General features: G+C 44.8%; 2 protein-coding genes across 2 annotated transcripts in view; one reads left to right on the top strand and one right to left on the bottom strand.

The window, feature by feature from the left end:
* Positions 1–14137: 14137 nt before the first annotated feature.
* fbxl16 (F-box and leucine-rich repeat protein 16) lies at positions 14138–49336 on the top strand (the record flags this gene model as incomplete). Its single annotated transcript, XM_080524438.1, has 6 exons — positions 14138–14857; positions 29358–29600; positions 31716–31981; positions 35253–35337; positions 35708–35771; positions 49188–49336. 6 exons carry the CDS (start codon positions 14138–14140, stop codon positions 49334–49336), a joined length of 1527 nt encoding a protein of 508 aa, XP_080380564.1.
* Positions 49337–69598: 20262 nt separating this feature from the next.
* Positions 69599–72089, bottom strand: part of septin12 (septin 12) — a gene marked incomplete at both ends in the record, with an annotated part of 38156 nt that continues 35665 nt past the window's right edge. Inside the window, one exon of the mRNA XM_080523023.1 lies at positions 69599–69764. Within this exon, the coding sequence (XP_080379149.1) occupies positions 69599–69764 (166 nt within the window). The remainder of the gene's footprint in view (positions 69765–72089) is intronic.

The raw sequence follows: 72089 nt of genomic DNA, 5'->3' as shown, positions 1-72089 counted from the left end.
ATGGGGGATGAAGGTTAAGGGGGAATCGGCCCCCACTTTCTCCTAGACACACAAAGGTGGAAAAAGCACACAAAGGCTATAACTGGTTTAGTCTGGTCCTAGAGTACTGGGTCTGGGGAACACAAAAGGTCCAAAACTGTTCTAGGTGGCTTAGTTCATTCAGATGCAGGTCAGAAGTGAAAGAGAGCAATCAGGTCATTGTAATCATTTAAATGTGTCTGTTGTCTAGCCAATGTCAAGCTTCAAGTAGAGAAACTGGTTTCATTGTGTGACAACAGGAAATCATTTTCTATAGCTTGCTGTAGATATTCAATTTAAGATGATGGAGTTTGAATCTTAAATGTAGCTTATTACATATAATAATTTTCTCTCACACCAATCACATGCTTAGGCCCTGCTGTCCATCGGCCCCCTCCCCCACTCTGATCCCTCGGCCGACAACCCAAGTGCAGTGTCATGTCATGTAGATAAGTCATGTCATGTAGATAAGATAGTGAAAGGGGGTGCCCAGAAAATTAGGGAGAAAAAAAGTAAGAAGCTAGCAGAGGATGCCTCAAAATGTCAGAAACTGACAGATATGTTCTCTGGATCGACTGTGGGGGCTAGGCCTACTACAGATACAGCAGCCATGTCTCATCACCGTGGAGTACGTCAACAGTGAGTGAGTACACTGGTTCACACTTGCATTGGTATACTTGCTGTCCATGTCACTTACTCCGCTCTATAGTTTTTTTTTTACAAATGGTATATTCAACAGACTGCATGTTGATCGGCGATGTCGGACCGATTGTGTTGGGCCGGTCTGAGCCACATGGCAGGGCCTAATTTTTGTCCCAGTCCAGCCCTGGTTAGGATCACTTCTTTAGTTTAAGAATGTGAAATGTCAGAATAATAGTAGAGAGAATGATTTATTTCAGCTTTTATTTCTTTCATCACATTCCCAGAGGGTCAAATGTTTACATACACTTTGTGAGTATTTGGTAGCATTGCCTTTAAATGGTTTAATGTAATCATTTATAATAAGAAGAAGAACAATAATAATCATAATCATAATCATCATAATAATAACTTTTATTTATATAGAACTTTTCCTGCAAACGTTGCAGCTTAAAGTGCTCCGATGATTATTATATAATCATAATTTAATTCTTTTGTCATTTAAACCTTTTTACTTAACCTTATACTTTACGTTTCGGGTAGCCTTCCACAAGCTTCCCACAATAAGTTGGTGGCATTTCTCCTGACAGAACTGGTGTAACTGATTCAGGTTTGTAGGCCTCCTTGCCTGCACACGCTCAGTTCTGCGCACACATTTTCTATAGGGTTGAGGTCAGGGCATTGCGATGAGCTTGACTTTGTTGTCTTTAAGACATTTTGCCATAACTTTGGAAGTGTGCTTGAGGTCATTTTTTCATTTGGAAGACCCATTTGCAATCAAGCTTTAACTTCCTGGCTGATGTCTTGAGATGTTGCTTCAATATATCTACATAATTTTCATGATGCCATCTATTTTGTGAAGTGCACCAGTCCCTCCTGCAGCAAAACATAACAATGGTATTTATGGCCAAACAGTTACATTTCTGTTTCATCAGACCAGATGACATGTCATATGACATATAACAGCAGCTGGTGAAAGGGGGAAAAGGTCGGCAACCGACCAAATGTTCAGACCTTTATTCTGAAATATATACTGTAAATAAATGTGACAGCAGCTGGTGAAACTGGGAACAAGTCACTAACCAATCAACATGTTCAGACTTTTATTCTGACATTTAAATAAATGTCAACGTTGTGTCAAGTGACACAAGTGTGTCATTGATTTTCAACAATGCATACATGTATTGACATTTTTCAGAATAAAAGTCTGAACATTTGGTCGGTTGTCGACTTGTTCCCCCTTTAACCAAATGCCGTCACATTTTTCCTAAAAGTAAGATCTGTCCCCATGTGCAGTTGCCAACTGTAGTCTGGCTTTTCTATGGCGGTTTTGGAACAGTGACTACTTCCTTGTTGAGCGGCCTTTCAGGTTATGTTGAAGTAGGACCTGTTTTACTGTGGATATAGATGGTACTTAGGACGTGTTTCCTCCAGCATCTTCACAAGGTTCTTTGCTGTTGTTCTGGGATTGATTTACACTTTTCGCACCAAAGTACATTCATCATTAACAGACAAAACGTGTCTCCTTCCTGAGAGGTATGACAGCTGAGTTAAAACATTTTTTTGTAATGACTTCAACCTAAGTGTATGTAAACTTCAACTGTATATCATCTTTATGGTGCCCATTGCTGCTTGAAGAATAGGATTAGTAAATGCCCCAACTATGTTGTTTTACTGTGTTGTTTGTAAACAATGCATTTGTAAACAAACAATGTGTTTATATGCATCTAGAGCTCTGATTATGAATTTGAAAGGGGTAAACTTTCTAAACAAATGAAGCATTGCACCTTGACGTAGTATCCTAAGGCCTTGAACATATCAGTGTCACAGAGCGCAGTGCGTAGTGTAGTCTCTCTCTGTGGTTGTTGTTGTTGTCACACAGAACGCAACACAGAACCTGGGGCCCATTCCACTAAGGTCGATTATCTTCTAAGCCTCGATAAAGTTTTAATCCTCGATAATGTTAGCTTGCGTTCGGTTCCATCAATGTGGCTCAAATAATTCGCTGCTTGGTTGAGCTCCTTCTGAGTCAGATATAATTAGCCTGGTCGCGACCAGGCTAAAACACTGGCTAAAGTAAGACACGCGTCAAAAAAGGCTCACAGGCGGAAACTACATCCCGAACGACAGTTCCTCTTTTAGGAAATATTAGTTCCCACTTCACACGAGATAGATAGATGGATAGGTTGACTGTGTGGTTAAACACGAAAACTGTAAGTAGCCACTGTTCCCCAAACCTGGAATACTTGACTGTTAAATGCCGACCCACTTACCTCCCGAGGGAATTCAATGCAGTGTATATTACAAGCGTTTACATTGCACCTAATGCAGATGGTAGCTTAGCATTGGCGCGGCTATATGACGTCATCAGTGGTCAACAAAGCACGGACCCACAGGCAGTTCACATTATAGCCAGAGATTTTAATCATGCCGACCTGAAGGCAGTACTACCCAAGTTCTATCAGCATGTTAAATGTGCAACAAGAGGAGAAAAAACACTGGATAAGGTATACACCAACATCAAGCGTGCTTACAAGGCTAGACCGCTAGCTCATCTAGGCATGTCTGACCATGTGTCAATCCTCCTGATCCCAGCCTACACTACCATGAGGAAAAGTGCTCCCATCACCACTGGATGACTGGGAAGGTCCAAAAACTGATCAATGAGAGGGACAACGCCTTTCTCGCAGGGAAGGGCACACTGCTGTACAGCACCACCAGGGCTAACCTAAAGCGTGGCATCCGAGAGGCCAAGGCAGACCACAGAGAGAAGATTGAGGAATGCTTCCTGAGCAACGACTCCAGGCGGATGTGGCAGGGGGTTCAGCACATGACAAACTTCAGAGCCAACAGGCTCACAGCCGCAGAGGACGACGCCCTGCTGGCGGAAAAGCTGAACTCCTTCTACGCCCGGTTCGACGAGGGGCGTACGGAGGTAACCACAACACAAACACCACTCTCTCCAGCTCTCAGCAGCCTCACCCTCACAGAGCATGAAGTGAGACGCGTGCTGAAGGCGGTGGACCCCAGGAAAGCCTCGGGGCCGGATGGCGTCCTGGGACGGGTGCTGAGGGACTGCGCCGACCAGCTGGCCGGGGTTTTCACCAACATCTTCAACCAGTCCCTGTCCCAGGCCACCATCCCACCCTGCCTGAAAACCTCAACTATCATCCCAGTCCCGAAGAAAAGCACGGTGAGCTGCCTAAACGACTACCGCCCGGTGGCACTCACACCAATCATCATGAAGTGCTTCGAGAAACTAGTCCGGGCCCACATACTCACACGCCTCCCGCCCAACCTGGATCCATACCAGTTCGCCTACAGAGCCCACAGGTCCACAGAGGACGCTATCGCGACGACTCTCCACGCCACTCTATCCCACCTGGAGAGGGGAAACAGCTACGCGAGACTGCTCTTTGTGGACTTCAGCTCTGCCTTCAACACCATCCTTCCAGACAGGCTAGTGACCAAACTACTAGACCTGGGACTATCACACTCTATATGTGCATGGATCAAGGACTTCCTGACCGACCGCCCCCAGAGGGTGCGGGTGGGCTCCCACACCTCCACAGCCCTCAGACTCAGCACTGGGTCCCCCCAGGGCTGCGTGCTAAGCCCCATCCTCTACAACCTCTACACCTACGACTTCACCCCCGTCCACCCCAGCAACTCCATCGTAAAGTTTGCAGACGACACCACCGTGGTGGGCTGCATATCGGGGGGGGCGAGGCGGCGTACAGGGATGAGGTAGAGCAACTGAGCAAGCTGTGCAAGGTTAACAACCTGCTGCTGAACAAGTCAAAGACCCAGGAAATCATCGTGGACTTCAGGAGGAAAAAGTCCGAGATCCAGCCCCTGCTCATCGACGGAGAGAGCGTGGAGAGAGTCTCAGCCCTCCGATTCCTGGGGGTGCACATACAGGATGACCTGTCCTGGAAGAACAACACAACAGCCACCATCAAGAAGGCACAACAGCGGCTCTACTTCCTGAGAGTCCTCAGGAAGGAACACAACAAGCAGGAGATAATGGTGGCCTACTACCGCGGCGCAGTGGAGAGCATCCTCACCTACGGCATCTGCAACTGGTTCTCCAGCTGCACAACCGCGGAGAGAAATGCGCTACAGAGAGTCGTGAGAACAGCCCAGAAGATCACCGGCGCCCCCCTCCCCTCTCTGGAAGAGCTGTACAACACACGCTGTCTCAGGAAGGCCTCCAAGATCTCCAGAGACCCAACCCACCCTGGGTACGAACACTTTCCCCGGCTGCCCTCGAAAAGGCGGTACAGGACCATGGCCGCAAGGACAAACAGACTGAAGCACAGCTTCTACCCCAGGGCCATCCAGGCCCTGAACACAGCAAAGACATAGGTTCTGGGCCCTGGACAGTCTGGACGGATTGATGGCAGCTGCTGGACTGAAAAAATCAGGTGTAGTGCTGAGGCACAAATATGTACATTTCTAGCCTGCAAACTGCGACACTTCAAATGAATGTGCAATAACACTATGTGCAATATGACAACCCTAGTCGTCTATCTGTACAGTATAGTATAGTGGATAGTGTACATAGCCTTTATTTATGTAAACCAGCTCCTTCCCTTCTTGTGTTTTTTTTCTTGTTTTTTTCTTTCCTAGCACCAGGGGAGCCACCCCTCCTAAATGTCGTTGTTTGGTACCTGTACTATAGCAATGACAATAAAGACCATTCATTCATTCATTCATTCATTCATTCATTCAGATAGATAATTTGATATTTTGAAAGTGTGATCGATCGATAGATAGTTTGATTGTGTGATAGATAGATAGATAGATTGATAGATCAATAAATAAAAGAGTGGGAAAAAAAGAAGTAATTATGTCAACTTGCAGTGCTGTCATCACAGTGGTCTGGCTGGTGCAGTGGTTAAGGCAGCCAGTGTGAGTTCCAAAGGTTGGGTGTTCGAGACTTGACTAAGTCATTCTTATTTTATTTTTTTACATTTAACCGAAGCCTTCATGCAAATCGATTTACAACATATATATATATATATATATATATATATATATATATATATATATATATATATATCTGTCTAAGTGAATCATCTATCCATCAGTAATCGTAAGAACAAATAATCTATGCCAAATCCAGGGTCTAGTTTAAGAACATAATTTACGCAGAAAGGCTTTAAACACCATTGTAATCGTGTCAGTTCTTGTAAATTAGCCTGCACCATTTTATAGCCTATATACTTACTGTGGTAACCTAACTTATGAATAATGGGAATGCCATCCAGGATTCAAGTTAACCATTTATTCTGGAACGGGTAGTAACAACGTGGTACTCTGGGCACTTCCTAGCTTACTCTGGGACCCCGGCTATACAACAGGTAACTCAAGCCCAACACCTCTGGGGTTCCCCTACTGGCGTGGGGTGGTACTACAGGTAGTCTAACCAGGATATCACACCCCCCTTAAGCTGAACCTACCACGGGACCTGAGACACAACATAAACAATAAAATTATATAATTATTCTTCACTTGAAAACTAGGAAGGTGGGTAGACTGTCACCTTCCCAGCAAGCTCCCAGAGCGCATTCTTGCTCTTTCTTGAGGGAGCTCACTATTATTATTCTACAAAGTCTTTCAGATGAGCAGGAGTCTGTTTTGTCCTCATGGAGCGACGTAGTGCCAATGGAGGCTCTGCTCTCCCGTCCAGCGTAGTGTCAGCAGGAGGCTGTTCAGGAACACCTGTAGGGTCTGTTACTCTCTCCCTGACTGGAGTGGTAAGGACAGTATCCTCCGGCAAGGCCTCTGATGAATGTCCTGGATCTGGTAGGTTGATAGGCTCTGTAGTCTGCTCAGATGTAGTCGTGTCGCTGGTCGTTGTTGTGTAGCGCTTCCTGACTTGGTCGACATGTCTCCTTGTGGAATGTCCACTACCTGTCTGTACTGTATACGATACAGGTCCTGTGCTTTCCTCAATGATGGCTGGTATCCACCTTGGTCCATGGCTGTAGTTCCGGACATACACCTCATCCCCAGGAGAAAAGCTCCTCCACTTGCTGTGTGCGTCATGTTGTTTATTCTGTTTCAGCTGATTCTGCCGGATTTTTGTCTTCACATCTGGCTGCAGCAGATCCAGTGTGGAACGTAATCTTCTGGACATGAGCATTTCAGCTGGTGCCAAGCCAGTTGTTGTTTGTGGTGTGATTCGGTAGTTAAACAGAAATCTGGCTATTCTTGTCTCCAAGGTCTCTCCCTTCACCTTCTTTATCCCTTCTTTGAATGTCTGTACTGCTCTTTCTGCCAGGCCATTCGATGCAGGGTGGAATGGTGCGGATGTCACATGCTGTATGCCATTCTGCTTCATGAACGCCTCGAACTCAGCACTTTTGAAGCATGTTCCGTTATCTGATACCAGCATCTGTGGCAAGCCGTGTGTGCTGAAGCACTGTCTGAGCTTTTCGATGGTTGTTTGACTGGTCGCTGTGTTGGTTGGATACACATCTATCCATTTTGAGTGCGAGTCCACAATGACCAGGAACATCTTTCCTAGGAAGGGACCTGCATAGTCGATGTGGAGTCTGCTCCACGGCGTCTCAGGCCACTCCCATGGGTGTAGTGGGGCACAGGCTGGAGACTTCCTGCTTTCTTGACATGCCTGACAGGACCGCACTTCCTGTTCAATCTCCATGTCCATTCCTGGCCACCATACATATGAGCGTGCTAGGCCCTTCGTCCTGGATATTCCCGGGTGTGTGTGGTGTAGCTGCTTTAATATGGCCGTCCTTCCTCTCTTCGGAATGACCACTCTCGCCCCCCAAAGCACACATCCATCCTTCCCACTCAATTCCAGCCTCCTCTGACTGTATGGGCTGACTGATGGGTCCACCTCTCTTGGCCATCCTTTCAGGCACCACTCATGCACCTGGGAGAGTGTTTTGTCCTTCGCCGTCCACTGCTTCACCTGAGCTGTTGTGATCGGTGGGTCATCCATGACCTCTATCATGAGCACTTTGTCTGCATCCTCCTCTTCTTCGGCCTGGGGTAGGGGCAACCTGCTCAACGCGTCTGCGTTCGCGTGATCTTTACCTGGCTTGTACACTATTTTGTACTCGTATGATCTCAGCAGGACTGCCCACCTTTGCACTCGGGGCGACCCCATCTGTGGCACTGGTTTCTTCTCATGAAACAATGATATCAATGGCTTGTGGTCAGTGCTGATTGTGAACGTCCTTCCATAGAGGTACTTATGGAACCGCTTAATCCCGAATATTATTGCTAACCCTTCTTTGTCTAGTTGTGAATAACCTTTCTCTGCAGGTGTCAGCGTGCGTAACATGAACCCCACTGGTCTCTCACTTCCGTCTTCCATCACATGTGAGAGCACGGCGCCAACTCCGTAGGGTGAGGCGTCACACGCCAGCACCAACTCTTTGTCCGTTGTGTAGTGCACTAACACTTTGGCTGATTGGAGTAACTGTTTCGATTTCTGGAAAGCTTCTTCCTGTTCTCTGTTCCAGGCCCATGACACGCCTTTTCTCAGCAGATGATGTAACGGGGCTAGGTGTGTGGCCAGGTTAGACATGAATTTATTATAATAATTTAACAAGCCCAAATATGCTTTCAGCTCGGTCACTGTGTTTGGGGGTGGGGCTTCCTCTATGGCTCTCACCTTGCTCTCCACCGGATGTAAGCCTTCAGCATCGACCTTGTGTCCTAAGTACTCGACTTCATCCTGCAGGAACGCACACTTCCGTCTGTGTAGTCGCAGACCAGCTTCTTTAAGCCGTCGGAGTACGTTGTCCAGCGTGCTCAGGTGCTCTTCCTCATCTCTCCCGGTGAGTATGATGTCATCCAAGTACACTGCTACTTGGGGCAGGCCCTGCAGTAGGCTCTCCATCATTCTTTGGAATATTGCTGGTGCTGATGATACTCCAAATGGTAGCCTATTGTAGGTGAACAGGCCTCTCTGTGTGTTCACTGTTAGGTACTTCTTTGATTCCTCCTCCATCTCAATTTGTTGGTAGGCGTGGCTTAAGTCAAGCTTGGAGAACTGTTTTCCTCCCGCCAGGGCATTGAAGAGGTCCTCGACGCGGGAGATCGGGTATTGTTCTAGAGAGGATGCGTTGTTTACTGTGAGTTTGTAGTCCCCACATATCCGGACCGCACCATCTGGTTTCAACACAGGGACTATGGGTGCTGCCCACTCCGCATACTTAACTGGTGATATTATGCCCTCCTTCAACAGTCTGTCCAGCTCTTCTTCCACCTTGGACCTCATGGCATATGGAACAGAGCGAGGGCGATAGAATTTTGGACAGGCTTCGGCAGACACCCGAATTGTTGCTTTCATGCCTTTTAACATGCCTAGCTCTTTTTTGAAAACTTCCTCATTTTTAATGAGTACTTCCTGTAGTGTTTGTGCCTCTGTACTCACATTCTTTATTTCATCCCACTTCAGCTTTATGGCTTCCAGCCACCCTCTTCCTAATAAGCTAGGTCCCGCACCTTTCACCACTACTAGAGGCAATGACTTCACCTGCTGTGCATGTCTCACCTCCACTTCTGCCACACCTACTACACTGATTCGTTCACCAGTGTATGACTTCAGTTTGAGTTTGGTTTGTCTTATTTGTGGGCGTTGTTTTTCTCCCCACGTCTCATTGAACTTGCTCTCATTCATAATGCTCACACTGCATCCTGTATCAATTTCAAAATGTACTGTCTTCTTGTTTACTCCAACATTTACAACAAAAGGTTTCACTTTCTGAATCGTTGTTTCCGTTTTCAAGAAGTTTAACGTGGATGCCTCCTCTGAATCAGAACTCTCATCCCCGTCCTCTGCTCTCTCGCGTACATTGTGGGAGCGGTGTGGACGTGCGCCCCTGTGCTCTGCTCTGGGTGCGTTGTTTACACTGGCGCGTGCGTCATCTCTGCCTCTATTCCGGCAAGCTTTAACTATATGGCCTAATTTCCCACAACCGTGACACTTGGCATCTTTAAACTTGCACTCACCGGCACTGTGCTTTGTCCCGTGACATCGGTAACATTCTCTCTGTCTCCGGTTACCATCTTCGTAACGTCTCTCGTCCTTCCTCCCTGGTGCGCCCTCGGTCCTCACCTGGTTACAAGCCGCTTTAGCCTGTAGGTCGTGAACGTTTCTGCTAGCGGTTTCTGCAGCTACAGCAAGTTTGTACGCTTTCTCAAATGTTAAGTCCGTTTCAGCTAGCAAACGTCGTTGAATCCGATCTTCATTTATCCCGCACATCAACCTGTCCCTCAGCATCTGTTCTAGGGTAGCACCGTAGTTACAATCCTGGGCCAACTCTCTTAGCTCGGCTACGAATGCACTGACGGTCTCATTAGGCTGGCGAGAGCGGGAGTCAAATTTATACCTCTGGACAATTTCACTGGGTTTCAGACTGTAGTGATTTTTCATTAACGTCGCTAGTTCCTGGTACGTTTTCGAGCTAGGCTTCTCTGGACTCAGTAGGTTCCTCATGAGTTTGTACGTGGCTGGCCCCACTACACTGATGAGAATCGCTCTCTGTTTATCCCCATCATCTATGTCATTTGCCTCAAAAAACTGCTCCAGTATCTCGCAGTATTCCTCCCATGTCTCATCCTTAGCTTCGTAGGCTGACAGGGTCCCTAGCAACGCACTCATGTTCCCGTTACCTTAAATCCTCCGTCGAATCTTTCTTGGTCCACCGTAGCTCGTTATGGCGCTAGCTAGCAACAGTCCGATTCAGTCCTACCGCCACCTTGCACTTGAACTCCCGTCCAGCATACTCGTCCACTCGGGCCCTTGACTTCGTGTCCTTATGTCCCTCCAGTATCCTCGTCGCCAATATGTGGTAACCTAACTTATGAATAATGGGAACGCCATCCAGGATTCAAGTTAACCATTTATTCTGGAACGGGTAGTAACAACGTGGTACTCTGGGCACTTCCTAGCTTACTCTGGGACCCCGGCTATACAACAGGTAACTCAAGCCCAACACCTCTGAGGTTCCCCTACTGGCGTGGGGTGGTACTACAGGTAGTCTAACCAGGATATCACACTTACTATTACTATATTTTAGATGAGATTTTAGATTAGATTCAGACAACGAAATGCAGTAAAAAGTGCGTCCGAAGAGGGATTCGAACCACCGTCTAAAAATGACGAATAAATCCTATGGCAGCGGTCGATACCACTAGGCCATTGCGGCGATATGACGGTTTGTAGCCTGCTGCTGATATCACCACAGTAGTAATATTCATTTATTAAAATATGAACATATAACAATAACTGGGGCTAGTATGACCTACGCATTTAATCCGTCGCCTTGTTAATTGCGGCAGTATTGCACTATTTTACATCTTATTTTTCCGTCTTCATAAACATCAATAATTCGGAATGCTGCGCAAATGTAGTACCCCTGCAGAGTGGAGTATCTTCATTTCGACAGATCGACTCTTCAGGGCTCTTTATGTCGGCGTGCACGCGCCCATATCGAAGATTTGTAAGCCTGTCTTCTGTGAACACTCATCACACAAGCCTGATCCTCGTTCGAGGAATCACCTGAGGCTTGAATTCCAATCCCGAGTTGCCTGATCGCCGCATTTATTTCAATCGCCGATATACTAAGCCACCTTTAGTGGAATGGCCCCCTGCTCTTCCTCATAGTTGTGTCTCATCCCAATGTGTCTGGTATTCCAGTTTCTGTGACTTATAGACTGTAGCTGTATGTGTGTGTGTGTGTGTGTGTGTGTGTGTGTGTGTGTGTGAGAGAGAGAGTGTAGTTTAAAATATACAACAAGAGAGAGAGAGAGAGAGAGAAAGAGAGAGAAAGAGAGAGAGAGAGAGAGAGAGAGAGAGAGAGAGAGAGAGAGAGAGAGAGAGAGAGAGAGAGAGAGAGAGAGAGAGAGAGAGAAAGCATCTCGTTCTTTATTGTAATAAGGGAGCTGTAGTCTGCATGTCCTTACTCTGGCTGTGAGGACACCTGAGCGTGGCTGCAGGCTGCAGGCTACATGGCTATGTGGTTTGGATTTGTTTCATCATAGGCCTATCTTGAAAATAGTAATAATAATAATAATAATAATAATAATAATAATAATAATAATAATAATAATAATAATGTGTAAGTAGCTTTTCTTCAAAAGACTGACTGTTTAGAAGACTCAAAATAGGCTACTTTAGGCCAGGGTTGTGAGTTTGGTGCATCCGGGACCGGAGAGAGAGAGAGCATAAGGGGGATGGATAGAGGGGGGGGGGGGCGGGGGGAGAGAGAGAGAGGGAGTGAGAGAGAGGGAGAGAGAGAGAGGGGGGGGGGGGGGAGAGAGAGAGGGGGGGGGGGAGAGAGAGAGGGGGGGGGGGAGAGAGAGAGGGAGAGGGGGAGAGAGGGAGAGAGAGAGGGAGATGGGGAGAGAGGGGGGAGTACTGCAGCCTCCCCCGCCGTTCTCTCTCTGTTCTGTTCCGCTGATGTCAGGGCGGCGGGCGATGTCAACGTCGGTCTCTATTTACAGCTCTCTCTCCCTCTCCCTATCTCTCTCCCTCTCCCTTTCTCTCTCCCTCTCTCTCATGACTATTGGTGATTTCAAACGCATCAAATATTTCAATTTCGCTGACATCGTGGAAATGACGAGACGATGCTGAGAGACGAGACAATTGTGCCGATTTGACCACAGCAGTCATTCCAGGTTTTTCCTTCTTCTCTCACCGCTTCCACCACCGCGAAATCATGCCAGTTTCCAGTGACTCGCCGCGTCGCGTACAACCGTTCAACAACATCATCCTCCTCTCCGCCATTCCCTATGGATGCTGCTGACAGCACGGTGGTGCAGCCGGTCCTATAGAGAGATAAGAGAGCTCCGTGTCTTTAATAAGACGAGAGGCGACACCAGTGGGACCAGTAAGGGGGTGTCGTCGGGGGGAAGGTAAGAGGAGTGCAATGCGGATTCACTATGCTCCGGACACCGCAAGGGTCTGTTTTGGGCTTAGGAGCTGCTCCATCCTTAGCCTCCGAGAAGCCTGTTGTCGCCAGGGTTGCCAGATGGGATTTACAATTTCCAGCCTAACCACAGTCTAAAAACCGCTAAATCCACCAAAAAAACACCAGCCCATCTGGCAACCCTGGTTGTCGCACCATCGCCGAGGCTTCAGATCCATGACATCGACATGTCTTTTACTGTTAGGCCACAGTGGAACACAAGAAGCCGGGTATCATGAATAGCAGAGCCATGAAATGTAGTGGATGATTTTTTTTGGAGTGGATACAAATGACGGTGATGTAATAAGTGAGATATAGCCTAGGCATCACTTGTTTTTAGAATAATAGATGTCATTCTTTTGTAATCGACATGGATGGCCCTAAGATATTTTCAGGCTTTTCACTATGTGAGAGACACGGATTTGCGACTGTTTTTCAGCGTTTGCATCCTATTCTGCTCAAAAGGACTTATATACGATCAGCATCCATCGCCGACCCGATCTAAACTCATATTTTGTCTATACAATATTTGCTGAATACCTCATATTACACTAGGCCTGCTACTGTATTACCATTACGTAATAGTTAACACTGTGATTGTTGCTTAGCCATACAATACCACTACATACAGCTACTATTCAACTAGCTCTAATGGAAGGCTGGCCAGGGAGTGTCGCCAAGTGTTTGGTGAATATTGAAACGAAAAGCTTTGTTTGCCCAGAACTCTTCTGTTACCCCAGATACATGTACAATGGCAACCCAGCTTTGGAACAGTCTGTTCCATAGCCCTACAAGGTACTCAAAAAACAAAATGTTTGGAGCCAGATCTGAAATTATACCACATTGGACTCAATTCTTCGCCGTGGTACACTCGACCCCTTAGCGAGGCAGCCTCACACACAATGAGTTACATAATTGCGGATGAACTGGAGAGATCGTCCACCTGATACAATGTAGCAGAAAGCAAACAACGTTCATTGGCTTCTACATGTAATCTGTCCATGTACATAATCCAACAGGATACTTATCTGTCTTGCTGTGTGTCTGTATGTATTTGACAGTGTGTCTGCTGGGTTGTTGATATGTGTTGAGAGGCCCGCTGAGCAGAAGGCCTACAGTACGTACTACTATGTATGAACCCTCTCTCCTCTCTCTCTCACTCTCTTTGTCTATCTATTAATATCTGTTTGCATGCATGTCTCTGCTGAAGGATTTGAGATACAGCAGGAATATGAGAAAGTATGCATGCATGTATGTATGTATGTAATGTATGTATGTATGTATGTATGTATGTATGTATGTATGTATGTATGTATGTATGTATGTATGTAATGTATGTATGTATGTATGTATGTATGTATGTATGTATGTATGTATGTATGTATGTATGTATGTATGTCTGTGTGTGTGTGTGTATGAATGTATGTATGTCTATGTATTAACAAGCATATTCACCTCTACATATTATTTGCCTGTTCATAAGCTGTGTATTGACCCTCTCTCTCCGCCTTTGTAGGTTCCCAATGTTGAACATGTCCACCCCCAGCGAGCTCAAGTCTCCCTGCGTGACACGGAACGGCATGGTCAAGCTGCCCCCCCAGCCCAACGGCCTGGGCAGCGCCAGCATCACCAAGGGCACCCCTGCCGCCAAGAACCGCCTGTGCCAGTCCTCCTCTGTGCCCTCCATCCTGCCCCCGCCCTCCTCCCAGCCCTACCACCACCTGGACCCCCTCACCCCCCTGCCCCCCGCCACCGCCACCTCCATCCTGGGGGGCTCCGACCTGGACCCCCCTGGCGGCCCCCTGGCGGGCCTCCAGCCCCCCCTGCGCCAGCTGCTGCCCCCCCTCAGCCTCTCCCCCAAGCCCCTCCCACCCCTGCTGCTGGAGTGCCAGCTGGTGCTGGACGAGAAGCTGCTGAACCGGCTGCTGTGGTTCTTCACCACGGCCGAGAAGTGCGTGCTGGCCCAGGTGTGTAAGACGTGGCGGAAGGTTCTGTACCAGCCCAAGTTCTGGGAGGCGGTGACACCCATCCTCCACGCCAAGGAGCTGTACGCCCTGCTGCCCGGCGGGGAGAAGGAGTTCGTCAGCCTGCAGGCCTTCGCCCTCCGGGGGTTCCAGGCCTTCTGCCTGGTGGGCGTGTCGGACCTGGACATTTGCGAGTTCATCGACAACTACCCGCTGTCGAAGAAGGGCGTCAAGTCGGTCAGCCTGAAAAGGTCCACCATCACGGACGCGGGGCTGGAGGTGAGTCCCCCCCCAAAAGTGACCGAGGCAGGGTCGTGGTTTGGTTTGGGGTGGGGGGGTAGGGTGGGGTGGGGGCAAGATCAGAAATGTAGAGAAATCCAAACGCAATGTCATGAATGGAGCATGGACGTGATCCCTTGCCTCTCGTCAGAGTGGTGTGTCTGTCCTTCCCTCTCGTCAGAGTGGCGTGTCTAGTCCTTTCAAGAGAGGAACTGAAGTGACAACAAAGGGAAGTGTGTTCTCATTGAGGAATATTCTCGCCTCGAAGCGAAATTTAGATTCACTTCTTCGTTCGTGTGCATTGAAATGACATGGAAGACAGCCATGTTAGCAACATAGCAGCAGATAATGGACCACATGCAATCTACTAAGCCCCTTTGTGATTTCTAGTCGAAAGTGGGTTCATGCCAATCCCTTTTCCATCACCTGTATATATGCATACACTCCCTCTTGTTGACTGGATGGGTACTAGTAAGTGAGTTGTGAGAAAAATGCATGACTTACAGATTTATTTTTATGACGTTCGGAAATCCGATGTGACAGGAAGTCAGGAACGCTGGAGAAACAGCCGCTGTCCACTGCATTAATTAACTAGGCTACATGTCCTTGATGAGTCTCCCGCTCACTGCGCTCCATCAAAAATGGCACATCCATCGATAATATTACATAATAACAACTGCTCGGATTAGATTGCCCTAGCCCTAACCCTAACCCTAACCCTAACCCAAGGGGGGGAAATTCGCGCCTATCATGCACATATCAGCCTAACTTTAGATAGATAACTTTGCATTAAATATGTCTACCATCATCCGCTGTCAAACACCACAATTTATTTCTAAATAAACATTATTGTACATCGCGCACCGATGTATTTCTATGGGGAAGGCTGTGCTTGACGATTCCATTGGACTGACGCTGGGGCAGAGGAACAGGGTGACTGTCACCCTGTGACAAACGTGCAGATATAAGTGCTCCGGTGTCCTGCTTTGGTAGTCTAATGGAAGTGATCAGGGGGCCATTCCACTAAAGGTGGCTTAGTATATCGGCGATTGAAATAAATCAGGCGATCAGGCAACTCGGGATTGGAATTCAAGCCTCAGGTGATTCCTCGAACGAGGATCAGCCTTGTGTCATCAGTGTTCACAGAAGACAGGCTTACAAATCTTCGATATGGGCGCGTGCACGCAGACATAAAGAGCCCCAAAGAGTCGATCTGTCGAAATGAAGATACTCCACTCTGCAGGGGTACTACATTTGCGCAGCATTCAGAATTATTGATTTTTATGAAGACGGAAAAATAAGATGTAAAATAGTGCAATACTGCCGCAATTAACAAGGCGAGGGAAATGGTTTGGCAAGAAATTGCTGACAGATTAAATGCGTAGGTCATACTAGCCCCAGTTATTGTTATATGTTCATATTTTAATAAATGAATATTACTACTGTGCTGATATAAGCAGCAGGCTACAAACCGTCATAACGCCACAATGGCCTAGTGGTATCGACCGCTGCCATAGGATTTATTCGTAATTTTTAGATGTGGTTCGAATCCCTCTTCGGACGCACTTTTTACTGCATTTCGTTGTCTGAATCTAATCTAAAATCTCATCTAAAATATAGTAATAGTAAGTATATAGGCTATAAAATGATGGTGCAGGCTAATTTACAAGAACTGACACGATTACAATGGTGTTTAAAGCCTTTCTGCGTAAATTATGTTCTTAAACTAGACCCTGGATTTGGCATAGATTATTTTTTCTTACGATTACTGATGGATAGATGATTCACTTAGACAGATATAGATATATATGTTGTAAATTGATTTGCATGAAGGCTTCGGTTAAATGTAAAAAAAAAGAAAAAAGAATGACTTAGTCAAGTCTCGAACACACAACCTTTGGAACTCACGCTGGCTGCCTTAACCACTGCGCCAGCCAGACCGCTGTGATGGCAGCAACGCAAGTTGACATAATTACCTTTTTTGTTTTTTTACACTCTTTTATTTATTGATCTATCGATCTATCTATCACACTTTCAAAATATCAAGTTATCTATCACACAACCAAACTATCTATCGATCGATCACACTTTCAAAATATCAAATTATCTATCTATCACACAGTCAACCTATCCATCTATCTATCTTGTGTGAAGTGGGAACTAATATTTCCTAAAAGAGGAACTGTCGTTCGGGATGTAGTTTCCGCCTGTGAGCCTTTTTTGACGCGCGTCTTACTTTAGCCAGTGTTTTAGCCTGGTCGCGACCTGGCTAATTATATCTGAATCAGAAGGAGCTCAACCAAGCAGCGAATTATTTGAGCCACATTGATGGAACCGAACGCAAGCTAACATTATCGAGGCTTAGAACTTTATCGAGGCTTAGAACTTTATCGAGCTTCGTGGAATAGGCCCCAGGTAGGCTACCAGTCCTCTACTGCTAAACCCGAGCGCGCTGGACTGTGGAACTTTCTATGTTAAGCATAGGCACAAGCATAGGCACCTCGGCATAACAGCAATTGTTTTGTTATGCTTGTTGTAAAGAAAAGGTCTATAATGCATTGAAATGACATTAGTAGGTGTCATATGCCATCAGACATGGAAATATGTCATATGCACTACTGTCGTTCACAAATCAGCCTGTAACGTTAGACACAGCACCTCGACATAAAAGCGATTTTTTTGTTATGCTTGTTATAAAGAAACTATATATAATAATCTATCTATCTATCTATCTATCTATCTATCTATAATCTATCGAGGATGTTCAGTTTGGCTATCATGGCTGCTTTTGTATCTCTATAAGGGTCCATTATATAAGTCCAATCCTAGAGGCTTATGGTTTGTACTGGTTAACCTTTCACCCTGGTACTTGAATACCACTTCCTTCTTTCTCCAAGTCTAAAGCAGTGGCGATGTCTGAAAGCTCATACTGACTACTGTTCTCTAAGAGCATCGACTAGAGTACATACTAACCATACCACATACTAGTTAGAGACGACTGTTTAGTCAACTGTATGCAGTAAGCGACACATTTCAACATAGTACACCTCATTCATACTGAGAAACCATCATCTATAGGTCAACCATGTTGTTCATAGTAGTTGGTTCAATTTCGCTACTACCCGCGTCTCTTACCTGCTCTATTGAATTATGGAAAGGACTTCCGGAATAGGGTGTAGTGAATTCATACTACATGGAAAGGCAAAGCTAGTATGATATCATGGCATTTTATACATACTAAATGTTGTTAAATTTCACATACTACAAAACATCCTAATCTTGCATACTGAAAATGCCTACTAAATAGGTTGCAGTATGAGCATTCAGACATGGCCAGTAACTGGTGGAAATCCAAAGGATGATAACCAATAATAACAATAATAATAATAATAATAATAATTATAACTTTTATTTGTATAGCGCTTTTCCTGCAAACGTTGCAGCTCAAAGTGCTCCAATCATTATATTATTATAAATTATTATTTATTATTTAAAGGCAATATTAAGGATTGTTGACTGGTTGTTAAAATCCCTAAATATTCAGCACAACAATTGAGTGGAGTTGGAGATGTCCTCTTGGGTGGAGTGGAATTTTGCAATGATCACGTGGTGCCACCAGTACGACACATCTTCAGTTGTGGTCCCCGACCTCATTGGGTGTTTCGGCCAGTTATCACAAGACACCCTCTGCCGAGGTTGGCCCACCACAGGCTGATCAGGCCTGGGTGTGTGTCGCACGGTGGCACCACGTGATCATTTGGGAGCCCATGTTGGGTCCCTACGTTTCCAGTGACTGCTCCGTTCTGCTGCAGTGGACAGTTCTCTGATTGCCTTCCGTTGGGCCTGTCCTCTGATCCCTACTGCCCTCAGGAGCCTTGTGGTGGAGCTGGCTACAAAGCCTCTGCAGCCCACCTCCACTGGCCACACCTTCACGTTCCAGCCCCGCCCCTCTGCTTCGACTGCTAAGTTGGCATACCGCAGCCTCTTCCGTTCGAATGCCTCATCGATGGCCTCCTCCCATGGGACCGTCAGTTCTACGATGAAGACACGCCGGCAGGACTTGGACCAGAGGACTAGGTCTGGGCGCAGGTTGGTCACTGCAATTTCGGGTGGGAAGGTGAGCCTCTGGCTGAGGTCTACCCGCATTTCCCAATCCCGGGCTGCGTTCAGTGGGCCTGAGTCTGGAGGTGATGGCTTGGTCCGCTGTTTCTCCCCTTCCCGGATGAAGGTTGTTTTCTGTGGAAAGGTAGTCTGGGCATTTAGAGGCATGGCGTTGGTGGTTACCCTCTTGTGCTCAAGTTCGGCAGCCAAGCACTTTAGCACTTGGTTGTGGCGCCAGGTGTATCTTCCTTGAGTTAGACTGGTCTTGCAACCCACCAAGATGTGTTTGAGGGTTGCTGGGGCTGCACACTGGAGACAGGCTGGGTCCTCTCCATACCAGAGATGTAGGTTGGTAGGAGAGGGCAGGACATCATATGTGGCTCTGATGATGAAACTTAGCCTATTAGACTCCATGCTCCACAGCTCGTTCCACGTGATTTTCCTCCTCTCCACGCTCTCCCACTTCATCCAGCGGCCTTGCTGGGCTTGGGAGACTGCCTTGGCGCACCTGGCTGCTTCCTCCTGGTGGCGCACCTCCTCAACCACCATCTTCCGCCGTTCTGTTGGAGTAGCCTTTTGCCATGTGGGTGTTGTTGTTTCTAAGCCAAGGCCCCCTCTGCCATGTTGGACATGCCCCACTATATCCCGGTGTCTGAGGGCGGTCTTTGCCACCGCAACTGCTGCAGATGGCTTCCATTTCCTCCCCGTTGCTAGGATTGGAGCAGCACCTCTGACGAATGGATCCCGGGATTCTGTGAGAGTCATTTCCAGCCTTGATTTGGCACATTTGTACTCCTCCACCAGGCTTGAGATTGGTAGGGAGAGGGCTCCGTTGCCATACAGGCCTATGCTGCTAAGGCCTCTCGGCAGTCCAAGCCACTTCCTCACTTGTGCATTCACCAGTATCTCCAGCCGGTTGGCATGGGATAGTGTGACCTCGTAGATGGAAATTGGCCACATGAGACGGGGCAGCAGTCCAAACTGAAAGCACCACAGCTTCAGCTTCCCAGGGAGAGCAGTGTTGTTGATCTGCTTGAGGCCACTGATTATATCCTGCTTGAGTTGTTCCACCTGCTTCGAGTCTTTGAGTTCTGCGCTATACCAGCGGCCAAGGCTTTTGATAGGCTTCTGCAGAACTGTTGGTATTGGCTCGTTGTTGACGTGGAACCTCTCATTGGCAAGCTTGCCTTTGACAATGGAGATACTGCGGGACTTACTGGGTTTAATCTCCATTCGTGCCCATTTGATGTTTCCCTGGAGTTTATCCAGCAGGCGTTTGGTGCATGCGTTTGTTGTTGTTATTGTCGTCATGTCATCCATGTACGCCCTGATTGGAGAAAGACGCAGCCCGCTCTTCAACCGTTCCCCTCCAACAACCCATCGGGATGCTCGAATAATGAGCTCCATTGCCATGGTAAAAGCCAGTGGAGAGATGGTGCAGCCCGCCATTATGCCTATCTCGAGGTGCTGCCAAGCAGTTGTACTGGCTTGTGCTGTAACACAGAACTGGAGGTCCTGGAAGTAGGTTTTGACCAGCCTTGTGATGCCCTCTGGGACTTGGAAGAAGTTGAACGCTGTCCACAAAATCTCATGAGGCACTGACCCGAAGGCATTGGCAAGATCCCACATGCAGGTCTTTCTTCTCCTTCTTGGCCGTTTGTATCTGGTGCCAGATGACATTTGTGTGTTCCAGGCATCCTGAGAATCCACTTATCCCGGCCTTCTGCACTGAGGTGTCGACAAAGTTGTTCTTCTGCAAGAATACTGAGAGCCTCTGGGCCAGAACACTGAAGAAAATCTTTCCTTCCACATTCAGTAGACTGATCTGGCGGAACTGGTCGATGGTTGAGGAATTCTTCTCTTTGGGAATCAGGATCCCTCCTGCCCTTCGCCATGCCTTTGGTATGATTCCCTTTTCCCATGCCACTTTAATTAGCTTCCAGAGGTACTTCAAGACGCCTGGACTGTTCTTATATAGCCTGTATGGAACGCCGTTGGGCCCAGGGGCTGAGGCTGTTCTTGCCCGTTTTACTGTGCTCTCAACTTCGCTCCATGTAGGGGGCCTTGTTTCCATCTGGTGCTCAGGTGGTTGGATTGGTGGCATGTCATCCGGAATGCTGGCTGGCACATGCCTCTGGTTGTCAGAGTAGGTCTTCCTCAGGTGCTCCTCTAGTTCCCTTATGGGTACTTTGAGGGTCCCTGTTTTCTCCTTGACAAAGAGGTCTTTGACGAACTTGTAGGGATCTCTGTAGAAGGCAGTCCTCGTTCGCCCTTTCTTCTTGTGTTGCTTTCTCAAGCATTCTGCTCTTCGCAGTGTTGCAAGACGCCGCTTGATGTCGGCCTGTAGTGCCTCAAGTCCTTTCCTTTCCACTTCTGTGGCCTTCTTCCACTGTTTTCTCAGGCACCTTCTTTCTTTCACAAGTCTTTCAATCTCTTGTTGTCTCCTGGACTTGAGATGGGCTGATGGTTCCTTCTGTGTCCCATGGTTCTTACTTTTCACCCCAAATCTCTCTGCTCCATAGCTGTAAATTATCTCTCCAATCTTGTCCAGTTTTCTTTCCACGCCTCCTTTCAGACCTTCTAGAAGATGGACAAGGTCTGTGTCTGTGTTTTCCCACTCCTTTTTCTGGCAGGCTTTAGGCCACAAGATTTGAGGCTTTCGTCCATTCATCTTCCTCTCCACTGCTGTCTGTGGCTGGATAGGCTCTGGACTCATGTCCGTTGATGGATCTGTGCTTGGTTGAGCTTCGTCTGGGGTTCTGATACCCTGTGGACTGTGGTGAATATCCTGCCACTGGGCTTCACTCGACTGATTTGCCCTACCTCTGAGGAAGTAGTGGTCAATGCGAGGCACCTCGCTAAGCTCTCTTAGGCACTTTTTTCTGCCCTGGTGGATCTTGAGACCCTTCTCTGATGTTATCTTTTTCCAGCCACAGATGCAGCTTTGTAGCTTGTGTCCTGCCAGTGTTGTTACTCCGTCAACTACCGTGCTGATCATTTGATTCGTTGTCAATTCGTTTAAAAAGATGGTTAAATATAACAAATATGAAAATAGATATAGAATAGAATAGACAGTTTAGTTAATGAGTCTGTGATAGTGTTGGCTAAACGATGACAAAACGACGACAAAATGCAATTTCGATCTCTGACCACACAAGCGTTTTCTCATTGTCACACAAAAGAATCTCTGGCCACATGGAACCGCGTATTCAGGTACACTGGGCATGCGCGTACTGGTAGACCCAGAAAAGGATTAAAATATAATTGAGACAGTACCGTAAAATAGAAATTCATTCATTTTCATTCATTTGGTAGTATTGTCAACTACCGATCAATCTTCTCTCCACTTACATTACGTCTGCATCCAAGATATGGCATATGTATACGTTATTCATCTGTGTACATTTAGGTTGTATAAAAAGAGCTGATGTATAATAAACTTTATGATAATTGTTATAAGTGCCTCTTGCTGAGATGTTTCTAAGACATAAATAATATCACAGCACTGGTTTATCAAGTGTAGGCTATTTATAGCACAAGACTTGCGCTGAATGGTTGGGTCCCACGCAATGCGCACATACATCAATCAATCAAACTTAATGTATACAGCATATGGATGTTAGTGCCTAATGCCTAGACCTTTGATGCGCACCCTTGTTACTTGTTACTTGTTAAACAAAAACACCCTCCCAGCGTTATCATCTCGTCACCATCTCAGCTCATGAATTCGGCGGAGTCCTGTAGCCGTGAGGTGCAAACGATATCCGATCATCGCCGTTTCAGCCAAAAAAAAGGCTGTAAAAAAATAATAATGTGCTAATGCTATCCATTTAGCACCGTTAGTGCTGGCGCTATCCATTTAGCACCGTTAGTGCTAGCGCTATCCATTTAGCACCGGTAGTGCTAGCGCTATCCATTTAGTACCGCTAGTGGTAGCGCTATCCACCGTTAGTGCTAATGCACCGTTAGTGCTAATGCTATCCATTTAGCAACATTAGTGCTAATGCTATCCATTTAGCACCATTAGTGCTAGTCCAAGTCGGCAAAAATGTTCTCCGCGCATTGGTAATTTTCTTCATTTTCTGGCAATATTTTTTTGGTCACTTTTTGGGCCATTACCAGTTTGCACCCCCTGTATATCCCACCAGGGAAAACGATGGGAAAGTCAAATGAAAAATATCTTTATTTACTATGGAAGGCTCTGGATAGGAGTCGGATACTGTTTCTACTACACAGCTTTACACTGTTGAGAAGTTCAGCGATGACTCAGGTGTTTTGACAGACCGGGGTCTGATTCCATTATGAGAACTCTCAATGTCGGTTCCTGAGGACAATTGACTGTACTTGATGTTATTTTTGGGCAGCAACAGTTGTTGCCATGCCACCTGGTTGTGGTCAACCATTTAATCTCCTTTTTAGTTCACTTATTCACTCATCCAATATGTATACGTTTCATTTGGAAACACTGTACTGTGTTCATAGAACTATCATGTTCGCATGTGTAGCTAGAAACGAAAGGAGAGAGGCAGAAGATGAAAGTGTGTCTCTGTTTGAAGTCTGTGCGGAGCAATACCTAGAGCCCTCTTCACACCCCGCTCCACTGCTATTTTAGGAGAGAGTGTTTGGTTGCCATGGAGAAACCTGGTATTGTTGGCGACGTGATCTATATGTGTGGTTTGTTCATTTTCTCCTTCTGTTGCCTAGATGAGTGCTACTGTATGAATTACTTTCTGATAGCAGAGATGGGGGGTTGTCTGTGGGATGGGCCCTGAGGTGGCCTTTGAAAAGTGCTGTCCCCCCAATCAAGGTCCTGGACACCCACAGTATGCTTTCGTTCTAGCCCTCACTCTAGAACACCTGATTCAACTAACCAGCAACTCATCAAGACAGCGTTTCACCAACCTTGTAATTGGACTGACTTATATAGCGCCTTATTCCAAAGTGCTTTACAACGGCCTCTCATTCACCCATTCACACACCCATTCACACACCAATTGCGGCAAGCTACCATGCAAGGCGCCGGCCCGCTCATGGGGAGCAATTGGGGGTTCAGTGTCTTGCTCAAGGACACCTCGACATGTGGCCAGCCGGGGTTCGAACCGCCGGCTCTACCTCCTGCACCACAGCCGCCCCTTAGCACCTTGTGCTATGGTGGTGCTGGTGGGCCTGGACCTGGTGGACCTGTGTGGTCAGTCAGACGAGACGCTAGCAATGCTAACGTTGTGGGTTCAATTCTCACTAGGACCATACAGAAAATGCATGCACTCAGAGTGCTGTTAGTTGCTTGGGATAAAAGTGCTATACTTCTATCTACTGTATGTTATATGATATGATTACCCACCAGAAGTAGGTCATACAAAGTTTTTTTTTTTGCTTGTAACCAGGACTAGGGATGCAAAATTCCCATAATCACGTTTCAATATGGAAACTTATCAGAAAATGATCAGAAAGTATCAGAAAGTTTCCCAAACTTACGAGCATTTTGCAACCCTAACCAGGACCAAGTCTGAAGTTGTGGCCGAAAAAGGTCATTGCATATACTGTCGCCGTGACATACCAGTGAGTTCCTACCGCTATTCATGAAACACTAGTAGTTTTTCCGCAAGGCTCAGATCAATCAGAGGCTGAAGCTACTCTTATCAAGAGCAGCCACTCTACCTGGCTCATGTGTAGTCGGTGTCCAACGGCAACAAACACATTTTCAATTGGAGGCTGTGCCAATCTTTGACACTTCTGTAACATTTTGAATGATTGTAAACTGGATTTTTGCCAGTATCTATCTTGCTCGACCCATAATTTAACTCTCATCAGTCAGATTCCGACTCATAATGTGACCATTGTTGTCATATAATCGTCACCCACCCATCCACACAATGGACCCCATGAACCTGCCTGCCACCGTTGCCTAGTGACTGTTGCCAGGAGTGGGGGATTCCACTCTCGTTGGGAAAGATGTCAACTAGGTCACCAGGGGTCACGAGGACTGTGGAATGCAATGTCACACGTGATGTTATAGAAAGGAGAGATAAGCAGTAGAGAGGTAGTGAATGGTAACAATACTATATGGTTGATATATTGAAGGTTAATTGTAGGTTAATTGTTTGTCTGGGTCTTGGTCTGGATCTTCAGACTCAATAACCCGACTAACCATGTCCTGGTCTTGGCTAATGGTTCATGGATCTCAAGGAAAATAATTGTCTGTTGCTTATTACTGTACACAGTACTTATTACTGTACTTATTACTGTACACAGTACGTATTACTGTACTTATTACTGTACACCATGCTTATTACTGTACTTATTACTGTACACCGTACTTATTACTGTACACCGTGCTTATTACTGCACTTATTACTGTACACAGTACGTATTACTGTACTTATTACTGTACACCATGCTTATTACTGTACTTATTACTGTACACCATACTTATTACTGTACACCGTGCTTATTACTGTACCTATTACTGTACACAGTACTTATTACTGTACTTATTACTGTACACCGTGCTTATTACTGTACTTATTACTGTACACAGTACTTATTACTGCACTTATTACTGTACACAGTACTTATTACTGTACACAGTGACACAACACAATAGTCAGGGGCTTTTCTTCCATTATTTGGTAGCTGGATGGACGTGCGATGCCAGAAGTTAACGGTGAAAGTGGAAGTTTCTGTCTGAGGCTTGTTTGGTCCAGATGTAGCCTAATCCAGTCTTGTCTCAGCAAGGTCTCGATACGCTATCATTTGGGTCTAGGTTGATCTCAATCTGGGTCTTGGTCTGGATATCAAGGGCTCCATCTCTGACCCCATGCACTGTAATATAGGCATTATGAAAAGTATCATTTCCAGTTAATGCAGTCTATTATCCATTCATAATCTATTTCAAAAGGGTTAATGTATGAGTTTTTGATTGTGTACATAAATACTGCGAAATGGTTCTTTACAATGGCAGAACATTCCAAAATAATGATGGCATTTGGCTTGGAAACAATTAACCTTCAATGGTCTTGTTGTCGGTATTAGCCACAGTGCATTTACTTCTCTATGTTACGGTCAGATAAAGAACCCAAGCGCAGACACAGAGACAGTTGTTAAGTAAAGAACGATAGGCAAGCGGGGGGGTCAGGCAGGGGAAGTAGTCGGCAGGCAGGCAGGCAGGGGGTTAGGCAGGAGGAGTAGTCGGCAGGCAGGCAGGGGTCAGGGAGGCGGGCAGGTAAGAGGACTGATAGGGTAGGTAGGCAGGGCAGGCAGGAGGGCAGGTAGGAGGACTGGTAGGGCAGGAGGGCAGGCAGGCAGGGCAGGCAGGCAGGGCAGGGCAGGTAGGAGGACTGATAGGGTAGGAGGGCAGGCAGGCAGGGCAGGGCAGGTAGGAGGACTGATAGGGCAGGTAGGCAGGGCAGGTAGGAGGGCAGGCAGGCAGGCAGCGCAGGGCAGGTAGGAGGACTGGTAGGGTAGGAGGGCAGGCAGGCAGGCAGGGCAGGGCAGGTAGGAGGACTGGTAGGGTAGGAGGGCAGGCAGGGCAGGCAGGCAGGCAGGGTAGGGCAGGTAGGAGGGCAGGCAGGGCAGGGCAGGTAGGAGGACTGGTAGGGTAGGAGGGCAGGCAGGCAGGGCAGGTAGGAGGGCTGGTAGGGCAGGTAGGAGGACTGGTAGGGTAGGAGGGCAGGCAGGCAGGGCAGGTAGGAGGACTGGTAGGGTAGGAGGGCAGGCGGGCAGGGCACGTAGGAGGACTGGTAGGGTAGGAGGGCAGGCGGGCAGGGCAGGTAGGAGGACTGGTAGGGTAGGAGGGCAGGCGGGCAGGGCACGTAGGAGGACTGGTAGGGTAGGAGGGCAGGCGGGCAGGGCACGTAGGAGGACTGGTAGGGTAGGAGGGCAGGCGGGCAGGGCAGGTAGGAGGACTGGTAGGGTAGGAGGGCAGGCGGGCAGGGCAGGTAGGAGGACTGGTAGGGCAGGTAGGAGAGCAGGCAGGCAGGGCAGGTAGGAGGGCAGGCAGGGCATGCAGGCAGGGCAGGAGTCAGGTCGGGGTTGGGTAAGCAGAGGCTACGATCTGGCACCGTAGTGAAGGCTGGACCGGGTCTTTATGGAGGACTTAATGATGTGGTAATGAGGAACAGCCGGACACCTGCACACCTGACTCCTCTCCTACCAATTAGGGAGAGAGAGAGGCACTGCCCGCTACCTCGAGGTAGAGGGCGTGACACTCTATTAATACCAGACTGTGTTAAGCTGTGTGCACACCAGGCCATTGCGTTGCACCGGAAGTCATTCATCTCAATGGGGCAGTTGCGTTGATCAGTTGCCTTGCTCTGCATTGCGTTTCTTGACCGTCAGGGTGCGCTAATCAGTCAAAAAATTTCAGCTTTTGCGTTGCGTTGGATCCGTTAAAACAACCGGAAGTAAACCGGAAGTAGTTTCTTGCCCAGAGCTTTCGCCTCAGATGTAAAATCCTCAATTTTGGCCGCCATTGGCTACAATCTGTAATTTGGCTCTACAAGTGTTAATATGTCATTTTATGAAGTTTTTATATGTTTTCAGGCGAGAAAGTAACCATATATATTCACAAAATGTGTCCAGTTTATCAAAATAACCTGTTTATATATCTGATCTGACGATTTTTTCCCCACTTCTGTGGGAAATTTCGCTAGCATGGCTAAAGGCTATCATGTATCCTGGGCTTATAAGAGATGATGTTACCCACGTAGGAGCTCTCTATCTAGTCTCCAGACTGGGTACTGAATAACCAGTCACTATTCACCTTATACAACAACAACTACTACTACTACAAGTGTCTATGACTACTGTTCATGTTAAATCCGTGTGGAGCTAATGCTATCGCGTCTCCACAGGCTAGCAAAGATGGCGCCGTTAGCATCACAAACACTATGATAACATCGTCCTCCTCAGTAGTATCTAGTCTATCTCAGTCACAGACATGTTCAACAACAACACGTTTTACAACAAGGAAGGGATACAACTAATAAACATGTTAACTCACTATTCACCTTACATATGTATCAACATGTAGCTGTATCAAACTTTTTTTTTTGTTCAAACTTCCCCCGCTGTGTTGTTGCGTCTGCATCGCACGTTGACGTACGTCAAGCCCATCCCACCAGGTTGCGCCAGAACGGTGGGTCACGGTCCCTGGTGTGCACGCAGCGTAAGGCCTAAGACTTCCCAGGCACCCATACCCAACCAGATCAGCAAGGTGACATCAACCACTCCATATCCCAACATCATTTTAGCCTATGAATAAAGATTTCATAAGTTTCTGTCCGATTTGTATTCCGTCATTCATTCTCTGAGTTAATCATATTTCAACACTTAGGGACATAGGGAGCCTATAGTTGTGGATATTTGTGTTCATGGGTTGAACTCCTGTTTTGGGGCTCTGGAAATATGATATTGGGCCAGAAATTAATATCACTGGTGTAGGTTAAACACAGCATTGAGATGATTTATCTATTTGACTATGGACTAGTTATATTTTCCTAGTAACAGATCTGCCTGCTACAAACATCCCGGGTTATTGTTGAGTTTAGGAGAACCCCTTTATGTCATTAGTTATGGTTGTGCAATCAGCACAGGGATCTCCTCACACTCTCCCAATGTAGCTTCTGGCGAGCTATTTTAATTAGGAACAAATGAAAATAGAATCATGTTGATGCTGTGAACATCAGCAAGACATTAAGGTTAATTCTTCCGTGACTGCCTTTTGAAATGTAAACAAAGCGCCTGAAATGTGTCGAGTCGTGTCACAACACTGTGCTGTTATCGAGAGGTCACTGGTGTTTTTGCTGAGAACAAAAAAGGGAGACAGTTTCTGAAAAATATTTCAATTATCTAGGTCTGCTGCCAAATTAGTGGAGTAATTTGTGAGATTAGTGAGATTCCATAAAATACACCAATTCCATTTCATAGCTATAAATAACAAATGAAAACAACCTGATTGTGTGTGTCTACGGCAAGATTTCAGCAGTTGGCTACTACTTTTAGAGGAAACGAAACATACAAATCTCAAATGTAAGTGTGTTTGTTTTGTTCTTTTTCAAGAACAACAGGTGCACCTCTCCTGTTGTAAACTGTGTGTGTGTGTGTGTGTGTGTGTGTGTGTGTGTGTGTGTACGTGCGTGTGCGTATGTGTGTGTGTGCGTGCGCGTGTGTGTTATGTGATTGAAATCTGTGTGTATCACATTGCATTCATAGTTAGTTTTTAGCCCTCTTGCTTCACTGATGAAATAGCAGGTGATGCTGGGATGATGCTTAAAATGTGTTACATTGTGTGACAGTGTGTGTGTGTGTGTGTGTGTGTGTGTTTGTCTGTGTGTATGTGTGTGTGTGTGTGTGTGTGTGTGTACATCCTCTGTATTCAAGTGTGTACTCTGGCCTGCAGGTGATGTTGGAGCAGATGCAGGGCCTGATGCACCTGGAGCTGTCTGGCTGTAATGACTTCACCGAGGCGGGCCTGTGGTCCAGTCTCAACGCGCGGCTCACCTCCCTCAGCGTGAGCGACTGCATCAACGTAGCGGACGATGCCATCGCCGCCATCTCCCAGCTCTTGCCCAACCTGTCGGAGCTCAGCCTGCAGGCCTATCACGTCACAGACACGGCCATGGCCTACTTCACAGCCAAGCAGGTACGCTAACACTCGACATCAACAGCTATTCAAGCACCACACAGCTATTGTAACACCAGGGATGCTAACACAGAGCAGGTACAATAATACCAGCACAACATCTCCATGCCAATAACTGCACCAAGCAGGTACCCTAATATCAACACGTCTATGTCCCCTCAGCTCATTTATCTAGCCTTCACCTCATCTAAACCCTTACCTTAAGCTATCCATTGTACATGTCTCACAACAACTAGTTGTCTTACATTGCAACTCAAATTAACCTGCTAACAACTCAAGCTAACCTGCTAATAACTCAAGGAAAAAGGAAAACAAATCTTAAATATTCTTAAAGATGTGGGAACATAGGTCTGTGGGAATATAGGGCTGTGGGAACGGGAGCGTACCTATGTTCCCCACGCTCTACGTTCCCCAGTCCCTTAGCTCCCTCCCGAAAAAGGGTCCTATGTTCCCTGCTCCCGAAAAAGGGTCCTATGTTCCCCGCTCCGAAAAAAAGGGTTCTATGTTCCCCGCTCCCGAAAAAGGGTCCTATGTTCCCCACTCCCAAAAAAAGGGTTCTATGTGCCCTGTTCCCCACTCCCGAAAAAGGGTCAGATCGGGCAGGGCAGTCTCGCTCGCCGGCAGTGTGTGGAGGTGCCCATGGTTGTTCTAGATGGATGATCGTGACATTATTCTGTCATCCGACTTCGGAAGCTAAGCAGGGTTGGGCCGGGTTAGTACCTGGATGGGAGACCACCTGGGAATCTCCGGTGCCATACGTTTTTACCCAGTAGAGAGACGCGCAACGGCTGGGGAAGAGGTGCGCCTGTTGCGGGCGGAGACACCTGCTACCTTTGGGTGTGCCTCGAGGCAAACTTAGCCTCACTTCCCGGGGTGCTATCGTCGAAAACGACACACCTCAGCGACCGTATGAAAATGGGTGAGATAACCAGCCTTAACCAGGCTTACTTCTTACAGCTAGTTATTATGTAATATAAAATATGAGAATGTCCTATTATTGCTTGTAACCGACTTGTTAAGTAGCCTATAGTGGTTAATGAACTATTCATTCTATTTTTTGTTCCAACCTTCAGATGAACCCATCTTGACAGATGAACCCATCTTGAAAATTAGGCATTAGTGTTGAGTTTGCATAGGCTACTCTAACACTGTGAGACTGGGATCTGTGGAAATTAGGCATTGTGTGTAGGCTGAGTATAAACGACTGTATTATTGATTGTTAATATAATAATATGAGGCGCAGGCAGACACAGCAGTGGAAATTCGTTTAGTTTGACTAAGAAATGTATTATTTCTCTGGTCTGTGTGAGGTTGCATTTGAAATACGAGTTTGACACCCTTAGACCATGCTCTGGAGTCTGTTAGACATAGTTTAACACCTCTGGAGTCTGTTAGACATAGTTTAACACCTCTGGAGTCTGTCAGACATAGTTTAACACCTCTGGAGTCTGTCAGACATAGTTTAACACCTCTGGAGTCTGTCAGACATAGTTTAACACCTCTGGAGTCTGTCAGATAGTTTGCTCACTGGTAACTGAGCAGTCAAAAGTGGATGGACAGTTAACTCTTGAAAACATTCACTATAACAGTGTGGGGGGTGGGGAGGAGCTTCCAGAGTTTTGTATTCGAGGAAGATCCAGTCACGTTGGATTATTTTTGGGGTGTTGTTGTGTCGGAGGTACAGGACCCGGCCTACTGCTGGCCTTCTTCACGGCTGATCTTTCATTCTTGGTAGGAATATTGAGTTGGAATATTGAGTTGGAATATTGAGTTAGAATATTGAGTTGGAACTTTTCGTATCAAATGGTGCATGGTATTGGCTGTTAACATTTTGATTTATTGAGCCTTTATTGATGCAGGTTAGTTTAATTGTAATCTTTTTCCAGAGAGACCTGGTCAATGATTCCCCTATTCCAATGAAAATAAACAGTTGTCAGAACAATAAAATCGTGTTATTAACGTGTTATCAACTTTCTAAGAAAATAAATAGTAACTCCCAATCTAAACCGCTCTCTCTCCTCCCCCTCCTCCCTCCACCCACCCACCCCCCCCCCCCCCCTCTCTCTCCCTCTCTCTCTCTCTCTCTCTCTCTCTCTCTCTCTCTCTCTCTCTCAGGGCTACACCACTCACACGCTGCGGCTGCACTCGTGCTGGGAGATCACCAACCACGGCGTGGTGAACATGGTGCACAGCCTGCCGAACCTCACCGCCCTCAGCCTCTCCGGCTGCTCCAAGATCACGGACGACGGCGTGGAGCTGGTGGCCGAGAACCTGCGCAAGCTCCGCAGCCTGGACCTGTCCTGGTGCCCCCGCATCACAGACATGGCCCTGGAATACATCGCCTGTGACCTGCACAAGCTGGAGGAGCTGGTACTAGACAGGTGAGGCCAGGGGGCCAGGTGGTGGTGGGGGCCAGGTGTGTGTGTGTGTGTGTGTGTGTGTATGCTTGGTTATCTGGTTATCTTTTATACTGGTTATCTTTTATACTGGTTATCTGGTTATCTTTTATACTGGTTATCTGGTTATCTTTTATACTGGTTATCTGGTTATCTGGTTATCTTTTATACTGGTTATCTGGTTATCTTTTATACTGGTTATCTGGTTATCTTTTATTCTGGTTATCTGGTTAACTTTTATACTGGTTATCTGGTTATCTTTTATTCTGGTTATCTGGTTAACTTTTATACTGGTTATCTGGTTATCTTTTATACTGGTTATCTTTTACACTGGTTATCTTTTATACTGGTTATCTTTTACACTGGTTATCTTTTATACTGGTTATCTGGTTTTCTTTTATACTGGTTATCTGGTTATCTTTTACACTGGTTATCTTTTATACTGGTTATCTGGTTATCTTTTATACTGGTTATCTGGTTATCTTTTATACTGGTTATCTGGTTATCTTTTATACTGGTTATCTGGTTATCTGGTTATCTTTTATACTGGTTATCTTGTATACTGGTTATCTGGTTATCTTTTATACTGGTTATCTGGTTATCTTGGTTATCTGGTTATCTTTTATACTGGTTATCTTGTATACTGGTTATCTGGTTATCTTTTATACTGGTTATCTGGTTATCTTTTATACTGATTATCTGGTTATCTTTTATACTGGTTATCTGGTTTTCTTTTATACTGGTTATCTGGTTATCTGGTTATCTTTTATACTGGTTATCTTGTTATCTTTTATACTGGTTATCTGGTTATCTGGTTATCTTTTATACTGGTTATCTTGTTATCTTTTATACTGGTTATCTGGTTATCTTTTATACTGGTTATCTTGTTATCTTTTATACTGGTTATCAGGTTATCTTTTATACTGGTTCTCTGGTTATCTGGTTATCTGGATATCTTTTATACTGGTTATCTTGTTATCTTTTATACTGGTTATCTTTTATACTGGTTATCTGGTTATCTTTTATACTGGTTATCTGGTTATCTTTTATACTGGTTATCTGGTTATCTTTTATACTGGTTATCTGGTTATCTTTTATACTGGTTATCTGGTTATCTTTTATACTGGTTATCTGGTTATCTATTTATTTGGTTGTCTTTTATACTGGTTATCTGTCCTCCTGATGACATTCATGGTACATGAATTATAATACACAAATATACAATAATAATAATCATATTATAATATATATGTATATATATATATATATATATATATTAGGGATGCACGATATGCATTTTTCCCAACCGATACCGATACCGATGTTTACCCGCTTCTCGTGGCCGATAACCGATATGATAACCGATATTTTTTTCTTTTTTTTTTCTTTCCTAGCACCAGGGGAGCCCCCCCCTCCCAAATTTCGTTGTTTGGTACCTGTACTATATCAATGACAATAAAGACCATTCAGATATAATTTCACAGTTGATAGTGTAGTTCATGCACACCTGAAGGTAAGAAAGGCTATGTAGTGAGCAAAGATTGATGATTTAATATTCCATAGTGATCTCACCAAATCTAACTTACATCACTATTGTTAACACAACAAAGAGAACACTTCTGACTCTTCAAATGTTCATTTATTATTTCCTCTAACAAACAGAATCTGTTATAGACAGTGCACAATGCTTTTTTTAGCCAAGATCTGGCCTCCTTTTATCAAAACAAAAAAGGCTCACCTAAGCCTTCTCCAAACATGGTTTCAAAAGCCCCGCGGATGGCTGTCGCAGTATGCGAACCGGAGAACTCCTGCGCATGCAGCAGTGTCTTCTTCATATTGAAGTCCTCATCCAGCCACTGGGCCGTCAAACTAAGCATACTGACTGGACTAACGTCAGAAGTCCATATGTCCGTGGTAAAACTTATCTGGCTTACGCTAGTATCGATCAGACTATGGATGTGTGTGGCGACTGTATCATACATAGCAGGCAGGCACACGTCTGCAAAATAGCGGCGACTTGGGAGTGTATACCGGGGCTCTAAATGTGAAATTAGCTGGCGAAATCCTTTATCTTCTACTACAGAGAAAGGCTGGTCGTTGAGGGCCATCAACTCCATAATTTTTTCATTGATTGCTTGAGCCTTTGAGCTGTCTCGAGTGAACTTCCTGCAGTTTTCAAATGCGTGTTCAATAGGCACAGCAGCTTTTTTTTTCGCGGCTAGGCTACCTTGTTCTGCTACTACTACTAGTGCTTGATATTCCTTCCATACAGTATGCTTGCAATGGTGAATCTTAAGGTGACTGAGATTCGTTGTGTTGTAACTCGTAGACCTTTGCCCTCCTCTCCGAACTTTTGTCGAACATGTATTGCAAATTGCAAACGCACTATCTGCCTCAGAAACTGTGCAGAATGTCAGACACACCGGGGAAGGCATGTTTCGCTCTCGTCTCGTCTATACACTGCGTGCCTGTACGCAGGCGCAGCAGCATGAGCGCGGAAACCGGAAGCAGAAATATTTCCGGCTTCATATTATCGGTTAAATATCGGCTAAAATTGTATAAAACCGATAAATACCGATAAACATTAATTTCCCATTATCGGGCCGATAAATATTGGTGCCGATAATATCGTGCATCCCTAATATATATATACGTATAATACACAATTATTTTACACAATTATAAAAAAAGTGTGGTCTATTTTTATGTTTTTAACAATAGCCTCTTTTGGACAGCGGTGCCAGGGCGTGCCAAGGCTTACTAGCGGCCAGCTGGTGGTCACAGCCCGGCGCTTTGTGTCTAGGGAAGAAGCCCAATTTGAATTCCCACAGTTGGGCTTTTCTAGCCCCGCCCCATATGCCCTCTTCTGCAGTCTAACCTATTTGTTTTTTTGTAGTTACAGCAAGCTAACTTAAGAATCATGCCGGCCCACCCACCAAGTTCGCTAGCCAACTGACGCACTTGGATGATAAGAATATCTTGCACTTAAACCGTGTCCCTAGCTAGTTTGGCCTCATCAGTAAGGGGGGGGGGGTAGAGTTTGCTAAAAGCCAACATTATAAGCACAGACTGAGAATACGCATAGGAAAGCCAGCTAATGAGGTTATGGGACTTCCTGGACACAGATTTAGCCAAATCCGAGACTCTCCAAATCCTAGATTCTCAATTGAAAGTGCAGTTGAGTTCAGGGCTATAATCTCAATATAACCTTGTCTCCATGGTGATAATCCTGTCCCCAATCTGTGTCTCTGTCCAGGTGTGTGCGGATCACAGACACAGGGCTGGGGTACCTGTCGACCATGTCCTCACTGAGGAGCCTCTACCTGCGCTGGTGCTGTCAGGTACACACACACACACACACACACACACACACACTCACACACACACACACACACACACACACACACACATAACACACACACACACACACACACACACATACACACACACACACATAACACACACACACACACACACACACACACACACACAACACACACACACACTTACACACACAGACATAACACACACACACACACACACACACACACACACCCCTCTTACCTGTACCCTAATTAAAAGTGAGAAGAGGATTAGACAAAACAATCAATAAATAGAAATTCCTGCATTATCAGAAAAATCTAAAAATAATGTTTGCGTGTTTGCGTGTGTGTGTGTGCACTGTGCGTGTGTGTGTCTTTCTGTGTCCAGGTGCAGGACTTTGGGCTGCAGCATCTGTTTGGAATGAGGAGCCTGCGTCTCCTCTCTCTGGCAGGTATGGTGGATGTCTCTCTGTCTCTCTCTCTGTCTCTCTCTCTCTCTGTCTCTCTCTCTGTCTCTCTGTCTCTCTTTCTCTCTGTCTCTCTCTCTCTCTGTCTCTCTCTCTCTCTCTGTCTCTCTCTCTCTCTCTGTCTCTCTCACTCTCTGTCTTTCTCTCTCTCTCTGTCTTTCTCTCTGTCTCTCTCTCTCTGTCTCTCTCTCTCTCTCTGTGTGTCTCTCTCTCTCTCTGTCTCTCTCTCTCTCTGTGTGTCTCTCTCTCTCTCTCTGTCTCTCTCTGTCTCGCTCTCTCTCTCTGTCTCTTTATCTCTCTGTCTCTTTATCTCCCTCTCTCTCTTTCTGTCTCTTTCTCTCTCTGTCTCTCTCTCCCTCTCTCTCTCTTTGTCTCTTTCTCTCCCTCTCTCTCTCTCTCTGTCTCTCTCAATTCAATTTTAAATTTAAATGTCAAAGGGCTTTATTGGCATGGGAAACATACATTTACATTGCCAAAGCGTGTGAAGTGTGAAGATAAAAAACAAAAACAAAAATAATGTAATGTACATACGTGTACATACTAGAATAAATAAATATATTACATACTAGATTACAAATAAATAGATTACAAATATAGTACATACTAGAATAAATGATGATTAAACTGATGATTAAACTTATTTAAATTCTTATGGTGGTTTTATCCCATTTGATGTCCTTTTTCTATCACAGCAGCTAACAAATCTTGCTGCTGTGTTTGCACATTGCTGTACCTCACCCAGCAGATATGGTAGCCTTTCAACATTGGTCAAGTCCTCAAAGTCTCCCTGGGTGTTGGTGATCAGGGGAAAGTACGTGTCCCTGATGTCCTTGTACAGCTGGCTCTTCTTATCCACCGCCCCACCGGTGACCCGAGAATCGGGTCTATGTTTAATATAATAGATATAAAGAGCTTACCTTTATCAATAATGTTCATCGATGTCGCAAACGATTCATTAGATTCCTTTGTTTACAGCCACGTCACATAGGAAAACCAAGCATGCTTGGTTTCAACCTCCAGAATTTCCATATCATTGGTCCTCAATAGTATTTTTTTCCGCCTCTGCTTGATTCTATTGGCTCTGACGCTTCAAATGAGGGGTCAATCATGACATTTTGACCAATGGGTTCGGGAGAAATTTGACTGCGTAATCTGACCTGGTGTGTAAAAGAGGCGGGTGCGCCATAGGGGCGCATAGACAAGCGCGCAGGAGGGCCCTGCTGGTTGGAAACAGAGTCTAAACAGTTGGATTTGGATGCAATTTATACCTATAGTGATATGTCAATGAAATATAATACATTTTACAGTCTTGATACATGAGAAAGTCTGATACACTGATGGTGACAAAATGTCTCCAAATGGCACAATTTGGTTGTCCGCCTAAACATACCTGTACTAAAACAGGTACAAAGTTGCATTGGCTCACATTACTAGCATCTAATTTGGCACAAGTACTCATCAGACCCTGGAGTACTGATTCCTAGATGATTTGGGTTTATTCAATCAGGTTTCCAAGCTGATATTCACTCTAAAAGCTGTTGTTTCTTTAGGCGGAGAGTGAATTTTAGATTTTTCACAATGTTCTAGCTCTATTTACTCTGACACAGTAACATATATTTTGATTCTGACACTTCTATAGTCACCCCACAGGTGTTAGCTTTCATTTGATACCAAGATCATTATGAAGGCCCTTGTGATTGTGGAGATATTCTATATTCACTTTGGGCATGTCATTTCTAGCAGAAAACCTGAAAAATAGGCCCGATAAGAAGAGTTAGTGCAGCTCTGTTTCCACCTGGTTTGTGTGCAGTGGGTGCACAATCTTTCTGGTCTGGGGAGCCAGGTCTGCCTGTGGCGGCCTTTCTCGATGGCCAGGTTGTGTTCACTGAGTCTGTACATAGTCAAGGATTTCCTTAGCTTTGGGTCTGTCACAGTACTCTGGTATTCTGCCACTGTGTATTTTCTGTTTAGGGCCAAATAGCTCTCTCTCTCTCTCTCTCTCTCTCTCTCTCTCTCTCTCTCTCTTTCTGTCTCTTTCTCACTCTCTCACTCTCTCTCTCTCTCTCTCTCTTTCTGTCTCTTTCTCTCTCTATCCCTCTCTCTCTCCCTCTCTCTCCCTCTCTCTCTCTTTCTGTCTCTTTCTCTCTCTCTCTGTCTCTCTCTCTCTTTCTGTCTCTTTGTCTCTCTCCCTCTCTCTCTGTCTCTTTCTCTCTCTCCCTCTCTCTCTTTCTGTCTCTTTCTCTCTCTCTCTCAGTCTGTCTCTCTCTCTGTCTCTTTCTCTCCCTCTCTCTCTCTCTGTCTCTCTCTCTCTCTCTCTCTCTCTCTCTCTCTCTTTCTGTCTCTTTCTCTCTCTCTCCCTCTCTCTCTTTCTGTCTCTTTCTCTCTCTGTCCCTCTCTCTCTCTGTCTCTCTCTCTCTCTGTCTCTCTCTCTCTGTCTCTCTCTCTTTCTGTCTCTTTCTCTCTCTCTCCCTCTCTCTCTCTGTCTCTCTCTCCGTCCGTCTCAAGCATGTGTCTAACGCCAAGCTAGAGAGTCGGACTCTCGCCTATTTTTTTCTGCGTGCCGTACAAAGGCAAGGCAAGGCAAGGCAAGTTTATTTGTATAGCACATTTCATACAACAGGGGCAATTCAAAGTGCTTTACATGCATTATTTTAAAAAAAAATACAGCAAGAGGAGCATAAGAAAATAAAAATTACAATGAATAAAAGCAAATATAAGAAGTAAATAGATAAAACATTTAAAAAGACAATAGTTAATGGACATTAACTAGACATTGATAGAAGTGTTTGTGTTTAATCATAACTGGTGCAAAACATGAAGGTTTTTAGCTTAGATTTAAATATTTTAAGGGTTTGGGCCTGTTTGATTTCTTCAGGGAGTTTGTTCCAGGAGCATGCAGCAGCGTGACTGAAAGCTGCTGCACCGTGTTTTGTTTTTACTCTTGGAATTATTAGCTGATTTGTCTCAGCTGACCTTAGGGACCTTGCGGGAATATAGGGTGGGAGGAGATCTGATATGTATTTTGGTCCAAGACCATTTTGTGATTTGTATGTAATTAGGAGGATTTTGAATTCAATTCTCTGAGAGACTGGTAGCCAGTGCAGGGATCTCAGGATTGGTGTAATGTGTTCAAATGTCTTTGTTTTTGTTAGGACCCTAGCAGTGGCGTTTTGGATGAGCTGCAATTTACGAACAGCTCCTTTAGATAGGCCTGTTAGTAGACCATTACAATAATCAAGTCTACTCGAAACAAATGCATGGATGAGTTTTTCAAGGTCTTGCTTGGACATGAAACCTCTCATTCTTGTTATGTTTTTCAGGTGATAGTAGGCTGATTTAGTTATCGAGTTTATGTGGCTGTTGAAGTTTAGATCGGAGTCTAGAATTACACCAAGATTTCTGACCTGTTTTTTAGTGTGAAAATAGAGGGAATCAAGTTTTGCAATGACTTTCGATCTTTTGTCAGGTGCACCGAATACAATTACCGTATTTTCCGCACTATAAGGCGCACTTAAAAGTCCAAAAAAAAAAAAAAAAACGACAGTGCGCCTTATAATCCGGTGCGCCTTATATATGGATCAAAATGTAAAAATTACATGACCAATATTTTTTTTTTAATAATAATAAAATGTTTCAGTACGACTGGTAAACTACAAAGCCGCACCGCTTGCAGCATTACGGTAATCAGTAAACGACGGCCGCCATCTTGGAATCTCCGCGAATGCTATGCTATTGTTATGCTATCATGTGCTCTGAATGGATGCCGTACTCACCCAACTGTTCAATTCGGACACTCACACCGCTTGCAGCATTACGGTAATCAGTAAACACCGGTGTTGTGCTTACTCACAGTCCCACACCACAAGACCCCAAGTAAAGAAGACTAAACAGAGTTTCCGAGGGAACAAAGTGAGATTCTTGGTGCTTTCAACTTGAAGTTTTAAAGTACCCACTCGATATAATAAACAACAGTTTAACGATCACTAAACACTTATCATTTGTGTATTGGATTCATTATTCTCGTTTGCCGGAGGCTACCGGTAAGGGAGGGTTGATTTGTAAACATACTTTCGTTTTAGCTCGTGTTCAAAAGCAAGAACTGTGTGTTCATCTAGTTATGTGTAGTTATGTGTTTTTAGCATGTCGATGTTCTCCCAGTATGTTGTCATGTTATTAAAATACAGTTTAGACCTTCGTAGCGATGTGTTTTGTTAGCTGTTAGCCGCTAGCAGCGTTTGTTGTGGTTTGGTCAGATTCACTTTTCTCCCATTCAGTGTTTGAGATGAACCAACATTCAAATACGCCTGTCGTGTTCAATCTTTCTCTGATTTGAATGTATGACACATCATTTGAAAGCTTACAATCTGTAGTTTAAGCATGTGTAAAAACTGAAAAAGTACGTTGCACATTTCACCAGGAGATGTCACATATTGGTTGTTTGTTATAATTGTATAGCCTATTGGTTGTTTTCTGGTGTTGTTTTGCTCTGTTTGTAGTCTACTTGATGTATTTTTATCAGCTGTTAAATCACCACAGCGGTTAATCCACTAATAGAGATAATAGCAGATTGAAAATGCTTGTAGCTAACTACTCTATATCTCGTGGTTGCAGCTATTGCGAATTGCTATTCACGCGAGTCAGCTGTGAATCACCGCAGGTCCTTGACGCTTGTTGCAAAAATGGATGACGAACGGCTGATACTTGAGGTGGGAAAATATATATTTTTGACAGTGGAGCAGGTAGAACGTTGATGGTGACAACGCTCAGGTGGAGCTTGGACAACGGGAAGTTGACACAACACCGATGGAGAGGTGACGCAACGCAGTAGGTGGAGCTTGGGCGTAACGCAACCCCAGTCAAACGTTTGACTGCAGTATCTATTCTATGCGCCTTATAATCCGGTGCGCCTTATAATCCGGTGCGCCTTGTGTATGAAAAAAAATCTAAAATAGACCATTCATTGAAGGTGCGCCTTATAATCCGGTGCGCCTTATAGTGCGGAAAATACGGTACCTCTGTTTTGTCCTTGTTTAGTTGGAGAAGGTTTTGTGTCATCCAGGCGTTCTTCTTATCGCGTCAGTCACGTTCTTGTTAAACACAAGAAGTCATTCAAAGACGGCGGAATTGTGAAAAAAGCGTTTCTCAAGGCTGCAGATTGCCTTTTCGATGACAGATCCACAGTGGCTGATGACACCTTGCAAGCCTGCCTACACCTTGCAACCAGCTCATACAGCCCTGACTACTAGAAACTAGCTGCCTCCTCCCAGTGCCAGGTCTCCCACTAAGGTAGAGAAATGCATTTATTTCCTCCTTTCAAACTAGGGAACTACCTGTTTTGTATCTGGTTTACTTTGCTGTTTGTTGGATCAGTAGTTGGCTATGGTACTGCAGACTGGCTGTCAGTGTGTGAGAGAAAGTGAGAGTGTGTGTGTGTGTGTGTGTGTGTGTGTGTGTGTGTAAGAGAGAGAGAGAGAGAGAGAGAGAGAGAGAGAGGGGGGGAGAGAGAGAGGGGGGGAGAGAGAGGGGGGGAGAGAGAGGGAGGGAGCAAAACAAAAGGGTATAGTGCAAAACAAAGGGTATAGTGCATCTTCTCAGGCATCAAACACATTTTTAAAATGTAGTAGAGAGTGCAAACTGCTGAGTACTACATTTTAAAAATGTGTTTGATGCCTGAGAAGATGCACTATACCCTTTGTTTTGCACTATTACATTACATTACATTCAAGTGATGCCAGAAATAAATATGCTGCTGCTGCAAGCTGTAAAGTTCATTAAAATATCTATTTTTGAGTGAACAATCATTTTAATTGTCTTTATTTTTAGTTAGCACATGCCTACAACAACAACTAACAACTTCAAGCTAAATTTAGAAGCTGATTTAGAAGATGATAGCTAAATAAGAGCGATTGAGTAATTGTGCGATAAGCTGTAATTTATGATCTGATTAGTCGACTAATCGTTAAAATAATCGGTGACTAATCGACTATGAAAATAATCGTTTGTGGCAGCCCTATTTAGGGCCAATCCCAATTCACCCCTACGGCTTCGTTTTCACCCCTATGGCTTGATTTGCGCGTTCACGTTTAGGGGGAGGGCTATCCCAATTCATATTTCATCGAGCCATGGCTTCATTTCGAGGGCTAACTATGACTTCATTTCGAGCGATTTCAGGACCAGACTAGCTTCGAAGCCATAGGGGTACGCTACCCCTTGATTCCAGGATGCATTGCGAATCATTTACAGAAATGTTATGTCGCTCTATTCAATGCGGAAATGTCATTTTACTTTCTCTGTAATTACTTATTAATAAAGATTTGAAAAATTATGATAACCATCTTATTATCTTAGTTTAATGTCATTACAATGCATTATAGACCTTTTATTTATAACAAGCATAACCAAAACATCGCTTTTATGTCGGTGCTGTGTCTAACGTTACAGTAACGCAACGCTGCATGACAGTCGAGCATTTCAGAGATGTACAATCATAAATCAATTATTACCTGTGGCGTTTGACAGCGGATGATGGTACACATACTGTATGTAAAGTTATCTATCAAACGTTCATACAGAAAGTGCCTTGAAGCCGTCATTACAAACAAAGGCTTCTCCACTAAGTATTGAATTGATATACTTTTTTCCTGTTTCATTCCACTTTATTACACATAACTTTATTTACATATGGACTTTTAATGGTTAGACTTTTTGTCTGGATTGTTTGAGTTAATACCAAAGTCTGGTGCAAATTTCACTTGAATAGGCTCATTGGAAATACATTTGTTGAACAAAATGTTGATGTGTTCAATACTTATTTCCCCCACTGTATCCTGTCTCTGGTCCATGCTGTGCACGGCCAACATCAAACAACCACAGACAGACAGACAAACAAACAGTCTTGGTCGTCCCTCTGTTAGGGCTTACACACCGGCAGTTCCGAACGCCGGTTCGCGTTCGCGTGCCGAAACCTCCGAACGTTGGCGCTGTCTGGCGAACGAGCCACGATAGTGCGGCAGCTTAGCAAAATGATGGGGACGCGCCGGACAAAAGCACCCAATTTTTTCCATGTGCTCTACATCACCATAGCTTGCAATTTTTGGTGGGAGCCACTTCATCAAGATGGCCGATGGTGGCCGCCATGTAAAATCTATAAGTGCAAATATCTCGGCTTCCAAGCCACATAGAAGGTCAATCTTGGTATCAAAATATACATTTTCTGGGTCAAGGAATGCATTAAAGCTATTGAGAATATCACTAGATGATTATTTGTGCCGAGATCAAATAAATATGTTCATTCTGGCAATGTCCACATACTTTTCAACTCGGTTCCTAAGCAGCTGGACATATATTAATATGTATGTTTTCAATGGCATGTATATTGAAAAATGGACAACATGCATTAATTGAATTGAACTTTATGTGCTTCACTTTTTAACATAACAAAGCATTTTATATCATCAAATTATCAGTCACATTTACAACTGCAAAGCTCTGTGCATTTCCAGTGTGCTTTCTTGCATGAGCACTTTGCACCACAGCCACTTGCGCTTTTACAGCCACATTTAACCAGTTCAGTGCAGGCTTTCGAAGCCATTGGTAGAATGCTCCACACAGGAAGCCTCTATCCAATGTCCATCCACATCCTTCTGGACTGGGTGTCGGCTGCTGAGCCAGTTCAGATGTTGCCCAGATCCCAGACTGGTAGGCAACTCGCTTCAAGTGCTGCAGAAGGGAATCTTGTGTTGGTGGAATGTGTTCCATGGTTCTGTTCTTCTGGCAGAACAACTCTCTCCGTGCTTCATTAATAGATTCCACATCACTCGTCTTGTCGTAAAGGACGATTGTGTAGCGCTCCAGAAGTTGAAATTGCTGGGCATCTATGGTCACGGGAGTGTGCGGATTCGCTGCCATGTAGTTGAAGGCCTGGGTGACCTCGGGGTAGGACTTCCAAGCCTCCCATGCTGACTTCTTCCCCTTCCCACAGAATGCTGAGGTTGTGTCACAGCCTGTGAAACAGTGGAAGACTGGAAGTGCTGTGGACTTACCTTTGCCCAGAGTATGGCAGATGTTATTGATATGAAGATATCTGTAGTTCTTGCCAGTGCCAAAAGCGACCAGATGTCTGCAGCTGGATACTTGGAGGGCAGGGCATGGAACATGCCGATGAGGATAACGACAACATCTGTATCCACAGTGCGTACCAAGCAGGTAGAAGAGCGATGCTCCAGGGCATCAAGCAGATGAATCAGTATCCTGGTGTCGGCCTCTTCATGGTTACATGGCAGTATGAAGTGGCTGGTGTCTGTGCCGACCACTCTGGTGCCAGATGTAATGAAGACCTGCTTACCATCTGGCCAGGCAATGGATGCAATCTTCCTGGAGAGGAAGGTGAAGAGTTCCTGCTTGTTCATAGGGTCACGCAGGAAATCTGGCCAATTCCCTGGCAGCTTGTTCTGACCAGCCACCTTCCGTTGTATCCCTTTGCCTCGCTTCTCCCTTGTTGACTCTTTTATGCTGCTGGTGATGTAAGTATCCCAGACCACATCAACTCTTGCAGAGGTCTCCAAGTGCTTCATGATGTGGGGAACAAAGACACAACTGGCATATTCGTCGAATGTGGTAATGTTGGTGGTGGACAGGAAGTGCACAACAGCAGCACCGTCGAGTACTTTGACATCAAAAGTCCCTGGAGGTAAAAAAGAAAGTTAGTTAAAAAACGAAAAACAAACTGTAAATAAGGACTCTCTACAGACCTTGAAGAGAATGATATGCAATTGTTTCTGATTATTACTGATATTACTTAATGCCACTGACTGATTACAACTTGTTTGTAAAAAAAAAAAAAGTACCTGGAGGTTCCTGTTGTGTCTTCTCTGTCAGAACAATTAGCAGATCTGACTTCTTTCCCAAGCGTAGTTTCCCTCTGTCAGATAGGGAGGGAGGGTATGGATGGTTTTCGTGCTTAAAAAAGGTGCTCATGTCACCCTCTCTGTGTTGCATGGCTATATATAATTGGGAGAAGAGTGCAACATCATCCTTCAACATTGAGATCTGCCCTGCCTGCTTGGTCTTGGTCTTGGGTGTTGGGCATCTGAAGAGAGGCAGTGAGTTCTTTTTGATGGGCTCGTGAATGGAGTGTGTGCGGTTCCTGATCACTCTCTCATGGTACTTGTTGTACTGATCTCTGCCCACTGATTCCACATTGCGGACTGTGTTAACCACAGACTCGTCAGTTATATTTTGTGTGTCCAGCATTAGAAGCTCGGGGGTATCATCTAGGAATGGATTGCTCATCCCAGTGATGGTGTGCACCAGAGCTAGTGCTTGTTCTTTGAATGTCTTCTGTGTAGACATTCCTTCTTCATGGTGTTGTTGTTTATTGCCTTCTTCTGAAATATACTCCTGCTCAAACTCTTTTAGGAGTCGTGCTTGTTCAGGCCCTGCGATCATCCACTTCTTGAATGCTGAGGGATTCTCGGTGAGTCCCACTGCACCCCCAGAACCCTTCACCAGATCATTATTCTGCTCATGAGCCTGGTCTATCGGTATGCTTGAGAATCTATTTGTGGTCTTGGGAATAACCCAGTGACCATGTTCTTCAAATTCATTGTGAATGGACGTGGGCAAGCTTTCCATGTCGCGGATGTGGACAGGAATCCATCTGGCATAGTTCTGGTGATCAAGGGCGAAGAACCATGGGACGAGAGCCTTCAGTGACTCCACATAGAGGGGGAAATCCTGTTCTCTGTGGGCACGTACAAATATCAGACCCATTATTTCCAAGTTGAGGATGGTATCCCAGTACTGGAATGTTGGACTCCTGGTGATCATATCTTGTCTCCAAGCTTCTTTGATCTTCTCATCACGTGGTCCCTCAGTCACCATGTCCAAGAAGGCATTCTGCTGCAGCTTCCCCAGTGCCAGAGCGCTCACTTGGTGGGCATGTCTTGTCCTAGTGAGGTGGGATGCTTTGAGGAAAGAGTCAGCTGTGCCAGAGGATGCGATACCAGCCTCAGTCAGTGCAGTGGTCAAAAAAAAAAAATCACATAATGATATTCTCAATAGCTTTAATGCAGTCCCTGACCCAGAAAATGTATATTTTGACACCAAGATTGACCTTCTAAGTGGCTTGGAAGCCGAGATATTTGCACTTATAGATTTTACATGGCGGCCACCTTGGAAATCGGCCATCTTGATGAAGTGGCTCCCACCAAAAATTGAAAGCTATGGTGATGTAGAGCACATGGAAAAAATTTGGTGCTTTTGTCCGGCGCGTCCCCATTATTTTCAAATATGGTCTTAAGCCACCGCACTACGAACGATACACTGGTATGAACGCGGGCTCGTTCGCCAGACAGCGCCAACGTTCGGAGGTTTCGGCACGCGAACGCGAACCGGCGTTCGGAACTGCCAGTGTGAAAGAGGCCTGTTAGGGCTTTCACACCGGCAAAGAACCGTGCCGGTTCGCGTTCGCGTTCGGGAACCTCCGAACGTTAGTGCTGTCTGGCGAACGAGCCCGCGTTCATACCAGTGTAACCAGAACCATCCGCGTCATCAACGATGGGTGATGAAGGGGTGGGAAAAACAAAAATGTCACAACTAGATGGCAGCTACTTCACTGGAAAAGAGGATATTATGTTCCACTACAGTATCTGAAATAAACACTATTTTCTATGAAACAAAACAAAAGACGCTTTCTACACCCGTTCTAATCAGCTGCTCCATTACTGTCATAGACATGGCTTACGAAATGTGCGTTCGCGCATGTCCGCGCGTGTGTGCGTGTGTGTGTGTTTGCTGAGCATGTGAGGAAGATAGAGAGACTAATGAAACTTTTGATATTGTTTTTGATCACTAATGATTAGATTTAGATTAGATTACATTTTGTCTACTTCCTTCTTGCTGGTCTCTGCAGCCTAGAATATGACACACCCACTGACGACGTGACTGTTCTACGTTTTGGTTCCCGCTTGAGAACCACTATTTTCTGGTTCTCGCTGCGAGCCAACTTCTCAGGCTCCGAACCAATTGAGTTTCGGTCTGAACGCGCCAGCCGGTTCCAGACTTGGTTCGCGAACGCAAACCGGCACGGTTCTTTGCCGGTGTGAACGCCCTATGTGGCGACAGATACGTGTTTACACCAAGGTCCACAGGAACAACCGTCTTTCACGGTTTTTCCGTAAAAGTAAGAGTCTGTAAATAGCAGCTTTTACCCGGTAGATCATAAATGCTAACTGCTTAATGCTTAATGCCAGGCTGTCAAATAAAGGGTTTAGGGTATTTGAACATAAGCGCAGTTGAGGGAGAGAAGGCGAGGGGAGGAAGCCAACTGTCCGGGGACACACTATGGACTCTTCCTGAGGTCCCCCCTCCTCCCTTTCTGGCCCAGTCTTCCCTCTGGTGTCCGCCTCCGGTATCACAGGACATATTGCCGTTAAATTACTAAATAATTAAATTATGATGATATAGTGATTGTTATATATTATATGTTATATATATATATATATATATATATATATATTATATAATAAATATATAATGATTGGAGAACTTTGAGCTGCAACGTTTGCAGGACAAGTGCTATACAAATAAAAAGTTATTATTATTATTATTATTATTGTTATTATTATTCCGCTGCATCCCGCGTCTTCACCCACCCTCCTCCTGAAGTACGGAGGTGTGCGCTCCCCCACGCGGGTTTGGAATTGGACTGAACAAAGAGCCTATGTCCTGAACCTAGACCTATCCTGTTCTCTCCATGTGGGCCTTACTTCAGGAGAATGGATACACAGTAATGGTCCTTTGCAGTCCATGCAGATATTTGCCATTGGCCTTTGCAGTCCATTTGCAGCCAAGCAGACATAGTAGACAAGTACACCCTTTCTTCCTCAACGTCTGTTCCTTATTTCTCCTCCCATGTGACAGTTGTTGACCTGTGAGACGTCCTCTCCTTTTTTCATGTGTAGTCAATTGTTATTTATTATGAATACAATGATATGGGCTTCTAAGCTTTTTTTTTTTTTTTACATTTTAAAAGCTTTGGTTAAAGATGTAAATGGGATTTTGCCATGTCCCCAGTGTTGTTCATTCAACTTCAATATAAAAAATAACTAATAAAACATATACATTTCCAAATATGTTATTATCATTTAATTTTCCTGAGCAATATCTATTGAATCAAATATAGTTTATATATATATATATATATATTTAATATAATTTACATTTTGTACAAAAACATAAGGTTGTATGTTTGTCCCTGCGGTCACTGTCCACCCTGTTGAGCTGTGTTAATGTCCCTTTAAAAAAACAAATTTCTCAATCACATCACTCTCATGAGGTGACATCACATCAGTGGAGGGAAATTCAACTGTGGTAAGCTGTGTGATTTTCTACCTCTTTTAACATCAGATTTTTAGTGAGTTTAATGTGGTTCACCATAACATGTCCACCCTGTTAGGCCTAAATATTGAGGAGATCAATCAAATTGAATAATTTAAAAAAAGTGTTTAGTGCAAATTAGATTCCTCATCAAGTATTCATGGTCATGCTAGGCATTATGCTAACACAGGCAGGCTAAAGGCTAACTTTAACTCAAAATGTCCACCCTGTTAGTGTCCACCCTGTTAGTGTCCACTCTGTTAGCCCTATTCAACTAACAGAGGGTATTCTAATTAAAATACAATGTAGGTGCCTGAGCTCGACCACTATGTTTTTCAGCAAGTTAGATACTGTATGTCCTTTATATAATAGAACATTAAAATATAGGTAAATCAACAATTTATTTTTCACAAGTTGAAGTCCAAATGGCACCCTATAAAAAAATTACCCGTGTGTGGTCTCTGCTGGGTTCCAGGGGTGTGTTGTTCACTGTCCTGGTTTTTGACCGTATTTTGATGTGAGTCTAAGAGAGTCCCCTCCTCTTTCTCTCTCTCTCTCTCTCTCTCTCTCTCTCTCTCTCTCTCTCTCTCTCTCTCTCTCTCTCTCTCTCTCTCTCTCTCTCTCTCTCTCTCTGCTTCCACTCCCTTCCCCCGCTTTGTCTCTCTCTCTCCCTCCCTCCTTCTCTAATTTTCTCCCCCTCTCCCTTCCCTCCCTCCCCCATGCCCCCTCCTTCCCTCCTTCTCTCTCTCTCCTCCTCCCCTTCTCGGCCCTCCCTCCCCCTCCTTCCCTCCCCCATCCCTCCTTCATCCCTCCTTCTCTCTCCCTCCTCCCTCTCTCTGCCCTCCCTCCTCCTCTTCCCCCCCATCCCTCCTTCTCTCTCTCTCTCTCTCCTCCTCCCCTTCTCGGCCCTCCCTCCCCCACCCCCCCTATCCCTCCTTCTCTCCGTTTCTCTCTCTCCTCCTCCCCCCCTCGGCCCTCTCTCTCCCCTCCTTCCCTCTCCCTCTTTCTCTCTCCCTGCTCCAGGCTGCCCCCTGCTGACCACCACCGGCCTCTCTGGGCTGATCCAGCTACAGGAGCTGGAGGAGTTGGAGCTGACCAACTGTCCCGGGGCCACGGCTGAGCTCTTCAAGTACTACTCCCAGCACCTGCCCCGCTGCATGGTCATCGAGTAGCCCCCCCCCTCCCTCCACCATCCCTCCTCCACCATCCCTCCCACCCCTAAAGCCCTCAATCCCACTCTCAAGACCACCACCACCCCCCCACGAGCGCGCCAGCCGGCCCACGTGCTCATCCCAACCACATCACCCCCCCCCCACCCCACTCCCCGAATAAAGAAACCAACTCAAGACCTGACCCCTCCCCCCACTCCCTCAGCCCAACGAACACCAATGACCGAAGAGGGACGGACGGTGTGGACCCATCTTCTCCTCTCAGCTCTCCGTTCAGGGTCCAGGAGTGAGAGAGGGACGCACCGACGGACGAAACGTTGTTTACCAAAACGTCGGGGGGGGGGGGGGGGGTTTCGAAAACATTTACCGGGAAGAAATTGGATTTTTTTCCGAGGGACAGAGATAAAAAGGGAATTTTCTGAGGGATCGGAACTCTGCTGAAGGGATTTTACTGACGCAAGTACGGACCGTTCGGCTGGCCACTGACTGACCCTGGGGGAGGAAGTACGGATGGTTCTGGATGGTTCCGGCTGGCCACTGACTGACCTGGGGGAGGAAGGGAGTGTGACGTGCGGGATTGTCTGAGGCGAGATCAATGAACAAACGAAACACACACACACACACACACACACACACATACTGTACACACTCTTAACACATACATGATATATGAAACATGTAAACTCCACCAGGCAACGAGACCTAGCATTGATGTTTCCATCATCCTGTGTCATTTTATTTTTCTCAGAAGTATAAAAAGGCGATTGCAAGGCTGACTGGAACTCTCTCTCTCTTTCATAGAGAGAGAGAGAGAGAGAGAGAGAGAGAGAGAGAGAGAGAGAGAGAGAGAGGGAGCGAGAGAGAGAAAGAGAGAGAGAGAGAGAGAGAGAGAGAGAGAAGGATGAGGAGAAAAGCGAGTAATCCCCTAGACTAGAAGTTTCTCTCTGACATGGCGTGGTGGTGTAGGGACCTACACTCTTTTGGGACACCACCTTTTTCCATTTCTGTGTCTTATCAAAGCAAAAACAAAAAAAGAAGAAAAAAAAGGTAAAAAAGAACAGCTTATGTAGATTTTAACGCGTCGGGAGCTGCACGCTTTACTCGCTTGTTGTCATGCGATTTTTTTTTTCTCTCTCTCTCTTCTTTTTAAAAAAATATTATTGTTCTTATTATTATTTTTGTAAACATTATTTTTGGATTCTGAGGATAGCCTAACTGTGAATTCCTTTTTGGGGGGAAAAGAGTCCGAGGCTTCCGGCAAGGCAATTAATTAATTAATTTACCACAGTGGGATGTGGAAACTACAGTACCCAGAATGCACTGATGATTCGATTCTGAGGTCAAGCTGATGTGTTCAGTGTGGTGACAGATAAGGTGGCAGGAGAGAGAGGGAAATGGAATCCCTTTGGGGCATAAAATGACTAACTTCACTGTACATACAGTAGATGATATCTTACATTATGTTTGGCCTTTATTTTTTTTATTTTTTAAAATCAACTCTATTTTCAGTCCATTTTTGGTGTCAATTTTAATATTTCGTGGGCTTGTGGGCAGATATGAATATTGATCATCTTCACTTTTTCAAAATGATGAGAACTCAAAGCGTGTCCAATGTGCTGTTTGGGGATGCTGCTGACTAGTGTTACTAGGAGGTCATACTGAGAGGCTAGGTAACACTCTAGTGTTGTCTCTCTAGAGGAGGTCATACTGAGAGGCTAGGTAACACTCTAGTGTTGTCTCTCTAGAGGAGGTCATACTGAGAGGCTAGGTAACACTCTAGTGTTGTCTCTCTAGAGGAGGTCATACTGAGGGGCTAGGTAACACTCTAGTGTTGTCTCTCTAGAGGAGGTCATACTGAGAGGCTAGGTAACACTCTAGTGTTGTCTCTCTAGAGGAGGTCATACTGAGAGGCTAGGTAACACTCTAGTGTTGTCTCTCTAGAGGAGGTCATACTGAGAGGCTAGGTAACACTCTAGTGTTGTCTCTCTAGAGGAGGTCATACTGAGGGGCTAGGTAACACTCTAGTGTTGTCTCTCTAGAGGTCATACTGAGAGGCTAGGTAACACTCTAGTGTTGTCTCTCTAGAGGAGGTCATACTGAGAGGCTAGGTAACACTCTAGTGTTGTCTCTCTAGAGGAGGTCATACTGAGGGGCTAGGTAACACTCTAGTGTTGTCTCTCTAGAGGAGGTCATACTGAGAGGCTAGGTAACACTCTAGTGTTGTCTCTCTAGAGGAGGTCATACTGAGAGGCTAGGTAACACTCTAGTGTTGTCTCTCTAGAGGAGGTCATACTGAGAGGCTAGGTAACACTCTAGTGTTGTCTCTCTAGAGGAGGTCATACTGAGGGGCTAGGTAACACTCTAGTGTTGTCTCTCTGGAGGAGGTCATACTGAGGGGCTAGGTAACACTCTAGTGTTGTCTCTCTAGAGGAGGTCATACTGAGAGGCTAGGTAACACTCTAGTGTTGTCTCTCTAGAGGAGGTCATACTGAGAGGCTAGGTAACACTCTAGTGTTGTCTCTCTAGAGGAGGTCATACTGAGAGGCTAGGTAACAGGTAACAGTGTGATGGTTTCACCTGGCATACGGCCAAATGATTTTGATCGTGAAGCGTTGTGGCAGTACTTCATTCTAAAGTGTCCATTACAGTACTATTCATTACAGCGTGAACACACACACACACACACACACACACACACACACACACACACACACACTCTCTTGCACTCATGCACTTAAGATAATTGAGTCTCTGTGTATCCACCAAATGCAAACTGACAAGATGGTATTCATATGAAATGGAACTGGGAATGGTATATTGATCGACCCCACAATCATGGCTGAATTACATTTAGAATCGTGTGGGTTTTCAAACTAGGGCTCTCTTCAGGCAAAACACGAGAGGGGTACGTTTAACACCGCCGGTTCAACTGGCACATCTTGACCACCAACTACCGCTTGAGCAACATTACCCAGCATGCTCGTCAACGATTGAGGGCAGCCTAACAGCTCTTGGCGGGCAGTTGCCCCACTTTCTGCGCAATTCTGGTTATTAATATCCCTCCCTCCCTCCTCTAATCGTATTATGAATCATCATTATTTAGCTGCTGCTGTGTGTGTGTCCACTCTGCTCCTCCTCTGCTTAGTTAGCGTTGTTGTTGTTGTTGTTGTTGTTGTTGTTGTTGTTGTCTTATTTTTGCACATCTCAGCTGATTTTCCTCAGTATACCACTCACGTTACAGCTCTGTCGTTTGTACGTAGTTGCGGCTTTTTGTGGCCGTCATCTTCAAATTCTTGGAACCAGATAGACACTGAGTCCCACCTATGGTACAACCCACACAGGCATCTACATCCCACATTTAATAGCCAGATAATAGCGTTGTTTATCCAACACTGGAGATAACACTATTGACCTGCCGCCTTAGGTAAAGGTGCGAACTGGCTTTGTCAGACAGGGGAGTGCACCCCCCCAAGGGAAGTGGCCGGATAGATTTGACCCCCGAATCCCCCTCTCTCTCCTTCTACCACCGATCCCCCTCTCTCTCCCCCTACCACCGATCCCCCTCTCTCTCCTTCTACCACCAATCCCCCTCTCTCTCACCCTACCACCGATCCCCCTCTCTCTCCTTCTACCACCAATCCCCCTCTCTCTCACCCTACCACCAATCCCCCTCTCTCTCCTTCTACCACCGATCCCCCTCTCTCTCCTTCTACCACCGATCCCCCTCTCTCTCCCCCTACCACCGATCCCCCTCTCTCTCCCCCTACCACCGATCCCCCTCTCTCTCACCCTACCACCGATCCCCCTCTCTCTCCTTCTACCACTAATCCCCCTCTCTCTCCTTCTACCACCGATCCCCCTCTCTCTCCCCCTACCACCGATCCCCCTCTCTCTCCTTCTACCACCGATCCCCCTCTCTCTCCCCCTACCACCGATCCCCCTCTCTCTCCCCCTACCACCGATCCCCCTCTCTCTCACCCTACCACCAATCCCCCTCTCTCTCACCCTACCACCGATCCCCCTCTCTCTCACCCTACCACCAATCCCCCTCTCTCTCCTTCTACCACTAATCCCCAAGTGGTGGCCATACAAGCCGTGAAGATCACAGGTGCAACCTAATACTCAGCAGCTTCTCTTCCTAGTCTTCTTTTCCCGTCAGCAAAACAACTGGACAGGTGAAGTGTCCCAGTGGCCCTGTTGGTGTCCACCATACTATCTTATGATTTTGTGTTTTCAGATCAGTGCAAGAGAGGGAAAGAGAAGAGGAAGCCACTTTAGTCGACTTAGACACACCTCGCAGTCCAGGAAATACAGGGTGTACAATAGAGTTCGGTGACCTCGCAAGGTTTTGGAATGTTACGATTTTGGAGGGAGTATCAGTGATAGGTCTATTGGTTAGCCTGCGGATATTAGAGTTTTACTTTAGGTTCCCGCAAATGTCTTTTTCTGCTAGGCGCATAGCGAAGTGACAATGCAGTTACCACTTACCTATTAACGTGTTGTTTGATTGTCCTTTTATTTACTGTATTCTTTCATCTGGAATAAGTTGAGCTGTACATACTTATTTATATATTTATTTTGTATTTATTTATTCATTAATTTTATTTATTTGCTGAAGAGGATTGTTACTGGACCGCTTTGTCTTGCTGTGTGGATTTGCAGATGTCAGTGATGCTAGCCGTGAATGTTAGCCAGAGCAACAAATGATCTCCTCGTACACGATTTAACTATGCACATTGGTTTTGTGAACAGTGTGGTCATGTTGAGAACCCTTTTATTCAAGATCTCAAGTGAGAAATAGATCAAAATCAACATACAGAGGCAAGCGGGTGTCATTTTCAATCATTGAATTACCAAGAGGTGTAATTATTTAATATATTCCTAACACCTTGACGACAGACCTTAGGGCAGGGGGGTTGTGTATTGATATTTGCTCTTAATGCTGTGAATGTTGCCGTGGTAACTCACATTGGCATATACCTGATGGACCGACCTGTTGATTTTGTAGATAGGAAAGGGGCGACAGAGTCGTCAACAGAAGGGTGGATAGCGGGCAACTCAAGCTCAAGCATGACCTTTGACCTCGGCCACGCCCTTTTGATGTCTCGTCCTTGACTTCATCGTTTACGTTTCACATTTTGAGTCGTTTTAGTAGCGCTTTCACCCCGGTTGACTTCTAACGGTACGATGCCTGGTTGTGTTCTGCTGTCTCACACAATTAGTCATTTAGTTGAGGTCCTTCTTTATTCTGTGTACTCTGATACTCATTCTGTGTGCTGATATTCAGTAGACTGTGCTGGCGGTACAGTATACTGGCCATCTTTACTGGGACGCCACAACTCTAGCCAAAGCAGTGTGCTTTTCTTTCTAGGGTCATTTGAACAGCAATTATCTGAATGGTTTGGGGTCATTTGGGGTTCCTCAAAAAAAGGAGGGCCTTACCAACATTGATATGTGTACTGCGCTTCTACAGAACTGTGGGTTCCCTGGTGTGTTCTGGAGGTTGATATATACGGTACCCAACACCACTGGGGGACGCTCTCCATTGAAAGCCTACCTTGGTTTGCTAGCTCGGTTAGCAGCGCCATGGTGAACTGTGTGCCAATGAGTCCAGCTGTGGTCTGGTTTGTCTTAATGTCGTCCTCAAAGTTGGAGTTACGTATGTGCACTGCGCTGAGCATAGTACTTATGCGTACATACTTATGAAACAGAATACGAACATTTGTCAGTATTTACAATAACAGGGTCTAACTTAACAAAAAATAACTGGTCTGGCTGTTTTCTATCACGGTTTCATATCTGAAACATCTGCAGGTCTGAACTCTTACTTCTTGGTTTTCATATTGTTTTAGTCCTTCTACCGACCCCATAACAATGTAAACATACGGAAAAGTACATGATAACATTAATATATGTATAACTTGAGATGATTCTTAGAATGATAAGGAACCGTTGGTGGAGACTGTGTTGTTCATGTACAAAACAAATCATCCATTTATTCTTGGGTTGAGAATGTGTGGTTTTACTAGTGAAGGATGACTTGTTTAAAACCAACACAAATCATTTAAACCCTAATGAACTAATGGCTTCATTCCACATCCAACCCTCCTCTCTAAACCTCTACCACAGATGAAGTGGGGAAATACTCGGGCTGTATTTATGCATGTTAATGATATCTACCCCCCAGAATGTTTGAGCCACATCGCTGAAAGCAGATATGCAGATTTGAAGAAGTGTGGACTGTCTGCTATGATATGCAAACGCTTATTGACTTTTTCTCTAAAAGGGATATCCATAATAATTGCCAAGTACTCAACGTCAGTGTAGACATGAAGACAATGTCATACGTGTTAGGCCTAAACAATGTCATATGTGTTAGGCCTAAACAATGTCATACATGTTAGGCCTAAACAATGTCATACGTGTTAGGCCTAAACAATGTCATACGTGTTAGGCCTAAACAATGGATGAGATAAATCATGAAAACAAACACTGGATGTGGGTTACATGCAAGCTAATGTCTGATGTTTCTAAACGTGAGAAGAGTGTGTGTGTGTGTGTGTGTGTGTGTGTATGTGTGTATGTGTGTATGTGTGTGTGTGTGTGTGTGCGTGTGTGTGTGTGTGTGTACATGTTGCGCATGCACGGCAGACCACGTGTGAAACACTCTCTAGCATTGTCAGGTTATTGTGATCTTGTTCAGAATGTATCATTATGAATTCAATTCAAGCGCTGTAAACATGCCACACCAGGCTTCCAAATCTGATATACTGTACACAGGGTTAAAAAAGATGATAAAAAATGATTCTATTCCATTTGATATTTATGTACAGACCATATGTAAACTTGACATAATGGGATAGATGTACACTCACAGTTAGACATTCTTATACCTCAGAAGTGGATAGAGTTGGTAGAATAGGATAGTGCCAATCTTTCCCATTCATTTAGGATTGAGGCCTGTATTTCTCCAAAGGCATTGTGGGTAACATGACAGATGGTTCGGAACACAGACTCCACAACTTCTCGCTTGAGGTGTGACAAAAAAAAAATCTGGGGTAAAGTATCTCTGTAAGTTCTACCGCTAAGCTGACCAGTACCTTCCAACAACCCTCTCTCTCCATCCTGACATCTGTTTCATAAGGGCATACCTCTTTCAGGTACATATTGAGAGAAAATGTTTTGGGGCATTCCTGTATTTCGACACATTATAGGGACAACAACTCTGAAATGTTAACTCTACTGAATATTAAATATAATAACATATAAAACCATGTTGGCAATGCTTCAATCACACTGAGGAATAGAGGGGTTAAATGACAGTAGTCTTGAGGGTTATTCATGAAACGTTTCACCGCCTGGTTAGATTTACCACCTGTTTCACCTAATCATTCCACATGTTTCTGACATTGGATTTAAGCATGGCATTAGCCTACGGTCAGAACAGTTTCTTTCTTGTTATCAAAACTAATTAAATCCTGACTTAAAGGAATAGTTCACCCAAATGTACTTTATCTTGAATAGGGACGTAATAGTAGTCTACAGACCTAGACTACTATTTACTATGAGAGAACAACATTTGGGATTGTTTACTTTGCAACCAGTTAGCATTAGCATCAGCGCCGTTGAGCCCTAAAGTAAACATAAGTAGGAGGACAAGACACTTAGCATACTAGCCTACTATCTGTCATTTGGGTGAAGTATTCCTTTAATGTATATGCACACGTAACTTTTAGCCATGCCACCATTGACATCACTGCAAGAGTAACGCTTAAGATTTACCACGGGAGGATTTCATCCCAGTGGCTTTAACCCCATCCGGGGGGGAAAACCAAGTAGTACAACAGTAAAATTTAAACGGTGTGTCTTCGTTTTATGAATACTACCCTGACTGCTCCTTGTACGAATGACTCTGTATGTATGACTGTGTATGTATGACTGTATGTATGACTGTATGTAGGCCTATGACTCTGTATGTATGACTGTATGTATGACTCTGTATGTATGGCTCTTTATGTATGACTGTAGTTTGAATCGCTTACGAGTAACTTTTGACATCTCTCTCTCTCCCTCTCTCTCTGCCACACACTAACCGTCAGTCATATATATTATCGGTACCATTTGGGTACCTATTTATTTATTTGTGACACAGAGGTTGTATGAGTTTTGGGTTTTCCTTATTTTTGGGGGGATCATTCTTTTGTGTAAATAATAATACCGTGGTGATCATTTGATTTGGGCAGGAAAAAAACGATTTGGTGAACTCTAATTCATGGCTGCAGTGCCTTGTTAGACAAGAGTTGTTGTTTTTAAAATGGTTTGGTTCCAGTCTGCACCGTTTTAGTAAAAGTTGTACAAAACGAAAACCCTGTGTCCTGTGTTCTTTCTTCTCTCCTTCCTTCTACCCTGTGTCCTGTGTTCTTTCTTCTAGGGGGCGGGGTGGCTGTGGCGCAGGAGGTAGAGCCGCCGTCTGCGCATGAGCGAGAGGTGAACAGATACAAACTTGCGTTTGGTCTGAGGAAGTTTTCAAGCGATTTTGGCAAATCAATCGAACGTTATAACATCTAAGTTTAAGTGAGTTTTGGTTTTGAGTACCCCGACAGCTTCGTGCTGATCGGGGGCTTCTAAGGACGGACGACATGGCAACAAACACAACGAACGGAATGGACAATGATGAAAGGAATACGGATAAACGGTACGACGCGAGCCTGACGGTGGAGGTGGGACTGGAGCATCCAAGTAACATTACGGTGATGGAAATGCTAAGAGGAATAAAGGAGGTGTGTGGAAATGTGGAGGGCTGTCAGTCGAAAGGAGACCGGAAATATTAAATTACCCTGTCATCGAGGAGAGGGAAGGACAAGCTAACAGATGGATTCCTGATTAAAAATGTAAGGATAATGGGAAAGGACTTGGCAGTGGATGAGATGGTGGTCTCGTTTTTGAATCTCCCGGTTTATTTGAAAGACGACTTGATCAGGCAGAGGCTGGAGTCGTGGGGGGTGAAAGCGGTGTCACCGATCAAAAGAAGGACTTGACCAGGAACGGACATAGCAGACGGGACTCGGTACATGAAAGTGAAATTCACAGAAGAGGTGATGTCTTTGCCGTACTCTACGAAGTTTGAGACCCTGGTTGGAGTGGATCACTTTAGGGTGATCCACGATAAGCAAGTAAGGGTATGTAGGCTGTGCATTAAGCCAGGACATGTATTACGAGAATGCCCGGAGTTCATGTGTTTCAAATGTAACAAACGAGGACATTATGCACGTGAATGCATTGGAAGGAGAGGAGGGGATGGAGGAGAGAGAGTGAGCAGTGGTGAGGAGGAGGAGGTGGTGGAGGTGGAGGTGGAGGTGGAGGAGGTGGAGGTGGAGGGGGACGAGGAAGAGGAGATGGTGGGAGAGGAGGAAGAGGAGGTGGTGGAGGAGGAAGAGGTGGAGACACAAGGAGAAGGTGGGGAAAGGAGCCATGAAGACATGACGGAGGGAGGAGGACAAGCTGAGGTGGTGGAGGAGACGCAGTTGGAGCCGGAAGTGGAGGGAGGAGCGGCGGGGCCTGGTTCGGTGGAAGTGGAGGGTAAAGAGAGAGAGGAGATTGGAGCCAGCTTCGATAATGCAGTAAGAGATGGAGAAATGGATGAGGCAGGGCCTTCAACAGAGGGCGTGGGAAAAAGAAAAGGTTCCGATGAAGGACTATATGCGGATGTACAGAGGGTGAGGACAAGATCGGGAAGGGGTGCAAAAGCACGAGGGAAGAAGACCAAGGTGGCTATAGGAAAATGACATGGGGGTGCATGTGTTCATTTTTTTTGGTATCTTGACTATGGTCAGGGTTGTTGCTGTCAACACAAATGGACTCAGAGATAGGAAGAAGATGGAGCTTGTGTTGGCAGAATACAAGGAGGAAATCATATGGCTCCAAGAGACGCATTGGACAGAGGACATAATGGAAGAGGTTACCACTCCATTCGTAAGAAGGAGGTGGAATGGACAAGTGTATGTAAGCAATGGAACAGTGTATGCTTGTGGGGTGGCTATTTTATTAAAGAATGGGGTGGTGAATAATGTAAGGAACATAATGAATGACAATGAGGGAAGAGTAGTGGGAGTGGGGTTTGAACATCAAGGGATTGAGTATGCACTGTATTGCATACAGTATATGCACCAAATGTGGATAAATATAGAAACGGTTTTTTTGAATCTTTGAAAGAGAAATGTGTTGGGAATTGTATTATGGTTGGGGATTATAATGTGGTGGTGGATAGGTTAGATGTAACAAGGGGGGTGAAATTTAGGAATGATCCGTCACGCCCAGTATTACTAGAAATGATGCGCACAAGAGGAATGGTGGATATATGGAGGGAGGGGCACCCTGATGCACAGGTTTTTTCAAGGAGACAAATGGTGATGGGGGTTTTGAGACAATCAAGGATCGATTTGTGTTTAGTGAAGAGGGAGGTGAGGCACCTGGTTGGAAAGGTTGAGTATCGGTTTATGGCCTTTAGTGACCACGATGCTCAGTCTTTCCAGCTAGCTGCGGGGAACGTAGGGGGAAGAGGAGGGACATGGTGCTTTAATGCAAGTTTGCTTAAAGATATACGTTTTGGGGTGATAGTAAGAGAGTGTGTGAGTGTTGCTATGGAAGACCAGATGTATGAGAGTGATGTGTGTGTGTGGTGGGAAGGGATGAAGGATAAATTAAAAGCTGTAATAATAGCATTTGCAAAACGGAGAGGGAAAGAGAGGGTGAGGGAGGAAAGGGATTTGCAGAAAAGGTTAGCAATAGAACAGGAGAGAGTTGATAATATTCCAGGGCATGATTTAAGTATTTGAGGGTGGGGGAAGATTTGAGGGAGTTAGAGAAGAGAAAGTGTGAAGGTGCTTTAGTAAGGAGTAGAGCAAGGTATGTGGTTGAGGGAGAAAGGAGTACAGCATTCTTTTTAGGTTTAGAGAAGAAACAGAAAGAGAAAGGGAAAATTAAGGAATTAGAGAATGATAAAGGTGAAATAATAACAGACTTAGTGGGAATAATGGATACTGTGCAGTCATTTTATACAGACCTATACATCTGGGGGTGTGAATGAGGAATGTATGAATAAAGTATTAGAAGCAGTGGAAGCTAGGGTGACAGAAGAAGAAGGGAAAATGTGTGATGCAGATCTAAGGGTGGAGGAGGTTAAGACAGCCATCATGGGGTTAAACCTAAACAAGAGTCCGGGTTCGGACGGGTTGACGGCTGAATTTTATAAAGCATTTGTTGATATCCTGGCCCCTATATTGTGCAGAGTGTATACGTGTATGGGGAATAAAAGGGTGGTTCCGGACTCTATGGGCTTGGGGGTGCTCACTTTATAGTATAAGGGTAAAGGGGACAGGAACAAATTACAGAATTATAGAGCATTATCATTACTTAATTGTGATTATAAAACTATAGCAAAAGTATTAGCTAATAGATTGAATGAAGTAATGAAAAACATGATTGCACCTACCCAGGCCTATGGAGTCCCAGGGAGGGATGTGGCAGAGAATATGTGCACATTAAGGGATGTTGTGAAGGACATGAGGGAGGAAGGGGGTTTATTGTTATCTTTGGATTTAAATAAGGCTTTTGACAGGGTGGAACATGTATTTTTATTGAAAACAATGGAACATTTTGGGATTGGGACTGTTATGAGGGATTGGATTGAATTATTATATAAGAATGCTAGAAGTAAAGTAAAGATAGATGGATTATTGACTGACTCCTTCCCTATGGGTAGATCAATAAGACAAGGGTGTCCACTGTCAGCATTGCTATATAGCATATCTGTGGAGCCATTGGCAGCTTATATTAAGCAGGAGAAAGAAATTAAGGGAATAAATATGCCGGGGGGAGGAGTTAGCATAATCCATCAATATGCAGATGACATGACATGTACTGTCAGGGATGTAAATAGTGTGAACAAAATAATGGGGTGTGTAAACATATATGGAAAGGCTTCTGGTGCAAAAGTGAATGTTGACAAGTCTGAAATGTTGTGTATAGGGGGAGTGAATAATACAGACAATTGTGTTTTTGATTTGAAAATTGTAAAGGGGATTATAAAAGTGTTGGGGATATATCTTGGAGAGGATGACAGGGAGGCTCTTGATTACACATGGACAGGGGTTTTGAATAAAATAAGAACAACATTGAATTATTGGAAGCAAAGGAACATGAAACTGAAGGGAAAAGTTGTAATTGTTAATGCACTGTTAATGTCAAAATATGTTTATGTATTAGGTGTATTGAATGTACCAGAGTGGGTTCTAAAAGAAACCAGGATGTTAGTGTCAGATTGTTTGTGGAGAGGAAAGGGGGTTAAAATAGCGTATGATGTACTAGTAGCAGATTATGATAAAGGAGGGTTGAAACTGGTAGATTTGGAGGTAAAGATGAGGGCAATGAGAGTTAGAACAGTCAAAATGTTTTTGTATGGGGAGGAAGGACATGGATGGAAAGGATACTTTAGGGAATGGGTACATAGATGTGGGGGGTGTGGGGATTATGGGTTGTTGATGTGCTTTAAAGCACGGATGTATGATAGGGTGCCGGAATTCTATAAAGAGGTGTTTAAAGCCTGGGGTAGTTTTTTGCCTGGGGTAGGATATGAGTGTGAGAAGAGAGGGGAGATACTAAATGTTCCAGTTTTATTGAACCCGGTAATAAGAAGAGAGGGGAAAATGTTAGAGTCTAGGAGTTTTTGGAGGGCAGGACTGATTAGAGTAAGGGATTTTAGGTATGAGGTAGTGCCAGGGTTCCTATCAGAGCAGGCAATTATAGAAGTTGTTAGGGAAACAGATGAGGAGATGAGAAAGGGAGAAATAGTGAGCATGTATAATAAAATAAAGCAGAGTATACCAGGGGAGTGGGTGAGGAGGTTAGATAGGGAGTTAAGAGGGAAGGAGCAAACAGAGTTACCTAGGTTAAGACTAGGGAAAGGGGAAACAGTGCAGGACTTCTCAACTGTTAAGGTGAAGGAGTGCTACTGGGCACTGTTGGAGAGCAGAGTGAAGGAGCCTGCGGCAGAGAAGGTGTGGAGGCAGGTGTTCCCAGGATTGGAGGTGAAGAATATATGGAGGAATTTATTTTTGAAATATAATAGTTTAGAATGTACACATTTTGATTTTATGCTCAGGCACAACAGGGTTTATGCTAAGGTGGTGTTGCATCAGGTAGACAGAACAGTTTCGAGGGAGTGTGATGTGTGTGGGATACAGGATCCTGTATGTGTGAATGTAGAGAAATGAAGGGATTTGAAGAAAGGTTGAAAGGACTAGTGAAGAAGCACTGGGGGGTGGAGGTGGTGGGGATGCAGGAGTGGAGGAGGTTGGCGGTTTTTGGGGTGGAGGGAAAGAGGAGGGGAGTGAATATATGGTGTTTAAATTATGTATTATCACAGGCTAGGTATGCAATTTATTTGAGGAGAAATTTAGCAAGATTTGAGGGAAAGTGCATAACGGTGTGGAAAGTCTTTGAGGGATTGGTCAGGAAGAATGTGGGACTGATGCACAAGACAGGGCAAAAAGATTTTGAGAAGTTGTTTATTAGGGATTGTGGGTTTATAAGGGTGGGGGTGGATGGAGGGTTGGAGTTTGATTTAGATTTTTGAAGATGTTTTTTGTTTTTTATTGTTGCATTCATTTGTTATTGATTTATATTAAAGGGTTATTTTGGTTATGAAGGACTGACTGAATAATAGATGGATTTATCTCATACCAAAATGGTATGGGTGTGTTTTGTTTTATTTATTGGTTTTTTAATTTATTTTATTTGAATTAGAATACAATGAAGGCTATACAATTAACATGTATGAATATGTATAGCTATGATTGTATTTAAAATAATATTATTATTTATTTATTTTTATTTTTTTAAAGAGCCGCCGTCTAAGGTTTGCAAGGTTTGCAGATCGGCGGTTCGAGCCCCGGCTGGCCACATGGGGAAGTGTCCTTGGACAAGACACTGAACCCCAAATTTCTCCCAGTGAGCGGGCCGGCACCTTGCATGGTAGCTTGCCGCCATTGGTGTGTGAATGTGCTTTGGATAAAGGCGCTATATAAGTGCAGTCCATTTACCATTTCTCTCCTTCCCAAAAAAGGTGTGACATGTGACGAGACCCATGAAGTGAGGTTCAACATTTGATGTGTTGGATGATCTTAGTATGATACTGTAGCTGATGTGACTTAACTGTTCGATATGATTTTCGAGATTATGAACATTTAGATTGTAAGCTTTGAAATTATGTGTTGTACATTGAAAATCTGAAAATAGTTTAAGAAGATATGTTTAAGAAGCCGACACCAGACACACACCAACAGTGACAATCATTTAATCGTAAAATCAACTGTGTGTTGGTAACTCGCTCTGAGTAATGTTGGTAACTCGCTCTGAATCAAAACACACACAAAACAGCTATGTTCCAATCATCACCCACATAATAAACCTCTCCATCAAACAGGGACACGTCCCCCTTGACTTTAAAATAGCAAGGGTAACCCCACTGTATAAAAAAGGAAGCAAATTAGACCCAGGCAACTACCGACCTGTTTCTATTCTTAATTCCATCTCGAAACTTATGGAAAAAATAGTTTATGAACAGGTTGATAGGTACCTTACCGAAAAAAATCTGATGTATGAATTTCAATCAGGATTCAGAACATCCCATTCCACTGACACATGCCTTCTCTATTTGAACGACCACATCAACCATGAGGTGGACTCGGGCAAGTACTGCGGCATGGTCATGCTGGACCTCCAGAAGGCCTTCGACACAGTAGATCACCACATATTGTTAGATAAACTGAAAGCAATTGGGTTCGATAGAACATCGGTGAGCTGGATGCAATCCTACTTAGAGGGGAGGGAACAGGTGGTTAGTATGAACCGAACACTGTCCCCCCCCCTCCCAGTGACCTGCGGCGTTCCACAAGGAAGCATATTGGGACCTTTACTGTTCCTAATATATGTGAATGACATGTCATCAGCATGTGATTGCAATTTGTTCCTGTTCGCGGATGACTCAGCTCTGCTGGTCTCTGACAGGGACATATTGCAGGTGGAAAAAGCGCTAAGCACTGAACTGAGTAGAATCTGCATCTGGCTAGCTGACAATAAACTATCAATACACCTAGGTAAAACTGAAACCATCCTATACGGATCCCCATCTAAACTCAGAAAGGCTGAAAATTTTAAAATAAAAGTGGGTAACATTAATATCACAAGAAAAGAGGATATTACATACCTGGGCTCCATCTTAGAGGCAAATCTTTCCGGAGATAAAATGGCAGCAAAAGTAATCAAAAAAGTGAACCATAGAACTAGATTCTTGTACAGAATATCCTCACTTGTCAGTAAAAACACACTGAGGACCCTATCAGGAGCTCTCATTCAATGTCACTTCGACTATGCCGTAACATCATGGTACTATAGAACCACAAAGGCCCATAAAACAAGACTCCAGACAGCCCAAAATAAACTGGTTAGGCTTCTGCTAGGCCTCAACCCTAGGACACATCTAACCGCTGCTCATTTTTTGAGCCTTGATTGGCTACGAGTAGAGTGCAGCACAGAGTGCAGCAGCTTGCACTGGGCCTGGTCTTCAAGATACGCTACACCACAAAGACACCCAAGTACCTGTCAACATACTTCCAAAAAGTGAACAACGTCCACACATACAACACCAGAGGAAGCTCCACGAACCACGTTCAACCGCGTTGCACCACAAACAAGGGGTTAAACTCGTTTGCAAACTATGCAGTAAAAATGTGGAACGCCCTTCCTATAATCTTAAAGGAGTGCAAAACACTGCCCACCTTCAAAACCACTCTCAAAAAACATTTACAGGAGGCTGCAATCCGTAACTGGACCCTCTAAATCAAAAATCTGATTAAAAGACCCGAACTACCCACTGTACATACTTTGTGTTCTGTCCCCCGCCCCCACCTGTGGTGTATGTCCCCACCTGTCCTACCCGCTGTACATACCTTATGTTTTGTTGTATTGTTCTTGTATTGTATTGTACATGTTTATCTTGTAGATAGTAATAGTTATTTGTCTGTATTATCTTGTAGATAGTACTAGTTTTTTTTGTCTGTCTTACATGTAACGATGAATTGAGAATCAAGGACCCCAATTGAAATAAGCCAGTGGCTTTCTTGTTTTTTTTTATCCTTTTAGTTGACCTTGTATGTAATATGTACTTTCATGTACCTACTTCTGCAAATCTTCTAATAAAGTTTTCAATCAATCAATCAATGAGTAGCTAGCAGCTAAAAAGGAACATCGCTTTCAACATCTAACTACATGTTTAGCACAACATGCTGATAGAACATCAACATGCTAAAAACATAGCTACAGAAGATTAGATAATTAGATGATCACACAGTTGAACAGTTGTCCTAAAATATACGTTTGTTTACAAGCCAATGTATCACTTACACAGTAGCCTACCGCAGATAATACAGTAAATCCAATTCACTAGTATTCAAGTATTTAGTGATACTAAAACTGTTGTTTGTTATATCGAGTGGGCTCTTCAACACTTCAACTTTGCTAATATGCAAAAAATCTGAAAACTATCATTGAATTATTTTTTAAAGAAACTTTTTGGTCATTTGTGCAGACGTTTTCACCAGACTGTGTCACATTTCTATCTGAATGTTCTGTAGTGTTCTGAATGGTGTATTGTAGCCTTATAGAACCAACCTGACGGCTACATTCACTCTGTTTCACTTCATAACTGTCTGACCTGCCCATCATCCTCCTTGGCACAAAACACATGGGTAACAATTGGACCTTTTAACAATCGGAAAACCACTCCCATCATCTTTTGGAGTGCGCTTATTGGTCCGTCTGTATTCAATGTTTTTCAAGGGTTTGCTTGCTGAAGGCCATACATGTGTAAAACAGGATGTGATCTACCAGGGGGGTATTCCATCAACGTCGCAAGTCTCGCAAGATTTAACAAAATAAGCCTGGATTTGAACTGATGGAATACCCCTCAGGCTAGGTGTATAGTGCATACACAACATATACAACCATATGTACACTACATGGACAAAAGTATTGGGATACCCGAACATCACACCGATGTGTGCTTGTTGAACTTCTCATTCCAAAACCATGGGCATTAATATGGAGCTGGTCCCACCTTTGCTGCTATAACAGCCTCCATTCTTCTGGGAAGACTTTCTACTAGATTTTAGAATATGGTTGCAGGGATTTGCTCCCATTCAGCCACATTAATGAGGTCAGGCACTGATGTTGGGCAAGAAGGACTGGCTCGCAGTCAGCATTCAATTCATCCCAAAGGTGTTCGATGGGGTTGAGGTTAGAGCTCTGTGTGCAGGCCAGTCAAGTTCTCCCAGACCAAACTCGACAAACCATGTCATTATGGACCATCACTTATGTCATCACTTTGTGTATGCCATGCTGAAACTGGAAAAGGGCCTTCCCCAAACTGTTGCCACAAAGTTGGAAGCATACAATTCTCTAGAATCACATTGTATGCTGTAGCATTAATATTCCTCTTCACTGGAACTAAGGGGCCTAGCCCAAACCATGAAAACAGCCCCAGAAGATAATTTTGTCCACATACTTTAGTCCATATAGTGTATGTTCTGGGCTTCAGCCATGCAATAACATTCAGTAAAGCTACAGTAAAATGGCAAGTCGTGTCTGCAATGTAAAAGTAAATTCTGATTTATTCTATCTGCTACAGAACACTGTTTTAAATCTGTAGTAGAATGGGTAAAACATAATACAGCAGTGTATCAGTATTTACGTACGAGTGAATCAACAAGCTGACACCAGACACACACCAACAGTGACAATCATTTAATCGTAAAATCAACTGGTTTACATGGATGTTAATATCGAAAAACAAAATGAAACAAGGACTAGGATCATGTTGGAGCTGTTAGTACAGGTTTGAGTATAACACAGTGGAGGCAGGAGATAAAAACATCAACATGTTATGGGTACAGTATTAATGTATGTGTATGTATGTATATATGTATGTATGTATGTATGTATGTATGTACAACAGCTTGTATGTCAAGTGTATTAAGCCAAAAGCAAACCACAGCCGTTTGACTGTGCACAATGTCAATGCAAGGTAGCGGATCCGGAAGAGGTGTACTGTACCTTTAAGGGATGACAATGGGCAATGCTCTAATAATCTACGCTATTATAGCAGGGAGTTGCTCAGTAGTTCTATCACAGGGGAAAGAGGCAGTTAGAGTGGCGCGGAGGCAGGATTTGAATGGGGAAACACATATTTGGTTATCTTTGCCCCGCCATTCAATATTTATCGGCACTTCGTCTGTAGGCTTCAGAGAGAGAAAAACCCAGAGCCATAGTACACAGAGTTTGACACGCTAGGTTTGCGATTTAGATTCGAAATGGACGGAATGTCGGCACCAAACGGTCCAAGATTTGAGTTCAAATCTTAGTTAGACTGCTGTCGTCATGGAATGTTTGATGCCAATATGGAGGAAAGTATGAGCGACTATATAAACATAATGTAGCTATATCAAACAAACAGCCAGCGAGCCAGTGCGCCAGACTACAGTTGGAGCCTCTTTTCAGGCTCCTTCTTGTCATACCTCTACCTGCCCTCAAGATGGCGCTATGGCTGCAAAACAGCACATTCGGGTAATTAAAAAAAAGCAGAGAAGAAATCTGTGACTCCCTTTATGTACAGTACCGACACAACAAGGCCCACATGGACAGGTACTGAGCGGAAATCGTGGAAGGAGACGGAGGAGGGAGGACATTTTCCAAAAAACATTCCCATTCAATGTGGTCGGATCAAGTCTCTTGGCCTGCCCCCCACCCCCCCACGGCTCCTCAGACCACCAGACACAGCATGCATTTTTGTTTCTTAAGCAGCTAGGATGACAAAAAGGTGTATATTGTGAAATAAAACAAACCAAAAAAATGCATATCAATTCAAACCATTTTGGGGGGGAAAAGAAAGACATTTGAGTGTTTAAAAAATAAAATAATCCAAATTCTAACTGAAAGAAATGTCACATTATTTAAAAGTCACATTATTTATTTGGTTTCATTTCAGCAGAGCCAGTAAATGTGGAACTGCAAAAAATATTGTGAGAGGGTTGCTTCTAGATGCTTCCCTAGGCCTTTCATATGGCATGTGTCTAGAGAAGAGTCTGTGTTCTGCATGGTTCTGACTCTAGATGGTACATTATAGACATTCACACGGTTCATACCAGTGTGAGAGTGTGTTGTAGGGGTTCATAAGCCTTTCCTAGGGTCCATACCAGTGTGAGTGTGTTATACTGTAGATGTTTATAAGCCTTTCCTACGGTCCATACCAGTGTGAGAGTGTGTTACACTGTAGGTGTTCATAAGCCCTTGAAAGGGTATATACTTGAGTGAATATGTGTTAAAGATGTTCTTCAATTCAATCAAACATCTGCATTGCAGATTCATGCAGTAGCGATTCACTTGTTTTGATCGTCAGTTGAAATTTGGAATGGTTTTGGATACGGTACTGTAAATGCCAGGTACAATAGACTCGTACATGTACAGCAAAGCTTCCAGTTTCCAACATACTACATGGACAGTAGTTTAATAAACAAACAAAGTGCGTACACTTCGCTTCTCGGGAGATTTGATTGAATGGGGCAGACCGTCTAAACACAAGTGAACACACCCTCTTACACACACAGACACACAACCCTCTCTCTCTCTCACACACACACCCTCTCTCTCTCTCTCTCTCTCTCTCTCTCTCTCTCTCTCTCTCTCTCACACACACACTCTCGCTGACTGTGTCGTATTCCTGTCCCAGAACACACACACACCTCCCACTCCCCCCCCCCCCCCACTCCTGTGTGAAGCCCTCCTTCCAGAAAATATATACTCATTCTCCAAAAATATATTCATATATGAAGTTTAAATGCATTTCTTAACAATAATAGTCTTTAGTAAAACTCAATAGAATTTAGTTTTTTTTCATATCGAAATCCAAGGTTGTGTGGTCCTCCCCCAAAAAATCTCTCGTTAGCGGAGAAAAAAGTTCCTCTCTCTTTTTCTCTCTCTTTCTCTCTCTCTCTCTCTCTCTCTTGCTCTGATTGGAAGAGGAATGGTGGTGCCATTCCACTTGCAGTCACAGGGTGGGGGGATGGGAGTGGGGGTGGGGTGGAGAAAAAAACAACAACAGGAAACGGGGAAGCTGTGAGCTGGAGGACGGCGCTGCGGGTCTCTCCGCTCCTCTCAGAGGTGGCTTTCCGACTCGCTCTTGTCCGATGTTCCGTTCTCCAGACGGAAGGAGGAAAGTGCCAGTCCGTTGACGTTCGCGTTGCTCTCGTTCAGCCTCCGCACCCGGTAGGTCTCGTAATGGATGTTGTGAGCGACGTCCTTCAGGTCTTGCAGGTGGGACCTTTTGGAGTGGGGAGGGGGAGGGGGAGGGGGAGGGGGACAAAACACAAGAGAGAACAAGTTCAAAACCTTCTTCTAAACGGGTCTGACTCTAGTCGGAAATGAAGGCCATAGGCAAGGTGGAATGTGAACAGGCTTATATTAGGGAAATGTCATCCTGCTTAACATTGGAAAGGATACCATACACGATTAAGGGTAAAGAAGACTCCTTTAAAAAGGTATGGGGACCATTTTTTAATATGTCCAGCAAAAGGATGTGGGGAACTTACTAGCTAACGAGGGAAACTCTGGGGGATACAGAGAGCTCTATGTACATGTGAGGTGGTGATGGGTTAGACTTTTTGACAAGGTGCTCTATTTGTAAAATGTCCCAACTAGCTTATGCCCCAGCTTCACTACCGTATTTTCCGGACTATAAGTCACACTTTTTTTCATAGTTTTACATTACCGTCTACAGCCGCGAGAGGGCGCTCTGGGCTTGTGACAACTATATGCTGCTCCTGTACCACTGAAGAAATTAACTGAAACATTAACGGGAGCTTGGTGAACTTGTTTACTGGTAACTTGCTTGTTGGACTAGCTGGCTTGTTATGTTAATTTAGCCTATTCAGCCTCCCAGGTATGTTCTTTATGCTATTGTGTAGCTGAATAACTGTTAATGTGTTATGTTAACATACCGGACACCTATTCAGCCTGTTGTTCTGTGTGCTATTGTGTAGTTGAATAACTTGCTTTTCCAGATTAAATGGCTGTTCTTGGTCTTGGATTTTGTGAAATACATTTCTAAATAAATGCGACTTATAGTCCAGTGCGATTTATATGTGTTTTTTTCTTCATGACGCATTTTTTACTGGTGCGACTTATACTCCGGAGCGACTTATAGTCCAGAAAATACGTACATCACGGACTTCCTGACTGACAGGTCTCAGCGGGTGAAGCTGGGGAAGAGCATTTCCAGCTCCAGGTCCACCAGCACGGGCTCCCCGCAGGGCTGCGTCCTGTCTCCAGCACTGTTCTCCCTATACACCAACAGCTGTGTCTCCCGCCACCCCTCGGTCAAGCTCCTGAAGTTTGCAGACGACACCACCCTGGTGGGCCTCATCTCCAGGGGGGACGAATCTGCCTACAGGGGTGAGATCGAGGGGCTGCAGAGCTGGTGCAGTTTTAACAATCTGGAGCTCAATGCTCTAAAAACAGTGGAGATGGTGGTGGACTTCCGTAGGAAAGCAGCCCTGCCCCCTCCCATCACGCTGGGAGGTACCCCGGTGGCCTCCGTGGAGTCATGCCGCTTTCTAGGCATGACCATCTCCCGGGACCTTAAGTGGGAGCGGAACACCGAGGCCCTCACGAAGAAGGCCCAGAAGAGGATGTTCTTCCTCCGGCAGCTGAGGAAATTCAGGCTGCCGAGGTCTATGATGGTCCAGTTTTACACGGCCATCATAGAGTCTATCCTCACCCACTCCATCATCACCTGGTTCCCCGCTGCAACGACCAAGGACAAGGCCAAGTTGCAGCGGGTGATACGTTCAGCAGAGAGGGTGATCGGCTGTCCCTTGCCCTCCCTCAACTCCCTGCATGACACCAGGGCTCTGAGGAGGGCAAGGAAGATCATGGCAGACCCCTTCCACCCGGCCACGGCCTCCTCACCCTGCTTCCCTCTGGAAGAAGGTTGCGGCTGCCTAGGACATTAAAGGCCCGCCACAGGCTCAGTTTCTTCCCCTCAGCCGCCAGGCTGCTAAATGACTCTGGCTTCCCCCTCCCCCCCGCCTCCAAGTCTGCCCAGGACTGAACATGCACTGGCCCTTGAATAACTCTGCACTGCACTTTATATACAGCACTATTCATGCACTGTCTGTCCTGTGTTGTCCTGTTTTTGCCTGTCTTTGCATTTGTATTTGTACTTGTTTTGTTCATATATGTGAAAAAAGCATAAATGCACCTTCTGTAAATGCCAAAGCAAATTCCTACATGTGTCAAGCATAATGGCAATAAACGTTATCTGAATCTGAATCTGAATCTGAATCTGAATACATCAGAAAATAGTAAACATGTATTTTCTTTGTTTTACCCTCTAGTAGTACCCATGTGTTTTTCTTTTTGTGTTTTCTTTCTTTTTTCTTTTTTTCCCCGTGTCTTTTTGTTTTTGTCTTATTTCATATATATATATATATATGTTTTCTTCTTTTTTTCATCGTTTTCTGTCTTTTTTTAGTTTTTTTTTGTTTCTCTTCTGTGTGTCTTCTGTTGTTTTTTGTTGTTAGCTTGTGAGGTGGGTATTAATGTGTGTCTGTCTTTCTCGTTGGATGTTGTGTTGTCGCTGTGCTCC

The sequence above is a fragment of the Nansenia antarctica genome (assembly GCF_963989245.1).
Source record: "Nansenia antarctica genome assembly, chromosome: 2".
Taxonomy (NCBI): domain Eukaryota; kingdom Metazoa; phylum Chordata; class Actinopteri; order Argentiniformes; family Microstomatidae; genus Nansenia; species Nansenia antarctica.
The sequence above is the reverse complement of the archived record's forward strand: the minus strand, read 5'-3'. Positions and strand labels throughout refer to the sequence as shown.